At 39.3% G+C, this 72,089-nt stretch overlaps 3 protein-coding genes across 6 annotated transcripts; 1 reads left to right on the forward strand and 2 right to left on the reverse strand.

Annotated features, from left to right (window-relative positions):
* The first annotated feature begins 10,666 nt into the window (after positions 1-10,666).
* Positions 10,667-45,604, forward strand: rock2a (rho-associated, coiled-coil containing protein kinase 2a). 4 transcript variants are annotated; one of them, XM_010903534.3, is made up of 32 exons: positions 10,667-11,508; positions 27,113-27,194; positions 27,281-27,381; positions 28,836-28,973; positions 29,130-29,390; positions 29,586-29,730; positions 29,874-30,012; positions 30,126-30,217; positions 30,312-30,471; positions 34,012-34,075; positions 34,378-34,389; positions 34,477-34,565; positions 34,728-34,776; positions 34,871-35,006; positions 35,085-35,176; positions 35,562-35,808; positions 35,900-36,006; positions 36,141-36,321; positions 36,422-36,767; positions 36,858-36,927; positions 37,078-37,181; positions 37,390-37,576; positions 37,853-37,946; positions 38,031-38,125; positions 38,227-38,418; positions 38,589-38,757; positions 41,222-41,292; positions 41,389-41,477; positions 41,585-41,663; positions 41,782-42,046; positions 43,032-43,245; positions 44,140-45,604. In XM_010903534.3, exons 1-32 carry the CDS (start codon positions 11,410-11,412, stop codon positions 44,141-44,143), a joined length of 4,173 nt encoding a protein of 1,390 aa, XP_010901836.1. In that variant the 5' UTR covers positions 10,667-11,409; the 3' UTR covers positions 44,144-45,604. The 4 variants fall into 4 exon arrangements, with proteins under 4 accessions (XP_010901836.1, XP_010901834.1, XP_010901835.1 ...); XM_010903532.3 differs by lacking the exon at positions 44,140-45,604 and adding an exon at positions 43,794-44,133; XM_010903533.3 differs by lacking the exon at positions 44,140-45,604 and adding an exon at positions 43,794-44,133 and having other exon boundaries at positions 36,141-36,297.
* A 188-nt stretch (positions 45,605-45,792) lies between these two features.
* Positions 45,793-50,933, reverse strand: slc66a3 (solute carrier family 66 member 3). The gene is given in 7 exon segments (NM_001303789.1): positions 45,793-46,249; positions 46,846-46,887; positions 47,219-47,339; positions 47,614-47,671; positions 47,772-47,841; positions 48,521-48,603; positions 50,647-50,933. Coding segments are annotated over 7 exon segments (624 nt in total). The 5' UTR covers positions 50,793-50,933; the 3' UTR covers positions 45,793-46,145.
* A 5,902-nt stretch (positions 50,934-56,835) lies between these two features.
* c15h2orf50 (chromosome 15 C2orf50 homolog) lies at positions 56,836-59,104 on the reverse strand. Its single transcript, XM_010903530.3, has 3 exons — positions 58,748-59,104; positions 58,095-58,134; positions 56,836-57,247 (listed from the first exon to the last, which is right to left on the reverse strand). Exons 1-3 carry the CDS (start codon positions 58,978-58,980, stop codon positions 57,056-57,058), a joined length of 465 nt encoding a protein of 154 aa, XP_010901832.1. The 5' UTR covers positions 58,981-59,104; the 3' UTR covers positions 56,836-57,055.
* Between the last annotated feature and the right edge of the window lie 12,985 nt (positions 59,105-72,089).

The raw sequence follows: 72,089 nt of genomic DNA on the forward strand, positions 1-72,089 counted from the left end.
CGGCAGAACTAGGCTTGCCTGGTTCCTTTTCTTGTTTTTTTAAAACATGTTTAAAAAATCAATTATTGTAAGGTGACATTGGTTTTATGTTGGCAAATATTTGTTAGAAAAATGAATACATTTAAACAATGTTGCTTGCATAAGTATTTAACCGCTGCGTTGTGGAGTCTCCCAGTTTACACAGAAAGAAATTACACTCACAAGGACACAATTAACTTACTATTGGCCTCCTGTGACCCATTAAAGGGCTTTAACCATCTTCAACCGACTGAGGAGTGGAGTAAGAGTGCATCAATATTTATGTTGAGTTTATTCTCCACTGCACATTACAGAAGACCTGAGGTGCCAAAACACTACACCAGCCTGTAAAGCATATAAAGCTACAGTGTGAAATAATGGCAGCTACAGTGTGGCAGCTACTAATTGTAGCTACAGTGTGAAATAATGATACTCAAATGTAGATACAGGAAACACGGTCAAACATTAAATGAGGAATACAATGGACAATGACAAAGATATGGAATTAACATCACATCTTCACTAGGATCATATCTACAAAATGCAGTTGCCCATTATTTTGGCGACCATGGAGGTAAGTAAAAATCTCAGTGACTTTAAGAAAAAATAAATTGCTGGGACATGTTTGGATGGACCTTCAGTGACCAAGACTGCTCATCTTGTTGATGTTTAAAAAATGCTGTGGTTGTATCTCTCACCACATCCCAACCATATTGAAGATTTATGGAAAATTACAAACTGGGGCCTCAGACAGCTTTTTCAAACAACAAATCTCAAAAGTATGAACTTCCTATGGAAGGATTGCTCAAGAAACTTGTATAATCTATGCCAAGATGCATCAACGCAATTTTGACACCTTCTCTATGCTGTTCATTTATGCAGGTTGCCTGTATACAGCCTTCACCAATATAATGGTCTTTAGCGCCACACTATGGCTCTTTCCCGACTGTGCACTAACCACCCAAAAGTAGGACCGGCCCTTCCCAGCATGGAAATGTACAACTTTGAATTGGCCTCCACAACTACATGCACAGCATTGGAAAAAAAGCATTGAGCATGAACCAACACCACAAAACAACAGTAGCAGCAAAGATTTAATAATAATAGCAGCAGCAGAAAATATATAGTAATGCAACAGATGGCTAGATGATATTAAGGTCAGGAGACTGTGATGGCAACTCCAGAACCTTCACCTTTTTCTGCTGTAACCACTGGAGGTTCAACTTGGCCTTGTGCTTAGGGTCACTGTCGTGCTGAAAAGTCCAAGAGCGTCACATGTGCAGCTTTCATGCAGAAGAATGCAAATTTTCTGCCAGTATTTTCTGATAACATGGTGCATTCATCTTGCCATCAATTTTCACAAGATTCTCCGTGCCTTTAGAGCTCACACACCCCCAAAACATCAGTGAGCCACCACCGTGCTTTACAGTGGGGATGATATTCTGTTCACTATAGGCATTGTTGACCCCTCTCCAAACATAGAACTTGTGGTTGTGACCATAAAACTCTATTTTGGTCTTGTTGCTCCAAATTACAGTGTACCAGAAGCTGTTAGGCGTGTCAAGGTGTTGTCAGGCATATTGTAACCAGGCTTTTTTGTGGCATTGGCGCAGTAAAGGCTTCTTTCTGGAAAGTCAACCATGCAGCTCATGGTTATTTTGTGCTCCTTGAAGCAACCACGCCATATTTTTCCAGCGCAGCCTGCATTTCTCCTGAGGTTACCTGTGAGTTTTTCTTTGTATCCCAAACAATTTTTCTGGCAGTTTTGCCTGAAATCTTTCATGGTCTACCTGACCTTGGCTTGGTATCAAAAGATCCCTGAATTTTCACTTAATAAGTGATTGAACAGTACTGACAATTATTGATGCCTATGAGTCCAGGGAGGGTTACAAAGCCATTTCCAAACCATTTGAATTATATCATTTCACTCTCCAACAGATTATTTACACAGAAAAAATAATATTATTGGTTCAACGTAAACATTTTAGAGCAATGATTTGCACAAATAATGATATAATTTAATCAAAGCAAAAAACACTTTGAAAAAATTAACAATGTTTACCTTGACACACAGACATACATTGTATTATCAATGAAATGGTAATATTCTAATTGGAACAATTTGTAAATGTGTATTGAAACAGTGTATATTTTAAATTGGTATATACTCATAATTGGAACAACTTAATATCTGTTTGACATAATTCATACTTATAAGATTTTATGTAATTTATAAGAACCAAAAAAGATTAAGGAAATGATTCACACTTATAATTTATCTGTTGACCCAATCAATCAATTTGGTTCAATCTGAATTTAAGTTCATTCTGTAAAGTGTCATTTGCTTAGAGGAGTTCTACCCCAACCGTTGGCTTCTAGCTCAGTAGCCTACAATAGCTGTTAGTTTGACGTTCACAAAGAAAAGTTGATCATGAAAGTAGGCTACTGAGCTTGAAGCCAACGGTTGGGGTAGAACTCCTCTGGCAGCCGTTCAAACGAAACAAAACAATCATTCAGTTGAATGATAAGACTGAAGGAGTCAATCGTTCACAAGTCTTTACTTAGGCAAAGGCTTGGTGTATGATTTCATGTCTTTATCATAACAGTCAAAAATCAACTACTACTAATTATTTTAGACATACCACGTGTCCAATTATCTGTTACAAAAATGTCTTTATAATGCTACTGTCTTGATCTATTTTTCTTTGTGACTGTAAAACTAACAGCAAATTCCGTGGTTGGGTAGAACTCTGCTGCCAATCGTTGAACGATAAAACTGAACGAGTCAGTCATTCACAAGTCTTTTTGCCAGACCGCGTAAGTGGAGCCAGCCAAGAAGAGCGAATGTCACTTACTGAGTGGGTGAGTGACTGACTGAAGTCCCCCTTGTTAAATAGCATAGTGGTTAGAGAGGAAGACCTATAAACTATAGGTCCCTTGTTCGTTTCTCCTCACAGGCAAACTTAAGTCAAACGTTAGTCAGTTTAACACAGTGCTCATTGGTGTCTAGCGACTGCTGAAACATGTAATTCCGTGGCGTAGTGGTTAAAGACAGTGCCTCTCACGTGGAAGACCTAAGTTTGAATCAATTGAGCGCAACAATGTTTATACATTTTATTTGTGGGCCGCAATAAAACAGTTTCGTGGTTATACAGTATTGTGACTATTTCTGTTAGATTCCACAATTCTCTTGTCTTTTCACTTGATGAAAGTTGAATAAGTTAGTAATCGTCTCCTTTATTGATAGTTATTGTCTCTCATCTCATCTTCATCCGCTTATCCGGTATCGGGTCGTGGGGGCAGCAGCTCCAGCAGGGGACCCTAAACTTCCCTTTCCCGAGCCACATTTGCCAGCTCTGACTGGGGGATCCCGAGGCGTTTCCAGGCTAGTGTCGAAATATAATCTCTCCACCTAGACCTGGGCCTACCCCGGGGTCTCCTCCCAGCTGGACGTGCCTGGAACACCTCCCTATGGAGACGTCCTGGGGGCATCCTTACCAGATGCCCGAACGACCTCAGCTGGCTCCTTTCGATGCAAAGGAGCAGCGGCTCTACTCCGAGTTCTTCACGGATGGCTGAGCTTCTCACCCTATCCCTAAGGGAGAAGCCAGTCACCCTTCTGAGAAAACCCATTTCAGCCGCTTGTACTCGCAATCTTGTTCTTTCGGTCATGACCCAGCCTTGATAGTTATTGTATCAATGTAATTCACGAATGAAAGAAAAAAGTACGTTGTTATGCCATGAAATGAAATAGCTTTGGCAGACTCGCTAGCAATTGTTTAATTCTGTATTACTATTCCAGTAAGTAGATACTGGTAACGCCTATTACTGGCTAATACACTGTTAAAATGGCCAGTGGCAAACGTCATACAGTTCAAAGACTCTATTTGTGGTGGAAGTAAACTTAGTAAGAAATGTTAGTCAGTTTAACTGTATCAATATCATTCAGGAATGGCGAATTAGCTGTTAAAACGGCCAGTGGCAAAATATAATTCTTTCAGGGTAGACACCAGAGGCTGTACTGACACCCATCTAAAGTACAGCTCTCTGATATAGTGGTTAACGACCCGGGTTTGAATCTGGCGAGGGCAACACTCTCTTGCGGACTGCCTGAACTAGGTTGCCTGGTTTCTTGTTAGGCTAAGGCAGCGTCTCTGTGCTTGTTTTCAACTCATCTTTTTAATGACATCAGTAGGGGAGTCCAGGGACAATTTTCCCAATAAATCAAAAAACATTTACACTGGAATGCTATATTTTTTTAAATACAGTCACTCGACTGTTACAACAGTGCCAGTGTACAGGGACGGCTGTATCACATGCCAGGGACCGTTGTAACATGTCTAAAATATACATAATGAATCAATCAAACACTCAAAATGAAAAACATAATTTATCATTCAACTTAGAGACTATTCATGTCTTTTTTCACACTACATGCCATATTATAATGCATGAAAATGATTTAGTGGGTAGGAAACACATCAAAAGTTTTAACATGAAATCAAAGTTTAAGGAAAACATTCCCAATGAGAGAGAGGGGCGGGGACTCACTCTGATGGAATCATTCCCACTCACAGTTGTGGCAAATGGAAAGGTCACTTCCATCTGTGCAGTCCTTTTGTGCCCAGGCATTGCAGGACAAGCACTGGAGCCAGACATCGCTTGACCTGGAGTAGCTGTGCAGGCACGCAATGCCTGCAAAACTGAAACTCCAAACAAACTCCATGAGTGTGGCTTGGGGGCCCAACTTCCTCTAGTGGGACCTGAGCTCACAGCCCAGCACTGTGCAGCTGGCATTCGCTAGTGAAGACAAAGATTTGGTAGGTCTGCCATTGGTGCCCTGTTGTCTTCAAAGACAAGAGCAGGTTCACACTGAGCACATGTGACAGATGTGAAAGAGTCTGGAGACGGCGTGGTGAATGTTATGCTGCCTACAACATCATCCAGTATAACCAATTGACTTGGAAGAAGCTTGGAAGAAGCTTCTGTAATTGACTTGGAAGAAGCCACATCTGGCTGTAGTTGTTCTGCATGATATTTTAAGGATTTGTGGTTGATTGATTTGCTAATTTAGTTGTTTTATGTTCTTGTGTATTCTGTGATGTATGTATGGTTGTACTGCTGCCTGTCTTGGCCAGGACACTCTTGAAAAAGAGATTTTTAATCTCAAATCTTTTCCTGGTTAAAAAAAGGTTAAAAAAATATATTTAAAAAAACCCAGTTTGGTGGTGGGTCAGTGATGGTCTGGGGAGGCATATCCTTGGAGGGTTGCACAGACCTCCACGTGCTAGCCAACGGACCCATCATCAGAACTTACGCTGGTCCAGTGGGCCATGGGTTCCGCATGGTGCAGGACAATGCCTAGCCTCATGTGTCCAGAGTGTGTAGGCACTTCCTGGATAACAAAGGAATTGATGCCATTGACTGGCCCTCATGTTCCCCAGACCTGAATCCAATTGAAATTCCTCTGGGACGTTATTTATTGGTGTATCCAACGCGGCCAAATAACGCCAAAGACTGTCCAGGAGCTCACTGATGCCCTGATCCAGGTCTGGGAGAGCGTCCCCTAGGACACCATCCGCCGTCTCAGAAGCAGGCCCAGACATTGTCGGGAGTGCATTGTGGGGGCCTTTGGGGTTTTAAAATATAAATGAAAGTTCAGGGACAGTTGTAATAAGGCGTTACAACTGTCCCAGTATCACCAGACTTGTTTTAACCTCATGTGTACCAGTTGGACTGCTAGCTTTACACGTTTATCCTCTATTTTTAGTTTACAAAACAGTGATTCTAATCATATTTGTTTGGATTCCTAGATATTTGATCTCAGGACAGTATCCAAAAAATACATCTGATAGAAAAGATACATTTTGACCTCAAAAAACACTTTTGCTGGTAACTTTCTCTGGGAGTTTCAAATGTCACTCCTTTTTTGTAAGAAGACAATATAAATGAACATATTCAGAGTGTAATCACTCTAGCTTGTTTCTGATTGTAGGAATTCAAGATATTACAACCGTCCCATGGTCTCCCCTAATCAACAAACTATATTAATTATTATAGTCTGTGTTCATTTATCAGCTATAAACATGTCTTTATGATGTTCCTGCCCTGATCTTTTTTTCTCTGCGAATGTACACAGATGTTGATCAGAGAACTGAGATGGAGGACCGGGTATGAAGCCGGTGATCATGTTGTAAAAATCCACTGTCAAACGTTCAAATGAGCGATATAATTGAACGAGTCACTAGAAAAAAGTCATTAAAAAGATTTGTACAAATGAACAAATCGTTTGCAAACTGCACATCACTACCATTTACAGTCCTGAAGCATCCACCTAGTAGGGGTGTATGATACCACAATTGTTGGGTTTGATCCAATACCAAGTCATATAGGGCCAGAGCCACCAGTATCGATACCAATACTGATACTTTTTTTTATTATTATAAGTGGCTTATGTACTTTCATGTAGGGGAGAGCTTCATCCAGAGCCGATCCAGAGCATCCCAAACATGCTCAATGGTTGACATGTCCGGTGAGTATGCTGGCCATGCAAGAACTGGGATGTTTTCAGCTTCCAGGAATTGTGTACAGATCCTTGGGGCCATGCATTATCATGCTGCAACATGAGGTGATGGTCGTGGATGAATGGCACAACAATGGGCCTCAGGATCTTGTCACGGTATCTCTGTGCATTCAAAATGCCATCAATAAAATGCACCTGTGTCTGTTGTCAATACACCGCACCTGCCCATACCATAACCCCACCGCCACCATGGGCCACTCAATCCACAACGCTGACATCAGCAAACCGCTCACCCACACAACGCCATTTGACCCTGTCTGCCATCTGCCCTGTACAGTGAAAACCGGGATTCATCCGTGAAGAGAACACTTCTCCAAAGTGCCTGACGCCATCGAATGTGAATATTTGACCACTCAAGTCGCTTACGACGAAGAACTGCAGTCAGGTCGAGACCCTGATGAGGACGACGAGCATGCAGATCAGCTTCTCTGAGATGGTTTCTGACAGTTTGTGCAGAAATTATTTGGTTCTGCAAACCAATTGTTGCAGCAGCTGTCTGGGTGGCTGGTCTCAGACGATCTTGGAAGTGAAGATGCTGGATGTGGAGGTCCTGGGCAGGTGTGGTTACACGTGTTCTGCGGTTGTGAGGCCGGTTGGATGTACTGCCAAATTCTCTGAAACGCCTTTGGAAACGGCTTATGGTAGAGAAATTAACATTCAATTCACAGAAAACAGCTCTGGTGGACATTCCTGCAGTCAACATGCCAATTGCACGCTCCCTCCAAACATGCGACATCTGTGGCATTGTGCTGTGTGATGGAACTGCACATTTTAGAGTGGCCTTTTATTGTGGCCAGCCTAAGGCACACCTGTGCAATAATCATGCTGTCTAATCAGCATCTTGATATGCCACACCTGTGCGGTTATCTTGGCAAAGGAGAAGTGCTCACTAACACAGATTTAGACAGATTTGTGAACAATATTGGAGAGAAATAGGCCTTTTGTGCACATGGAGAAATTCTTAGATCTTTGAGTTCAGCTCATGATAAATGGGGGCAAAAACAAAAGTGTTGCGTTTATAATTTTGCTCAGTGTAAGTAATTTTGATACGTTTCAATGGGCTGAATATTCTATTTGAATGTTTGAATATAGTCTTTATGTCACAAGATGCTCCTCTTTCGTTCAGCCATGACATTCATGCATGCAATAAATGTAGGCCTATAGGTTGGATTGGCGGTTGGCACCGGTAATCAGGGTGCACGCTGTGGTGCCCATTGCATGCCCGACGCGTATGTTTGTTGTTTGAGTACACTGACACGAGCAACAGCAGTGGAGCTGGAGAAGCACTTAAGATGTGTTCACGACAGCGGAACTTTGTTTGCACAGAGTAACAGTACTACTCTTTGATGAAATGGGTAAAACTTAGAAGAGAAAAACTGAAACTGGTATTGATCCTATTGACGCTAGAATTGATCTTCAAAAACAAGACGTAGGCCTAGTATCTGTAGTATCGATATTTTGGGATCGGTCTGCCCACCACTACCACCTAGTGTGCACCTAAATAATTCATAATATTTACCTAATGTAAATGCATGGGATTTTCAGCAAGTACATTTTTTGGGTTCTAACAGAACCCGTTCTAGGTGTAAATGGCCAACCACTTTCGATACCCCTCAACGAATACGCTGCATGAGAGGGGGCCCAAAAGGCAACAGGATTCTAAATATTACCAGTTGGACTCCAGCTGAGAGACTAGCCAACTAATATAACATAGTGTCACCCACAACACACACTCAAAACAACTGAATGAGCAGGGAATTGCTTAACGGACAAGACCAGGTAAACTACATAATCTAAAACAAGCATCTCTGTAATGGATGGATGAACCGCTTGACGGTTGAATTAGGTTACACAAACTTGGCCAACATAGGAGGTCAGGAAATAAGAAGCGCTGCTCTCAAAAGATAATATCAGGAAATTACTGACATTTGCCAGACAACACCTGGGTAATGACCAAAACTACTGGAACAATGTGCTCTGGACAGATGAGTCAAAAGTGGAACAGCTTGGCCGTAATGCCAGACACCACATTTGGCGAAAACAAAACACTGCCTTAGAACAGAGGAACATCATACCAACCATAAAGCATGGAGGCAGTGGCATTATGGTTTGGGGCTGCTTTGCTGCCTCAGGGCCTGGCCAACTTGTCATCATTGAGTCAACCATGGATTCCATATTGTACCATAGAATTCTTGAGGAAAAAAGCTGAAGCTGGACTGAACAGAGACCTAGCAACAGGACGCACAAGCATAACTACAACAGAATGTCTCAATAAGAAGTAACAAGTAATAAAAATTAACTTTTGAAGGATGCCTTGTTCAGGAGCAAGAAATAAATTCTGGATTTAACTTTAGGTTAAATGTGGTTGATATGGGTTTCGATTGAGCCACATGACAAAGTGTATAGGTATTGACATACTCATAACTCTGAACCATTCAGGGTGAGGATGTTTGGGATGCAAGCAGGTTGAGGTAGGCTTTGATTGAAGAGAAAACATAATTTTGGGTGTATTAAGAAATGGGTGGAGTTAAAATAAGACATGTTATTGGATGTTATTAGTATAGCTATTTTGTAGGATGAATAGCATAGTACTCAGTTAGGGGATAGTGTTTTTTTAGCGTAAAGATGGATGAGGGAGTTAACAAAAGCAAGCACATTATTGAAGTTGAAATGGGTAAACTCATCCCTCTAGCGTCTACAAGAAGAATAGCAGAAACAATATATTTTCAGATAGAGCTGCTAAGGCTATCTAATAACAATAATGCTAGAACAATTTGGTTAGGAACTTTTTATTGCCTGTCCTGCCAGTGGTATAATGTTAACCAAACAAATAAAAACGTTTTGTATAGCCACGTATCCTAGGGTATAGTAAACAAAGTGATCCATCTTTGTCCAAATTGAGCGCCAATGGCTTCATGAAACATGACGAAAAAAGGTGGATGACTGTTATGGAGTTAAATTGAGCTCAAATGTATTGACCGTAAGAATTTTTTTTACAGAAATATTTTTTGTAATAAAAATAACAGCGAGTTAAAAAACTGAATTCAATCGTATGAAAAAATAGATTCCAGCATTATAAAAGTGTATGCTCAACTCATTAAATAGATTTTAGCGTCTGATCTTAAAATTTCAACACGATCTTAAAAGTTCGCTTCAGCTTAAGATTTCTTCCCACCTTCGTTCGAGTCATCTTTTCTCAAAACCAAGTGTTTGAGCCTCTATTGGCGGGGCTTTATCTGGGTATGGAATTATCAATATTAGCCTTTCCATGCATTGCTTTCCCAATATGTTTTTAACAGCTATTCAAATCCATAAATGACTGAATACATAGCTATTATTCACATGGTTGTTTGGATGAGAAACGTGATTTTGCGGAGCCCTAACGAGTTTTGATGTAGCCTAATTGACTTTTTCTAAACATGCAACATTCCACAAATGCATATAAACACTTACAGTTATTACAATCTACTCAAATCCTGATAATTGTTCCAATAAACCCTCTTAATATGTGCGATTTAGTTGTGGAAATAATGTTTCAATCATTTTAATCATTAGGCTAGTGAGTATGAAGAACAATTGGAAACATTTAGCAGAGGGATCTGAACATACTGATGGTTGTCCATGGTGCAGCGTCAAGAGATGGGAAGTATTCAGTTCTGCTACAAATCTGCAGCAAAACGTTTCGTTTTTTGTAAAACGTTTTGTAACGTAAGAACCAGTTTACTTTAAACTGCGCTAAACACCGTTGATTTTCCATTTTGTTAATTAACTGCAGTTATAATTCAGTCGAGTATCTCTCAAAACGTGGCTGATATTAGGTAGAAAGAACTCCACTTGAAGTAATGGAATCAAAGCATTACATGTGATTTAATACTTATTCCAAAGGCGTTGCAGACTGTATGGAAAACATCTTGAAAAATATAGTACAAGATCCGATGCGGAACTACACATCACTCACGAGCGTTCGGAGTAAACGGTTTATGTTTCAAAGGAAACGTTTTGAAACCGGAAGCGCGACATGAATACATCCTACGCTAGACCGAGCTAGACTTGAGAAGACAGAGAAGGCTTATGGGTAAATGAGGCGGCGGTGTCTGCATGTTGATGAGGGAGGAGAGATAGCTCTGGAAGTGGAGTACGTACGTATGAGGGAGGAATCCACCATTCCGATAAACCTTAGTTTTTTGGTCTTGCAAGGATAAACACCGAAATAGTTTTACAGTACATGGAAGGTGAAGAGCAGTTCTGGTAGTATAGCCTATCGTTTTTCACACCGTTCATCGTGCAAGGACGAAAGACATTCTAGTTTGGCACTCACACACTCAATGTAATTTGAGAGTTTCTAAACGTTGGATTTTGAACACTGGTCTGTTTTGGAAACACATTTTTGAAATTGAAGCAAAGCACTTCAGAGCGCCCAAAAAGAGAAGAGAAGGGGAGGGGGGCAAAGAAAACGCCCTGTTGCTGATACTTCTCACAATTCAAACTTAATCGCCGTGTGGATCACAGAAAACATTACTATGGAGTACGAGTACTATACATTTGTATCTTGATTTGCTTGAAACAAAATATTGGCCATACTAACTGGGAAGTTTGCATAGCCGCGCTTCTCTTTACGGTGGATTATAATTTTTTCCTTCATTGTGGACAGTGCAATTCCGAGCCGATTTCAGAGGGCGGCGAGTCGGAGGCTGCTAGGCCCACGGCCATTGCCCAAGAAAAAAAAAAGACTTTTACCCATGTAAACCCGGAGTTCTCATACGGCTCGTTTTATATGTAAAAGGAACGGGCATTAATCAATCGCAAACATGTCGCTCGGTGCAGAGAGAAGGATGGAAAACCGGTTGAAAAAGCTGGAGTCCATGATCAAAGATCCAAGATCTGCGATAAACTTGGAAAGTTTACTCGTAAGTCTGCTAATATTTTATTAATTATTAATAGGGCCCACGCTCTTTCCCTAGCGCACTTTGAAACAACCAACACCATACCTTACATTGTAGCTCTAACTTTATTACATCAACAGGCTGTGTCATTCTTCATTCTGCACGTTTCGACATTGTAGACGAATCATATCCCAACTGGCCAAGGTTTAGCTGACTTCCTACCACCAATTTATGCTGATTCTTGTCATTAACATGTACTTGAGAAATTCGACTCTAGGCCCGTTTGACTATCTTTTATGTTAAAATTAGAAGCCCGTGTCGTTACGTTTTTCAGCACCATGTGTAGGCCCAGTTCCGTGACAATGTCTGGGCTATGGTATAGTAGTGTGCACCGCTTTTCAGATGACAGGTAGTTGAGGTTTCACATGAATTGTTTAACAAAAAGTTGTAATCCAGATAGAGCAAATAGCCTATACATGCCCAACCCTAGGCACGATGTAGACCATACATGATACCTTTTGTAGTTTTAAGCTACATTTCCAATGGGGATCGTTTGCTGATTAGGAAGACGGCTTGTTGATTGTTGATCACTTAACATTCTATGCTGATGTCTGGGCGACGTCTTGACGATGTGCTAACGCTATCAAGACTACTCCCCTTTCAATTTTGACAAGTAATCTAAAGTTGTGCGTGCTTATTGGGAATATACAGCCAGGAGTTAGTTGATCTTTGCGTTTTATATTGACGTAAGGGCATATGATGCAGCAGACAAAACAGCATTAAGCTAAGGCTATCTGCATTAAGTCTGTCTGAAGATTAGGCAGATTAGTGGGAAATGTGCATTGAATTCCTGTAGGATACTTTCATGAAACGTTTCTTCCGCTTTAAGCGATCTTACGCCTGGACACTGTCCAGCTTGGCACCATGCCTGACGGTTACCAACGCCATGTCAGGCACGCGCTTGTGTAGGCTATAGACATTAACTACCAAAGAGAGGGCTGGGTTATCGTTCAAAGCTAAGTGTTTAAAAGGAAAATAAGAACGTATGAGTTACCCTGAGAGGCCTAGGTTAGTGCTTTGCAATTTCGGATGACCCTCGTCTGTTCAATTAAGATCTCAAACCATTCTTCATATATAAATGAAACGGGTGTAGGCTGACAATGAAATGCACATTTTTAGGCCTTTTACCACTGATTGACAGCATATAGAAAATGGAAACGCACTGAATATTCAATAATGAATAACCTTAAACCTATTAGGAACTTTAGGCCTTATAAAGAATGTTCCTGCAGTCACCATTGTGACTGTCAAGCTGTTTTCTATAGCTGAATTCAACTTTTTAAGTGCCAGCTGATTTAACAATCTGTCTGTTGAAAGAATATATCATTTATATGCAGGTAATGAATTTAAGCTATAAAACTGTTCATTTGCTGGGAATGAGTAGGATATAGATAACAAAAGCTGATGCCTGTTCTAGACTGAAGTTGAGTGGGAAGCATGTGTGGGATTGAACAAGCTGTATCCTCTAGCCCTCTCTCCTCCCAAGCCATTTTTAGCCTCTTACTGTTATCGCCTGCAAAGGAGTTGCTACAGAGGACAAGCATCATGCATTGCATTGGTGCATTCTGACCGGTTTCTGTATGCTGTGACCATCAGCACCAATCTCCCGGTATACCCACAATTTAGTTTATTTTTTAATTTTTTTAAATTTAATTTGCTAATGGACATTATGCACCTAGTCATTGACAACCATTAACACCTATAAAAGCTGCTTAAATACAGTTATCCCAGACAAGACTTACTGCTTCAGCAGAACAATGCATGGGTGATTTTATGTCCTTTCTGTAAACATTTTCTTCCTCCTACTATTCTTTTTTGCACTCAATGCTTTGTATGAGAATAGGCCTAAACATGTCCCTTGGTTGTTTTTGGGCAGTCCTGCCGAAGAATATTAAGGAATAGTAAGCTCCTCTTATCACACCGCCATCCTTGATGTGGTCTCATTCAGTGTGCAGGGCTACCACTTTAAATAGGCGAATTATACAATGGAATGCAACCTGGAAACTGTCAGTTAACTGCCATGATTTTACTATAGAACTGAACAGTGTGAATGTGAATGACCTGATGGACTGTTTGGTTTGTAAGCAATGAAATAGAGTACATATTAATTAGCATCCAGCTAAATTAGGTGTGCCCTTTATCCAGTTAGAAAAGTGGAAACTAGAGAAACACAGAGAGGAGTGTGTAAGCTTTGTTTTAACGGATGCTGACCTGTCGAATACTGCAGAATCCTCCCTGAGTTCTTCACTGCAGGAGTGAGATGGCATTCATTTTGCTGTGTCAGAATGTGAACTGGATCAGATGGCTGCCTTTAAATGTGCAGCTGAGCGTGTGGGGGTGTGTTCCCTAAAGGCCTAGGGGCAGGTAACCAGTCGGTCATCAGGATCCAATCTGCAGTGTTGGCTGGTTTTTCTTCTCTCACTTTTGCACTTCAAATGCAAATTCAAAAATGATGCACTTTGAAAGCCAATTTTTTTAACAATTTCAGTCAATGTTATACACTGTTTATTATCACTGATGTACAGCTACAAGATGACATCATACCCTGTGAATGAGCCACATTTGTCTGTTGTCAACATGGTTCTTTGCAGAAAACACACCTGAATGCATTCTTGACACATCTCTGTATGTTGCAATTGAAAGCCTAAAATGGTCTATAGACCTCAGAAGTGAAGATTTACATGCACAGATTTGCAAGGGTGTTGATAGATTTTTAGAGCAATGGACTTCTTGGTACCCTCAATGGTCCCATTATCATTTTAAGGGATGATAGCAGAGCATTAGAGAGTTGACCTTTGGCTGAAACAGAAAACTAGATAGCACTTCAGCTTCCCATCTCCATTTGAAATAATCTGATTTAATATAAATATGCCCTGTCTAAAATTATTATACAGCTCCAGGAAAAATTAAGAAACCACTGCACCTTTTTCTTTCCTTTCCAAAAAAGTCAAAAAGGAAGCTTTTGAGGGAGGAACAGAAGCGTTCAATTAGCAGTGGTCTTTTAATTTTAACCCTTCTGTTCAAGAGACCACTGCTAATTGAACGCTTCTGTTCCTCCCTCAAAACCTTCCTTTTTGACTCTTTTGGAAAGGAAAGAAAAAGGTGCAGTGGTCTCTTAATTTTTTCCGGAGCTGTATTTAATGGTGTAACCAATGTTGTCCCACTTTCCAGGTAAGTTTGATGCATCAATGCATACCCATACCTTCAAAAACATTACATTTTACTTTGGTAACAGTCATAAAAAGCACATGGCTAGTATGCTAAAGACAGAGCATACATCAAGTTTTCTGGATGTAATAGTGGACATTATAAAAAAAAATACTTCGCAAACCAAGGTGTTTTGTCCCCATAAATATTTATACATATTCCTCAGGAATGTGAGATGGTATAGGCATGGATCATAAGGTAGGAGGACAGCTTGGAGAGCAAAAGAAAGCTCTGCATTATTGACTCTTCTGGAAGTCATAAGTGCATTAAAATGACAGTTCTCAAAGTGGAGAGGAATGTTGGGACTTGGAAAACTCTAGGTAGTCGGCTCACTCAAACAGTTGTCATTGTTTTTGTCTTAAAATTATCCAGAGATGGGGAAAATTTCTTTATTTTGAAAATGCATATTAAATTTGTCTTGTGGTTATGTGTAAAAGAACTATTGCAAAACCCTAAGACAAATCTAAAATGTGCCTTAACTGGTGTGGCAGTTGTAGCTAGAAGTTGCTCAGGACACTAAATTACTAAAATGCTAATGTAATAAAGAACAAACGTGTAAAAGCTAATACAAAATACTATTTGTTCTTTTTTTAAATAACACTGAGATCCCCTGGTATTCAGCCAAAAAACTGTTTAATATAGGTATGTTATCACACAGGCTGTGACATTACATAGTCATTTCTTGTTTTGATCCAGGCATCATATTAATTTTAAAGCATAATACTTTTTGCAGTGTGAAAATATTTGCGCTGTGTGCATTTATTTAAAAATAATGATGTTACTGTCCCTCCCCCATCACCAACCATACAAAATAGTGGCCTGTGACTTCAGAATCTTGCCTACAACTGCTCTGAAGTATCTTGTTACAAAATACATTAGACTGAACTTTAGTATTGTTGGGTGAATATTTTTTCTCTATAATTTCCCATAATTGCCAAACTGTTTAATTTCAATTGCTAACATGGTAATGCATATGGGTTTTCTTATTTCCACTGTAACAAACATTTCAATTAAGCCCTGTCCATGTTGGCCTGTCCAAGTGTAAAGGATTAAAATAATGAATGAGCTGAGCATGTTGCTGGTAAGTGTGAAAATCCTGCTACACACTTTCACTTAAGAAAAGCTATGTAGTAAGGTGACATTCCTGTACTATGTTTCTGCTCCTGTACTGTTTTCTAATACCATCCCAGGGCTCACCCTTTCAAAGTGCTTAGCGTAGGCACATTAGGCATGCTGTATCATGGAGGCTTGTAGCGAAACATCAATGATTGCTGTGTTTCCCCCCAGACCCCAGTCCCGCTGATGATCAGTTTTAGTTGGCAGAGCAGTACTGCTGACTGGGTAACTGTTTTCAGTCTCCAATGTCAGGAAGAACATTGACTCCAGCCTCTCAGGGCTAGCAGCATTAAAGAAGTGACATTTCTTAAGATAGGCCTAACTATACACAGTTGATTGCAGTTGGCTGAGCAGCCCTTTCACTGTCCTCAAGGAAGTTATCTCATTGGGTAAATAGTCAGAGCTATATATGGCACTCAGTGAATATGAATTGCTACATTTTCCCCTTTTACTTTTCTCTCAATCCATTTTTCTCTCCATTCTTTTAAATTGAATATTTGAATGTGTGCATTTCCAAAGCCAGTTCAACACCAGTAACTTAGATCAATAGTTCTATTAGTGTGTTGCTGTAGATGCGTTTGTGTCATGATCCACATACAGCTTATGACATTTAACAATGTTTAAAAGGGGGAAAGTCTATGGTCCATTATTGTTGTTTCACAATGATTTAACTTCTGTGTGGTCTGTCTGTGAAATCTGAAAATCATGGGATAGCATGTCAATGTGCTTCTTGGGAATCGAGATGTGGGATAACACTCACATTTCATGATGCTTTTAAAACAATTACCTTCAGTTCAGTTCGCCAAATCAGTCAGTAGATGTTAGAGGCATACTTGTCTAGAACACATCTGTCTATATCGTTATGACGAAGTATATATTTTGTAAAAATGTATCACATAGCACATTATTAGATTAATGTACTTCCTTCCTCCAACTACCATGGAACAAAGCAGTTGGTATGTTTTCTTCTGCTTTTTGCCGTACCGTGTAAGAGGAGCTGTCCAAAAAGAGCAAATGTCTCGTGAGTGATTGAGTGACTACCCATTGTTGTGGTTAGAGACGCAGACCTGCAAACAATAGGTCCCGCATTCGAATCTCGGCACATTCAAAACACTATGCATTAGGATTTGTTTCCGAATAGACAAACACTTCGCTGGCTACAACCTTCAGTAGCTATTTAATAGTAAGCCTAAAATAAAACTGTTTACGATTATGTTGCAACTATTTCTGGTGAATTTTCAAAGTACGCATCCGTGCATGCCTTTTGTGGTAATATAAGCTAGATCAGACCTAGGCAAGTGATACATCCAAAACATTGTCTAGAAAGAGCAGATTGCAGTTTGGTTTTTATTCAACATTATTCTCAACAAATTTATTCAACCTATTTCACTTGGTTGCTAACTTGTCGTGGTACCAGAATTTTGATCTTCAATAATGTATCAAAGAAATTTCACTATTCTCAATACATGGCAAAAAAAAATTCTATTACATCAATATTGTATTTCTTTAAAATGAACAATTACTTTTAAACATAGTTTATTTCGTTCTGAGGAACATTTAAAAAATAAATAAAAAAGTAACTCTATAATATATGAAACTTTGGTCTTCAATGAGACATGGAAATTGGACTAGTGGAAGTTTGTCGTATGTGGTCTGATGAGTGCAAGTTTGAAATGTTTGGTTCCAACTGGAATCTTTGTTTGATGCTGAGTGAGTGAACGTATGATGTCCACATGTGTTGTTCCAACCGTGAAGCATGGTGGAGATGGCTTGGGATGAGTTGGATTATAGAGTGAAAAAGCAGCCAACGAGTGCTGAGCATATGTGGGAACGCCTTTAAAGACTATTGGAAAAGCATTCCAGGTGACGACCTTATCAAGCTAGTTAAGAGAATGTCAAGAGTGTTATCTAATCAAAAAGTGACTACTAATATGAAATGTATTTTTTAAATGTGCACTAAGTTACTGCATGATTCCATGTGTTATTTCATAGCTGTGATGTCCTCACTATTATTCTGCACTGTAGAAAATAGTTAAAATAAATAAATACACTTGTATGCATGAATGATTTGAATCGCATGACTTCTCTTAATCACAATTACTATGAAAATGCAGAAAAATGTTGCATCATATACTGTTTTCTTATAATATTTCACTACGTGTATCATAGGGATTTATGGTTTTTGTGTGGATTACCCTTTAATGCTCACAAGTCTCAAATGTGACAGCCAGGTATTATTTTCTGGCATGTTTTGTTTATTCATCTCTTAGGTTAATTTGAATAAATCCACATGCCCTCAGAAATAGGCCGGTTAAATTCTGGGTGTGTGATTTGTATCACCTGAGCATGACATACGCAGGCATGAGCCGGCATAGATGGTGCCATCTGGTTGATATTCATATATTTTTTGTATTGAGAATAGATTGAGTAAATGTTTAGTAACAGGCTCCAGTTCTCTTTTCTTTCTGCTTTAGCCAAATATAGTTGGTGCTAACAAGAGGACTTTGAGGTTTCTATGGATAAAAGACCCATTGTTTGAATTTATTTTATTTTGTGTAAGGTTAACCCCTTTGTTCAAGATTATATTAGCATTCATTAATGGTAGAACTCAAATGAGGCTGATGCAAAAAACATACGCTGGAGTCATTTACCCTGCTAAAATTGTTACATTTATGTGCTTGCATATAAGTGGGGTAAATTATGAATTTACTCCTCAATCTGAGGACCAAGTTTAACCTCTGCATTTCCATTTATTTACCATATCTATTTTTGGCTGTTCTCCTGTCTCGATGGAAATCATGTGTTCCATGGATTTACTGTTTGCTCTGCTCCAGCTGTGCTCTGACTCGTTGGAGGTTGAATTTCTTTCCGATTTGTCTTTAAATGTGACTGTTCTACTCGCTCGCAGCACTGGGTGCGATGTGCCAGTGGGGAGAAACACTGCCATATATGGCGGTGGGACTGAGGCCAGGGCCAAGTTTTGCAAAACAACTGTGGTGTGCACACCTCCTCTCTTGAGACAGCCTCTCCCTCTCCTCCCCTATTTCTCCTCAATTCTCTCCGTTATCCACGGAAGTCCCAGCTCCCATGCCAAATGCAGTCCTAATGTTGTGAAAATGTTATGTACTTTTGTATTGCTGGATATGTAAATGCAGTATAAGTGTTTGCTGCAATTGTAGGCCAAGGGACCAACCCTTACTACTAGAATTATTGGATTTCTTTTTAGGCCGTGTTTGGTGGAGGCCTTATTTTCTTTAATTTGTTACAAATTACAATTTGTTGTTGCTAATGTTTGCTAGGTGACAAGCTAATGGTAGGAAGGCTGCTAAGTATAGGTAGGCCGGGGGTTAAGGTCAGGTGTTATGGTTAGAGTTAGGAGAAAAGTTAGTTATGCTAACTAAAATGTAGGGCTGTCAAAATGTCCCTAAATCGGTTTGAATATCTTTCCATAAGAAATATTTATGTTCAATAATATCTGAATATGTTACATTTTATAATAAAGTTTTCAACCGTACATTATTGTAACACAAAGTTTGATTATTTTATCTGACTTGGATCCTCTAGTCATTCTGTTTGTCTAAATTGTTCACTCAACCATTCGCACATTTCTTTCACAATTCTGTTATATAAATTTTTATGTTGATTCTGGTTTAAATATCACACCTTCATATAAACACCCTAGGCTGTAATGGTGCGTGGGTCAGTTGTGTTTTTTCATCCACATAATTCCAAATAATCCACCGACCAACGTCAGACTATATGAATGAAGGAAAATTATAAAGCCGGGACCTGACCCTTAATCCGCTAATATAGAAAATGCTGTAACTGTAACATACAGTTATGGTCTGCAGCTGTTGATTTATTATGATAAGCAGTAAGTCTCTGCATAAACGGCTCAATAATATGAATAGTCGAAAGAAAGGACATTTCTCACAGTCTATGTGGAGTTGTTTTTGCACCAAAATATAAACAAAATATCAAGTCTTGGTCCAGTGTTTCATGAGCTGAAATATCCCAGTCATTTTAATATGGATGCTTCTGTATTACCAGTCATGTGAAATCCAAAATGTAGGGCCTAATGTATGTCAGTTGACTGTCAGTACGACCTTTAACCTAATAAGATTTACGAAGCGCATATTGCATACCCGCCTGTAGTCATGGCAATGACTATCTTTCTATTTGAATAGTGGTTGCATCCCTAAAACAGTATGTGTAGCGTTGTTTAGATCTACCGCTGTTTGCACAACCGTGAGGGACTGCCTGGCAGCTGATATGTAGTTCACGCTGAGAGTCATACTATGGCCTATTTCTTTAGTTTATTGCAGAAAAATGCAATGTCATTCAACCTGTCTGGAACCCACGCGCCCTTAATCTAAACCGTATTTTATGACCCTAAATCCACCTTCACCGAGGACATAACCGTTGGGACTGCGGGTTACGATGTGACAACCGCACAAAAACCTGTTGGAATAAGCCAGGACTATTCAATTCCGGTCCTCGAGTGCCAAAACATTTCTGGCCTCTACTAACAATATGGGACTGATTCAGACCTGAGATGCCAGGTGTAGGCAATAAACTAGCAGGTAGAACCAAAAACCAGAAGTGTTTCGGCCCTCCAGGACCGGATTTGAAAACCCTAGAATAAGCTCTCAGTTACTATCAGCATGCTCCCATGCCTTCAGTTTGTGAGCATATTTTCTGTGGAATATGAGCCTCTGCCAAAAAAATTACTTAAACTCAGCTGTTAATTTTGATTCAATGGAGGAGCGCTTTAATATTTTTCACGACTGTAACGCTATGCAGTGAGTGAGAACAAGTTTCAAGTAATACTGTTACCCCGCTGCTGTGTGACAAGGAACAACGCATGCTGCCTGCAGAGCTCAATGTTCTTCCAGATTCACAAGACCATATTAGAAATATATTTTTCATATAAAAAATTGACACTTTTTATGCACTATTTCTTTTATTATGAAATCTGTGTTTATGCTAGAATTCCATGATTCCGTCCATGTTCTCTGCAACTTTGAAGTTACAGGGCCATAGAATGTTTGAGAGACGTGCATCACAATGGCCAAGAACGGCATGAATTATGAGCCCTCTCTGTATGAAACCAGTGATGACGATGTAGAGATCTGCTGCCATCCTTTTGAATGAACACATTTGCTCACAATAAAAATTCTTATTTTTGAGTCAGTGAAAATAGTAATTCAAAAATAACGACTTATTCATGAAGTGCGCATCACTTATTTTACTATCATGTACTTCAAACATGATACAGCTTTTAGCCAATTGGAGGGCAAGTATTCCGCAACAAAATGAAAAGTCTGGAAAACTCTTCATGTTAATTTTAACATTAGGGCAGCTATTTTACATGATATTTAGGCCTATTGTGCTTCAAATCTACTATATATGGTGACATTCTGCTGTGCCGTGGACAATAAGCTATACAAATGAATTACAGTTGGCTATACATAATGTTCCAGGGACGTCACCAGAATTTCAGATGTAGGTGGTGCTTCGCTCCTGTTTCATACTGTCCTGCACAATTCAAACAAGGTGTCCATGGGCTTTTGTTGCCCACATTTTGGGACACCGTCCCAGCTGCATTATTGACAGCTCGTTAACACTAAAAACAAGACCAAAAAACAGTATTTGCACTCTTAGCCATATTATTTGATTAATTGATACCAGCCACAGTAGAAATAATGATGATGGTAAGACTTGACAAATTGTTCTGCACAAGGTCTTTAAGGCTTAGGTTAAGGGTAAGAATTAGGCATAGTGTTAGGAATGGAGTTACGTTATTACTGGTTAGGTGTTAGAGCTATGTTATGTTTAAGCACAAAGGTTTGGTTATTGAGGTTAAGGTTAGGGTGTGGGTGATTGTAATCAGATTTTTCTTTTAGATGTGAGGGCAGGTCAGGGAGGGTGAAGTATTCCATTTACATGTGGAGCATTCAGTCCATCACTGAGTTCAGCATCACTGCTTTATGACCACCGCCTTGTCAAGACTGCCTTTCACATTGACTGAAATAATATGAGTCATAATCCCTATAAATTCTAACGAATAAATTAATGGTGAAATACAGCAGAGTCACACATGTTATGCTGCAAGGCTTTATGGGATTATGACTCAACTACTATTTCAGTCGATAGACACGCATATTACATACCCGCCTATCTGAAGCAGTGAGCCGTCATCACACCCAATCTATGTACTGTACATTACCATTGTAACCCCCTTTAATGTTGTACTTGTTGAATACGTTCAACACACTATCATTTCTTAGGTTGAATTTCTCTGAATACGTCTGCTCAAAGACAAGTCAGAATATACAAACATTAAGCAAAAATCCAACAGGTTAGATGAAATTCAGTTCTCATCTGTTTGCCTCCATGGGTCGCAGTACAACATGGAGCGTATTTGGCTGTTTCAGAATTCTAGTTATTGGCGCTAACTGGCATAGCTTTCACTTTGCCTGGGCTCCAACTCTGCTTCTCCCAAAAACTATTTTTAAACGTCTGGAATTTGATCAAAACATTAGCTTTCTACTCAGGCCTTTTAAAGACCAGAGGCTGTTGTTTTTTGTTCCACATGACTGAAGATGGGATTGAAGAGAGTTTGGGTAATGTAGAGGTGAGAGTGTCCGTTGAGGTCAGATCCATTACTTTTGGTTAAACTAATGAGAATTTGTTCCCAGGTAGCATACCTGGTTTCATATGAAATGGATAATAATTGTAATAGGCTATGTGCTAGTTATTCATGTGATAATATACAAAAAGTCACCCAGATGTATTGCGTTTGTCCAAATTGCAACAGGGTGGAAGTCATTGATCTTTTACTTATTTTTTCATTTGATATAGTTAAATGTGTGTAAAATAATTAATAATTTCCTTCCTAAATAGTATTGACTAATTCAAAGTTTTTATTTAGGATAATGTTTTACTGCTTTAAAATGTATAAACATTTTAAATGTCATTATTTAATTATTTCACCTACTTGCCAAGTACAGACAGCTATTTTGGTAGTTTTTCTCTTCTGAAAAACTACCAAAATAGCCAAAGACCAAGATAATTATTGGCATATGATCATTTGTTGCCACTCTGTCTTGTGGTAAATTATATAGTCGTTAAGATAACATTTGGGTTATTTACGGGTAAACTTTGCAGCCATTGAATGTTACCAACGTTGGTGTCACTGTCTCCCACAGAATCCTGTTTCTAAGGAGTTGCCATGCAACCCAGTGGGTTGGCAGGTTTGCACTGTGCTTACAAGCAGGGTTTTTTCACTGTAGTTCAGATATGGTTCAGATAGATAAGGGAGGACTGATTAGATACCAGCAGTGGGTTGGAAAACCTGCTATTTATGGCTTTGTATTTTTCAAGACACTATCTCTACTACTTGACTAGATGAAGAAAAACAGTCTTACTTGTATGTACAATTGTTCTGCCGTGTTCACGCTAGGGTCCTATTTTGTTTTCTGGCCCCTTTTTGTATGTGTGGTTTTTGATGCTTGGCTTTCTTCTCATGCCCCAAAGCTCTGTGTGTGTAAGGTTTCTGTCTTGCCCATCCCCACTGGTAAAAATCACACTCAGACATGGGCTGGCACACACACCCTGCCTACTGGATGGACACACACACTGTAGTCTGAAAGAAGAGTTCTGAATCTCCCAGGGTTTTGCCCGCAAATGCTACACTGAAATGACATTCCTACTGGAAGTATTTCCTGTTGTTTTTGCCCTGGGGAGTGGCTTGGATGGCTCTTGTCCAATGGTTGTCCAGTTACACATGAATGACATACCGTATGAGCTATCAGATATCTATATTGTCACTAAGAAGATGCTCTAGGAAGTAAGAAAAAATGTCTCCAGGAAGGGTGAGACTTGTTTTACAGTCCTGTTGTAACAGGTATTCCGTTTAACTGGTATTTCATCGAAAAAGATGTTGTGATATTGAAATATTGTGGTGATGTCAATGAAGATTGTAGGTTGCATCCCCCATGTGTTCAACCTTAACCAACTCCACCACACACGTCACTGGCTTCCTGTTAAAGCTTGCATCTACTACAATATATGATGCTTTTCTAGAGCTGCCAAGGGAACTGCCCTTACTTACCTTCAGGCAATGCTCAAACCCTACATTCTACACAAACTCTGTCCCACCATCTCTGGTTTGTTGTCCTTGAATCAGTCCCAGTTCATTTTCAGAGAAACCTCTGAAACTCTACATTTTGAAAGAGTTTTTAATATACTATACACTCAATGAATTACTGTTACTGGGTTGGGTGATTGTTCTGCCTAGCTATCTTAAGATGAATTAATTATGTTAAGTTCTAAAATTACACCAGTGTTAATTCATAGGCATTCACATACTCTTGTAGGAATTCCAAAGTAACTCAGATAATGTCATTAAGTGGCTGTGACCAATAAGCAATTTTGTGGTAAGTTCCTGGGTAAATGGTTTACAACTAGTACTGTAAACGTACATTTCTTTTCTCACAGCTTTGTGAGTAGGGATAGCTGTGTTGCGTGAAATTGTCACACAGAGGAAATGACTTGAACACTGAGGGACCGTCTTGATGACATAGCAAGTGGTGGATCATTTCCTGTATTGTCAAGTTATTAAGGAGATGAGCTGTGTGTGTGTGTGTCTTCTGAAACAGTAGGTCGGTATGGGTTGCTTTCTTTATTGGGAGGTAATGAAATGGCTGGTAGCAAGCTTTAATGTTGACAGACTTCTGCAGAATAGAGAGTGCGTGGAGGGTGGAGAAAAGAACATTTGCAGCTCCTTTCATTCTGAACCCAAAGCAGATTCAGACGCCAAATGTCGACTCAAAGGGAACAGTGGCTGTACAGTGATCTGCTATGCATGACGTCACAGATCAGGCTCTACGCTTTGTAGCGGTGTAGACCTAAGGGTTTTGACTGACGTTCAATTTGAGAATTGCGCACAAGAAGGTGGTTCTATCCCTCACACTAATTGGGCAATCTTTGCACAACAAAATAATGAGGGAAATGTTAAGGAAGAGGACTTCATGTACTTTGAAAGATGAGACATTGAGGATAATAATAATACAATAATAAATCCTTTGTAAATGTAATTGAAGCAAGTTGGACACCTAGAAATGGTTACTGTTTGTCTTGTGAAGAGTAGTGGCTGTGAAATACACACCTGAATACCTCCATAACTCAATTACAGAAGGCATCTCAATTACGATTGGATTCTCTGACTTGAGTTGTTAAAACCTAACAATTTAAGATTTTTATTTAGCACTAAAGGTGTCATGTTGTCTGTAGTACTCATTTTCAAATGATGCCCACCTGACCCAGATTCATACTGGGCAGTTTTTGGATTGCATAAACAACAACAGTAATTATGTGATGGCTGGAATGCAGGGCTGTGTTCCAAAAACATAACGAGAACATGCATGCTCTAATTCCTCAACGGCACAGTTAGGAAATATCGCGTTATAGAGGAAAAGCCTTTTTTAAATCGAGAAAGTGCAAAAAAATTCACCAATGAGATGTGAGGTGTGTGTGACCATATGGAGACACCAGTTACTCTTCTCACTCAAACCCTGGCCTTTTTTCAACCTGTGTTTCACCTACCCAAAATTATTTAGAACATTTCTTGTCTTGGTAGTGGTAAGGCATCCGGTAATTTCATTTCTTAATCTCCCAATTTTTCCCTTTCAATTATTACTGTTGTATGCATATAATTTAATTTCCTATTCCATCGGTAAGGAACATTTCTTTATGCCCCTGTCCTTACAGTCCAATTCCCAAGAGAGTAAGGGGTCAAAGTCTATATTTTGGAGTGCAGACTTTTACCACCAACTCTGGCCATTATACAGTAGGTGGCCAATTCTTGATTAAGTAATTTCACTCCATATTTCATGGCTTGTTAAAAGGGCTCACAGAGCATGTTTTTCCACTCACAGCTGTTCCCCAGTGTTAGTTATGAAGAGATTTTAAGGACGTTTTTTGAGGTTTGGTTGTAATGAATTGGGATTGATTAGGACTAGGAAATATGAAATGTTTTTTTAGGAAATCGTCCAACTTGCATTAGATTATCTCTTTAAAAACCCCTTTCATCACAGTTTTACATGATGCATCAGCTTCTCTCTCTTCCATTGGCAATAGTAATAGTCTTCATATCACCACAAAATGTGGATTTGCAGTTTCATTCTCTCATTTGCAATTTGCATTTGAAATTGTATTTAAGATATTTTGAAATTATTAAGTCTTACTTGTCTAACCGAGCAGGCTACCTGTAAATATGTCCTAAGACATGGAGCCTTCTGCTGACCTTGTACATGCCGTCTAAATTACAACACAGCCATAAGTCCATAATGCTGGACTCACCCTACAGAGATGTGCTGTCGTATACTTGACACAAACTATAAATCGTAACAGACTTGATCTGTTGGATTCAGAGTGAGAAATCCACCCCCCTATCTTAACTGCCTTATTTACCTGTAATTGAAGTTAAGATTTTTTTTTTTATCAGTTCCTAAATTAAAGGGGAATAATCAAAACATTTAGTAAATTATTTAGTAAAGTACCTGAATCTCAGCATTGGGCTGTTTCTCACTGTACACAGCTAATCGGGCACTTTCTCATCTCCCTCACTGCAGGGTTACTATGTGGTAAATATAATGCAGAGGTACAAAAAGATCACTGTGAATGAACTTTGTGGAGAAAACCCAATGAATTGTGAGACATTGCAGACTTTGTTTTAAAATAGAATTCTGTCTCAAACACTAGGCTGCATACTGTTTACATAATCAGCCTTAATCAAATCAACACTTTTAGTATACTGTCAGAAACATCATCAGATCTTTTTTCTTCTTGTGTTACCTCCTGGACTTTATCACAATTTATATGCCATATATCACATTTGGAGGGGCTTCCCAAATGAAGTATGTTTGCTGTGACAGAACAGAACATAATTTTTTGTCAGAGTGCTGCCTTTTTCAGTAACGTTATAGGACCACTGTAGAGGGAGAGGGGCATATGTGACATTGTGACAAGACTTGCTTTACTCTGCCCTCTGTGGGTGAGAGAACTGAGCACACTGTCCAACACGGAGTCAGAGGTACTTCGGGGGCATTTCAAAAATGTGCTTTTGCTTCGCATTCAACTCGATTGATTAAAACTGTTTAGTAAGAGGTACTTATCCACACCCAATAAAAAATTAGCTTCGCTTGATTTTTATGTTTTTCTCTTTGTTTTCTTTTTTCAGGATTCTATCAATGCCTTCGTTCTAGATCTGAACTATCCTGCTTTACGGAAAAACAAAAACGTAGAAACCTTTTTAAACAGATGTAAGTATACGTTTGATGAAAGGTATATATGTTAAATGTGTATTTGAGAATGTGTGTGGGTGATAAATGACTTCTCTTCCATGCAGATGAGAAGGTAATGGAGCACGTACGGGAGTTTCAGATGAAGTCTGAGGACTTTGACAGAGTGAAGGTGATTGGCAGAGGGGCGTTTGGTGAAGTTCAGCTGGTGAGATTTTTTATCTTTGTATTTTGTAGAAATGTTAAAGTGAAATCCAAGATTAAATACTGTTCGGGATTTTTTTCAGACTGCCTCATAATGAATGACCAATGATGAAAAGCATAACCATGACCAAAAGCATGATGTCATTGTTTGTTTGAGCCTGCTGCCTGATCTAAAAACCGGAAAAGGAACCAGGCAAACCTAGTTCAGCCGGCCCGCAATTGAAAGTGATTCGAACACGGGTCTCCCCGTGAGTGGCTCTGTCTTTAACCACTACACCACTACACTACATGTTTGCCCTCTGCCTGTATAGCCACAAATAGCATCTGTGAAATGTATGGCTTTTGCCACTGGCCGTTTTAACAACATAATTGCCAGTAATAGGCTTACTAGTATCTAACTTACTACTTGGAATAGTCATAAGAATTTAGCAATTTCTAGTGAGACTGAATATGAACCTTACACAGCCAAAGCTATTTCATGGCACAAAAACGTTAGTTTTTCTTTAATTCGTGAATGACATTGATACATTAACTATCAATATAGGATTATGATAACTGACTTTTGTCAAGTGAAAAGACGAGAGAATCATGGAAACCCCTACTCTTTTACTGCCCAAGGGGTTTTGATCTAGCCTATATTACCCCAGAAATCCTGCACAGATGTGTACTGTGCGTGATGTGTAATCCACCAGATATAGTCGCAGTACAAATGTTTAATTTTAGGCTTACTATAACATAGCTACTGAAAGTTGTAAGCCAGCAAAGTTTTTGTCTATCCTGAGCAAATCCTAATGCATAAATTGCTTTGACTGTGACAAGATTCAAATGCAAGACCTATTGTTTGCAGGTCCGCGTCTCTAACCACTACGCTATTTAACAAGGGGTAGTCACTCACAGTCAATCAGTCAGTCAGTCGGTCACTCACACTCAGTCAGTCTGGGAGTCAGTCTGGGAGTCAGTCAGTAAGAAACATCCGCATACACGGACCGGCAATAAATGGAGTCATGTTTTGTCTGATGCTCACTATGCTTCTGCACATTTTCATTTCTTAAGCGCTCGTTGTAGGCCTACATAAACCCAAACAAAGCTTGTCATTGGCCCTCGTCTCACACACCTTCAAGGAAGTACACACCTATGTACGTCCTGGCCTTCAATGTTTTGCTTGCGGCCATGGCAGTGGGAGTAGTGTCAGTCCTGACACTCTGCCAGAAACTGTTTTTTAACGTTAACTGATTATATGTAAGGGTTATGATTGGATATTTTAAATGAAAAAATGCTGCATAAGGCCCTTTTAAAGGACATATAGGTAAATATAGCAGCCGTGAAATGTCCCTTAAACCCCCTGAGTATTCAGTACACTTAGGTTTTACTCTACTTTTGTTGCTTAGTTCTAACTATCGCTCCTGTCTATATAATTGCCTCTCTTTCGGTCTCTTCCTTTACATTATTTTCCTCAAGGTTCGACACAAAGCTTCTCAGAAGGTGTACGCCATGAAGCTGCTGAGCAAGTTTGAGATGATCAAACGATCAGACTCAGCCTTCTTCTGGGAGGAGAGGGATATCATGGCTTTTGCCAACAGTCCCTGGGTAGTACAAGTAAGACACAAACATGATACACACTCAACAATACATACCAAAATAAAAACATGTGGTATCTTCAAAAGGATGTGCACGATTCATTTTAAACCAGAAAGCTGTGTAATGTAAGATACACCTGTATTCGGTACTGTCTTCGCTCTTCACTCTGTCTAGTTGTGCTGTGCCTTCCAAGACGATCGATACCTGTACATGGTAATGGAGTACATGCCTGGAGGGGACCTGGTAAACCTCACCAGTACCTACGATGTGCCTGAGAAGTGGGCCCGCTTCTACACTGCTGAGGTGGTCATGGCGCTTGATGCCATCCACTCCTTGGGCTTCATCCACCGCGATGTCAAGCCTGACAACATGCTCCTGGATCGTCATGGACACCTCAAACTGGCCGACTTTGGAACCTGCATGAAGATGGACTCTGTGAGGAATTTTTTCCCCCGTTTATCCGGCTATGTTCTCAAAGGCATTATTCATGCTACCAGCAGAGTTTCATTCCGTATCTTGCTGTGCTTTGTTAACACTTATCTAACTGTAGCCTGGATGACTCATACTTGTGTGTTTGCTTGGAAAAGTGTAACTAGATGAAGGGTTGACGGGTTGGTTGACTGGTTGCAGACTGGCATGGTGCACTGTGACACAGCGGTTGGCACTCCTGACTACATCTCGCCTGAGGTTCTCAAGTCACAGGGTGGAGATGGTTACTATGGACGGGAGTGTGACTGGTGGTCTGTAGGTGTCTTTATCTTCGAGATGCTAGTCGGTGAGTTGTCCTATTCCTTGGTATTTACATTTCTGCCTTTCATAGTAAAACCAGTACATCGTCATTATAAAAACTGAAACTGATATGTAAAGTCTGCATGTGAAATAAAAATAAAAACGCTATTTCTGTTGTGTCCCCATTAGGTGACACACCTTTCTATGCTGACTCCCTTGTTGGAACATACAGCAAGATCATGGACCACAAAAATTCACTCAACTTTCCAGATGACGTAGAAATTTCCAAAGATGCCAAAAACCTAATTTGTGCCTTCCTGACGGACCGGTAAAAAAAATGGGGGGGTTAAACTTACAAGTATTTTATTATTCTTAATAAACTAAGATATCGACAGAATAAACCACTAACATGAGCCCCACGGCCTGTTATTTGGTGTGTAGGGAGGTGCGACTGGGCCGCAACGGGGTGGAGGAGATAAAACGACACCCCTTTTTCAAGAATGATCAATGGAACTTCGACAGCATCAGAAACAGTATGTGTCTTGCCTTCAGTCAAATTAGACAAATAACAAATATGTATGTATGTATTTATTTACCTCCCATCTCATCTCTCTTGCTACATTTCAGCGGCCGCTCCTGTGGTTCCAGAGTTGAGCAGTGACATTGACACCAGTAACTTTGATGAGATAGAAGATGACAAGGGAGACGTTGAAACCTTTCCTACTCCGAAAGCCTTTGTAGGCAACCAGCTTCCCTTCGTCGGATTTACATACTTCAAGGAAGATCAGTAAGACATGAGCATCCTTTTCATGAGCAATTTTATTTTTTTTACTTTTCTGACTTAACCACATTTAATGGTTAAGATCCGCCAAGCTTTGATGGTGTTTGAAGGAGTGAAGAATTATTAGACCCCTTGGTAACGATGAGCAAAACAAATTTTATTTTTATCAGCTTGATCACACACTCAAAATATAATTAAAAACAAACTTTTAATCAAGATTGGATTGTTCAAAGAAAAAATATATTCACCAAATCTAATGGATGTATCTTGTTGAGATATATAGCCACAGCTCCGGAAAACATTAGGAGAAAAGGTGCAGTGTTCACCTTTTTTTCCAGAGCTGTATATATATATATATATATATATATATATATACACACAAGCATACATATGTAAATATATATACACACACACACACATACATACATACAGTTAGATCCGGACATATTTGGACACTGACACCATTTTCATAATTTTGGCTCTGTAAGCCATCACAATGGATTTGAAATTAAACAACTGAGATGCAATTGAAGTACAGACTTTCAGCTTTAATTCAGGTGGTTGAACAAAAATATTGTATGAAACGTTTAGGAATTGCAACCATTTTCATACACAGCCCCCTTTTTTCATGGGCTCAAATGTAATCAGACAAATTAACACAATCATAAATACAATTTTCATTTTTAATACCTTGTTAAGAATCCTTTGCAGGCAATGACTGCTTGCAGTCTGGCAGGGACAACGACAGGAATCCCAGGGCCCGGAACAGAATTAAATGTTTAGGACCCAAATCACAGGCCAAAAAATATATAAATAGTAATTATATTACTGTCCAAAAAACAGGTCATAAGCGTTTTATTGTTTAATGTTTTAATTCATTACTAGGCCACATTCAAATCCCTTTGTTTTCAACGCCGGTAATTATGTCACATCTTTTCACTTCATAACCTACTCAGTCCCAATCAGCCATTACTTAACTGCTACACATTTTGACATTCTCTTTTAGATGTGTCCTTCCATTTCTGTGCTACTAGTTTTGATTGCATGGTGGGAATGTTTTATCCAGATAGCTACACTAATGTAGTTACATAGACAAATGTATGTTGCTTAAATTGTTGTTGTTTTTTAAGCTGCACTAGGTAAGATATTTTCACTAAACAATTATAGCATTTTGCAGTTACTCACCAGTCAGAAAACGGTTCCGCAACAATGATCAATAGAGAATGAAGTTACAAATAAAAATATGAAAAATGAAATTACCCATTTGCTAATTCAGAGTTTGATGTTCTTCTTAGCCTTGCTAACTTAGCTTAGGGTTCCTGGTTGCCAGCAATAGAGAGTTGGTCTTTCTTCATTCACGTCTTTGCCTTTTTCATAGTGTATGCTATAGTAGACGAAGGGAGGAATTCACTGTTTGTCATCCTGGTCTCTAGCTGCCATTATACTTTCTTTCATTAAGTGAGCTTCCCTCCCTATGGAATACGTATGCTATATATATTATCCAGGTAAAACGCATGTTCACAAAATAAGCCAAGGAGGAAAGCCTGCTTCACAGAAGGTGATTGGCTGGAACAGAGTTGGATGGGAGGTAGCGGTATGCTCCAAAATTATTAATTGATATTCCACTGGTACTGAATTTTTTTTACTGAAGAAATCCTACCTAGTGCAGCTTTAACAAAGTTGTGGTGGCGCTAGTGTTAGGGTATAACTCTGATTGGCTGTTGATGTTAGGCTATCACTCTGATTGGCTGTAGGTGTTAAGGTATCATTGATTGGCTGTTGGTAGAACAAACATTTTTACAGAAAAAGGTTTAATCATAATGCTGTATAAAAACACTGCGAAAAATATGAATCCCTTCATCAGTTCAATTATTCTGTTTAATAACTGTAACGTTCTCGATAGTGCTGATTACTAACATTGACTGACTAATTGATAATTATATTTAAGCCAACCAAATGGCCCCCCCCAGTCCTGGGCCCAGGACAATGTTCACAGTTGTTTCCCCGTCGGCGTCACTGACTCTGGAACACATGGACATCACCAAATGCTGGGTTTCCTCCTTTGTGATGCTTTGCCAAGCATTTACTGTAGTGGTCTTCAGTTGTTGTTTGTTCGTGGGTCTTTCTGCCTTAAGTAAAATGCATGCCCAATCAGGTCGAGATCAGGTGATTGACTTGGCTATGTTTTGTGTCATTGTCCATTTGTAAAGTGAAGCGCCGTCCATTCAACTTTGCTGAATTTGGCTGAATCTGAGCAGACAATATCTCCCAATACCCTTCAGAATTCATCCAGCTGCTTCTGTCTTCTGTCACATCTTCAATAAACACTAGTGACCCAGTGCCATTGGAAGCCATGCATGCTCATGCCGTCACACTGCCTCCACCGTGTTTTACAGATGATGTGTTGTACTTCGGATCATGAGCCGGTCCAAGCCTTCTTCAAACTTTTTTCTTTCTGTCATTCTGGTACAAGTTGATCTTAGTTTCATCTGTCCAAAGTATGCAGTTCCAGAACTGGGCTGGCTTTTTTTGACGTCTTTAGGCAAAATCGGGCCTTTCTATTCTTGAGGCTTATGAATGGTTTGCATTCATTAACCCTCTGTATTTTCTCTTGTGAAGTCTTCTCTTTATAGTAGACTTGGATAATGATATGCCTACCTCCTGGATTGTGTTCTTCACTTCGCTGGATGTTGTGAAGGGGTTTTCTTTACCATGGAAAAGATACTACGATCATCCACAACTGTTGTATTCCATGGATGTCTAGGCTTTTTTGTATTACGGAGCTCACCAGTACATACTTTTTTTCTCAGAATGTACCAAACTGTTGATTTGGCCACTCCTAATGTTCCTGCTATCTCTCTGATGGATTTTTTTTTGCAGCCTAAGGGATGGCCTGTTTCAGTTGCATTGATAGCTCCTTTGACTGCATGTTGTGGGTTCACATCACCAGCTTCCAAATGCGAATGCCACACCTGCAATCAACTCCAGAACTTTTACCTGCTGAATTGATGAAGAAATAATGAAAGAATAGCCCACACCTGTCTATGAAACAGCTTTTGAGTCAATTGTCCAATTACTTTTGGTCCCTTTAAAAAGTGGAGGCTACGTATTAAAGAGCTGTAATTCCTAAACCCTTCCTCCAATTTGGATGTGAATACACTCAAATTAAAGCTGAGAGACTGCACTTTCAGCACATACTATTTAAGTGTAACTTGATATATATTTTGGTCAACAACCAAAAGAACAAAACTTGTGTCAGTGTCCAATTATTTCTGGACCTAACTGCATATGTTCATTTTCATCTGAGTCAATAGGCATGACAATAATTGTACTAAAAATTGTTTTGATCAAAAAAATCTTTAAAAAATATCAACCTCAATTGATTTAAATTCTCTTATATTTTGAGCAAAATATCATGCTGACGATCAACTACAAAACTTTCATTACATATTTTGCTCGTCTTCACCAAGTTATTTTGGAGTGCACTGTTCCTTTTTTTTGTATAAGCTTGTGTTCAAAATTAAACACCAATTTTGTTTTCTCCAGGTTACTAAGCAATGTAAATAACTCGACAGTGTCAACTGTAAACTCCGTAGCCTTAAAAGGAGAGGTGGGTACTAGATTTTGTTTTTACTTCTGTTCTGTGAATATTAATCAAATGTTAAACTAAAAATAAAGAAAAATATTAAACTTCAATATCTACCAAAACAGGTGAAAACAATGTAATGCCTTTAGTTTAGCTGAAGAGTAGTTTAAAATAATCTGTAATTTCTTAATGACGCTAAAACGCTTAAGAGGCTTTCCTCCAGAAGCTAAACAACAAGCTCATCCTGTGAAATCTGGCCAGCTCATTGACCTAATCCTGACTGAAAATGTTCACTGATCATAACTGAATTTTGTTCTCTGTTGCAGGATAGTGTGGTGGTGAGTGTTGTTTTTTTGTTTCTAAACATTATATACTGTTTGCTACAACATTGTGGATTTTTTTATTCCTTCCCTCTTCTTCCTTAGTCGACTAAGCTACAGAAGAAACTCCACCAGCTGGAAGAGCAGCTTAATAATGAGATACAGACCAAAGATGAGCTGGAGCACAAGTACAGGTAGACCTGGACATACTTTCACCTCATACTAATGCTCCTGTTATCGTTACACAAAGACCACATCCAGCATGTGCTATGTGAGTTAAATGCAATGCGACGGGAGTTATGTCTTTGTGTAGGATGGTGGAAGATGACACAGGCTCTTCTATTTTGCTTCTGTAGAAATGCCACCAGTCGTCTAGAGAAAGTCTCCAAAGAACTTGATGAAGAGGTGAGCACTTAACAACAGTGGGAACATTATGCGACAGTCCAAGTTTGGCAAAATAAGAGTTCTGAACACCGACATTGTGGTGATGCGTTGACAGATGAGTAGCCGGAAGGCTCTGGAGTCCAATCTGAGGCAGCTGGAAAGAGAGAAGGCTTTACTGCAGCACAAGACCGTGGAAAGCCACCGTAAGGCTGAAAGTGAGGCTGACAGGAAACGCTGCCTGGAGAATGAAGGTGAGACAACTGGCTGAACACACACACACTCTCATTGTATACATAATATACATATTTAACTTGTGATGTGATCTGCAGTCAACAGCCTACGAGACCAGCTTGACGATATGAAGAAAAGAAATCAGAACTCGCACATATCCAATGAAAAGAACATTCACTTACAAAGACAGGTGTGTGTGTGTGTGTGTATTTCTACTTTTGGGTGAAAGGATTTGTCTGCATGTATATGGCAACATTTCCTAAACTAAGGAATTGTCATGAAAAACTGGAAAATCTTAATGCGTAGAGCCTGGGTTATGCAAGGTTCCTCCAAAATGCAGTATTATAATGTTTTCATCTTATAAATGTGTCTCTAACTTTTTAAATGTATAAGCTTAGAAAATTAGACTTACAGAAGCACATGCATGTAGTTTGTTTTTGTTTGCCTTACTCGTCTCTATTTGCAATACTGCTTATGGCAATGTCATTTTGCAGAGTATACTGTGTGTTTATGTCTGGAATGCACATCACGAAGCAGCTGGAGCCGAGCTTCCCATGTTCTTTGTATTTCTCCAGCTGGACGAGGCCAATGCTCTGCTGCGTGCTGAGCAGGAGGCAGCCACAAGGCTGAGGAAGGCCCAGACGGAGGCAAGCAAGCAGCTGCAGGCTCTGGAGGCTGGTGCCAGAGAGATGCAAGACAAGTGCTGCCTGCTAGAGCGCTCCAAGCTCACCCTGGAAAAGGAGTGCATTGGGTTGCAGGCAGCACTGGAGTCGGAGAGGAGGGAGCACAGCCAGGGCTCTGAGACCATCGCAGACATGCAGGGTGAGTGGAGATTCTGATTGTGTGTGTTTGTGAGAGGAATCCGTCTCTTGCAGCATGATAGGGCGTTTTGTGACATTTTGTCTGTCTGTAGGGCGAATCTCTGGGCTGGAGGAGGAGGTTTGGCAGGTGAGACAGACTCTGTCCAAAGCCGAGATGGAGAAGAGACAACTACAGGAGAAACTCACTGATCTGGAGAAGGTATTCACATCCCCACACTGGCGGCTACAGGGATTCATATCCCTAATAATATTATTCTCTATTTCCTATCTCTTGCTATTTCTGCTTTACGACTTTCTAACTTTGTCTAACTTTCTTCGTTTTCAAACCTGTAGGAGAAGAATAACAAGGAGATAGACATGACATACAAGCTGAAGGTGTTGCAACAGGGGCTGGAGCAGGAGGAGGCATCACACAAAGCCACCAAGGCACGGCTCGCTGACAAAAGCAAGATAGAGTCCATCGAAGGCGCCAAGTCCGAGGCCATGAAGGGTAAGACCCTTCCTGAGTTCTCAGGTATGCCGGAGGACAGGAATCAGTCTTCAGTCAAGGTACTTTATTTTGGACCACAGTGTCAAACCCAGTGAAATAAATCATTCCACTTCCCCTCCCCCAGACCTGGAGCAGAAGCTGCAGGAGGAGCGGGCGGCCAAGCTGCGCGTAGAGAACCGGATGCTGGAACTGGAGAAACACAGTAGCATGCTGGACTGTGACTACAAGCAGTCCCTGCAGAAACTGGACGAGCTCCGCAGGCATAAGGAGAGGCTCACCGAGGAGGTTAACAACCTGACCCTGAAGAATGAACAGGAGACTCAGAAACGCATTCTGACCCAGAATGACCTGAAGGCCCAGAACCAGCAGCTCAACACCCTAAGGACCTCAGAGAAGCAGCTTAAACAGGAGGCCAATCACCTGCTGGAAATCAAACGCAGCCTGGAAAAGCAGAACCAAGAGCTACGCAAGTCAGTTAAAATTCTTCCTTTAATAAAAAAAGTTTATTGGGGTGGGTTAGGAAACAACTCATAGGATTTATTTTGCACTTGTTTCCACAGAGAAAGGCAGGACTCTGATGGCCAAATGAAGGAACTTCAGGACCAGTTAGAGGCAGAGCAATATTTTTCAGTAAGTCTGCTGCAGTTATAACGTTTCAAGTTCGATTGTTTTAGATTGGAAACCTAACGTGAACTTGCACCCTACATACAAATATACATTATTGCCCACTTGAAGTGTGAGTTGGTGATTTAAAGACGCTAATCGTTTTGTGTTCCCCAGACGCTGTACAAGACCCAAGTGCGGGAGCTAAAAGAGGAATGCGATGAGAAGAACAAGCTCTACAAAGACATGCAGCAGTCACTTCAGGAGTTTCAAGAAGAAAGGTGAGTGCAAAGAATGCTTCTGCACTGTTTTGCTGACAATCTTGTCTACAACTCCAGGCTTCTCTGGGGTCTGGTCCAAGCATTCTTTCTTTGTTTGCAGTTCTTTTTTTAAATTCATTTTAAAATGTATTAACACGAATGACAAAACATTTACAGCCCCCATGGTCAGTGCTACATTATATGATATGTTTGACCTGTGACCCTTCAGGGACTCCTTGGCGGCGCAGCTGGAGATCACGCTGACCAAGGCAGACTCTGAACAGTTGGCTCGCTCCATTGCTGAGGAGCAGTACTCAGACCTGGAGAAGGAGAAGATCATGAAGGAGCTGGAGCTCAAGGAGATGATGGCCCGTCACAAGCAGGAGTTGGGGGAGAAGGACATAACTATCAGCTTGGTTAGTCTAACCTCCCTGGTCCTTATGCTCTCCTGGCTATCGGCTTTGTGTTTCTGATAACACAGGATTGAACTGATACAGTTTAAATATCACAATCCTGATAAGCTTCATTGGATGTTGTAGTGTGCTTTGGCTGGAACTGAATCCAGAACAATGAGTAAAAACAATGAGAATTTAGTTTTGTTCTACAAGGCTTGCACTTGAGATGTGACACGTGCTGGCTTTGAAAATGATCAGATTGGGTTGGTCTCACTTTGTCTGCTCTTTTGTACTCAGCTAGAGGAAGCCAACCGAACCCTCACCAGCGACGTGGCCAACCTAGCAAATGAGAAGGAGGAGCTCAACAACAAACTCAAGGAGACACTTGAAGGTGAGTTTTTTCCAACAGCTTGTGTTCATGTGATAAAATAAATGTCTGGCTACTTTGCATTTTTCTATTTTGTGACACGTTCAGAGCTGCAGATGTCCAAAGATGACGAGCAACAGATGAGCCAGATGAAGCTCACGTTTGAGAAGCAGCTCCAGTCTGAAAGAACACTGAAGACGCAGGTAGGCTGACAATGTATTTTGAAGCTCACAATGTTGCATTATTAGGAAAATGTCTTTATTGCCTATTGTTTTGAAAGCTAACCACGGCTATCTTATTTCAGGCGGTGAACAAGCTGGCGGAAATCATGAACAGGAAGGAGGTGCGCGCAGCAGGCAGTCGGCGTGGCAACGACACTGACGTGCGCAGGAAGGAGAAGGAGAACAGGAAGCTGCAGCTGGAACTGAGGTCGGAGAAGGAGAAACTCAACTCTACCATCATCAAGTACCAGAGAGAGATAATGGACATGCAGGCGGTTAGTTCTAACCGCAAACCTTGTGCTAACGCTCACACAACCATTAAACATTAATAACCAAAGAGGGAGAACAACATGCAGGTGGTCAGTCACACCAAGAAAGATCACGTTAACAGATTTCAACTGAACATACAGACAGTTTATATTGTGATTTCTTTTCCGCCGGGTAGCAAATAGCAGATGAGAGTCAGCTGCGCATCGAGCTGCAAATGGCCCTGGATAGTAAGGACAGTGACATAGAGCAGCTGCGTAACCTTCTCAGCTCTGTCAACGCCCACTCTTTGGACTCAGCCAGCATCAGTAGTGGACCAGACTTTGACATGGATGATGCCTACACAGGTAAGGACCCAGTTATCTCACAGAGCCTTGTGACTCGCTTGTACATTGAACTTTAAAAGTATTGGACAGTCCCCCTATATATTCTTGCACTCTGGATTATAAATGACCCATCTATTGGGAATAAAGTACAGACTGTCAGGTTTACATTTTGTGTATTTTAATCCATATTGGATTAACTATTTAATCTCCCACCCCCCTTTTTTGAGGTACCAAAAGTATTTGGGCAATTGGCTTATTGGCAGGTATTTGTTTGCATAGTTTATTGCATGCTCTCAATACCTGTCAGTGTTTCATCTGTATTCTAGGCTTTGCATTTACATTTGGAGTCTGACAACATGCACACCGAAATGTCATTGTAACAGTTTAGTACATTGCTTGCATGGACAAACACAACTGATGTACAAATGTAGCCTGTTTTTAGGTTGCCTTAAACAGCGATGATTTCTCATAACTAAAGATGGTTTAGACCTACATTGTTTGCTGAATCCAATGATTTTAAGCAGATAATATTATCTTGGATTATCAAAACTTCTCTGGAGCCCAGAAATAGTAAAATCACATTGCTGTAGGGATATGTTTTACCACTGGAGGTCAGCTCTCAGCCCCTAATTAGGCCACTTTTTCTTTCTTACGAAAATACTCAACAAACTACAACTATCAGCCAGAACATTATGACCACTGACAGGTGAAGTGAGTAACACTGATAATCTCGTTATCATGGCATCTGTCAGTGGGTGGGATATATAATGCAGCAAGTGAACATTCTGTCCTCAAAGTTGATGTGTTAGAAGCAGAAAAAATGGGCAAGCGTAAGGATCTGAGCGAATTTGACAAGAGCCAAATTGTGCTCTGACCTAGACGACTGGGTCAGAGCATCTCCAAAACTGCAACCCTTGGTGTTCCCGGTCTGCAGTGGTCAGTACCTATCAAAAGTGGTCCAAGGAAGGAAAAGCAGTGAACCGGCGTCAGGGTCATGGGCGGCCAAGGCTTATTGATGCATCTGGGGAGCGAAGGGTGGCTCATGTGTTCCAATCCAACAGACAAGCTACTGTAGCTCAAATTGTTGAAAAAGTTAATGCTGGTACTGATAGAAAGGTGTCAGAACACACAGTGCATCACAGTTTGTTGCATATGGGGCTGTGTAACTGCAGACCAGTCAGGATGCCCATGCTGACCCTGTCCACTGCCGAAAGCACCTACAATGGGCACGTGAGCATCAGAACTGGACCACGGAGCAATGGAAGATGGTGGCCTGGTTTGATGAATCATGTTTCCTTTTACATCAAGTGGATGGCTGTGTGCGTGTGCGTCACTTACCTGGAGAACATGGCACCAGGATGCACTATGGGATGGAGGCAAGCCTGCGGAGGCAGTGTGATGCTTTGGGCAATGTTCTGCTGGGAAACCTTTGGTCCTGCCATTCATGTGGATGTTACTTTGACATGTACCACATACATAAGCATTGTTGCAGACCATGTGCACCCTTTCATGGCAACGGTATTCCCTGATGGCATTGGCATCTGTGGGATGTGCTGGACAAACTGGTCTGATCAATGTTTCGAGGCCCAACCTTGCGACTTACAGGACTTAAAGGATCTGCTGCTAACATCTTGGTGCCAGAAACCACAGCACAACTTCCGAGGTCTAGTGGAGTCCATGCCTCGACGGGTCAGGGCTGTAACGGTGGCAAAAGGGAGATCTACACAATATTAGGCAGGTGGTCATAATGTTATGGCTGATCGGTGTATGTCGTATGTTTTTCTATCCCTTAATATTGAATGTGTTGTGATTTTTTTCCAGACTTAGCAACTATGAAAAAAGGATCCATAAAATCCTGTGACTTATTACTTTTGATCTGCAGTAGATTGCTAGAAAGTATTTTAGTATGTGTAATATTAACATAGTTCTATTGTATTTTGTCAGACCAAACAATCTTTCAGTAGCATATTAAAGCTACAGGTTGTCTTTACAATTATGAAATACATTAATTAATTGATTACTGCTCAAATGTTTTTTTCTCTGTCAGATTGTATTACTTTGTGACTGGTTTAGCCAACATATCTGCTGTTCCAGCCATTTTACATGGCTGGAAACATAAATAAACATGGTGTCCTGTCTTTTCCTGGCGTGCCACCTGTGTTTCCTTTTTGTTAGTGACATTGAATAATTTTTCACTGCAATTGTGAATATGTGCACAGGCTGACTAAGGACTGGTGATTTCCCCGATTTTATTTATTTATATTTTGTCCATCATGAAGAAAAACGATCTGCCGAAATAAACATTAAACCTGTGTTTATATGGCTGTGAATGTTTGCAGAGTGTTATAAACATTCTACACAGCTAGTGTTTACACTATTTTTGTTGACTGAAATAGAAAAGGCCAGGTTTGGGAGTATATTCAGATTGTGTAGGTGGTACATTTCCTGCTGCTGTAATATGCACCCTCATTTTCCTCTTGCTTAGAAATGCGTCTAGAGGGATGGCTCTCGCTGCCTGTGAGGAACAACACCAAGAAGTTTGGATGGGAGAGAAAGGTGAAGGAAAAATGTTCCACCTTGGTTGACTGTTCAAACATGATTAAATGTTGTTGGTTTCCTAACGTTAAAACACGATTTCTTGTCTGTTTTTAGTACGTGGTTGTGAGCAGTAAGAAGATTCTGTTCTATAACAGTGAACAGGACAAAGAGTTATCCAACCCATACATGGTGCTGGATATTGAGTGAGTAAATATGCTAATGCTAATACAGATAGGAAGAAAATTTAACCTTTGAAACAAACAACCATTTTGCTCTCTAACGGTGTCCTTTTCATTTTATTTTTCTTCAGTAAACTGTTCCATGTGCGGCCTGTCACTCAAACTGATGTGTACCGCGCCGACTCCAAAGAGATTCCCAGGATATTCCAGGTCCTTTATTTCTTATAGCTCTTTTCTTCCTGCATTAGTTTTCCAATATATGTGATAGGGTTAGTTTATGATGTTTGATGATAATGATTGATGGTGAACCTTGTCCTTTTGTCCTTAGATTCTGTATGCCAATGAGGGAGAGTGTAAAAAGGAGCCCGAGTTCCCAGTGGAGCTGGCCAGTGGAGAAAAGTCTGGCTACACCTCGCACAAGGGTCATGAATTCATCCCTACACTCTACCACTTCCCCACCAATTGTGAGGCCTGCACCAAGCCCCTGTGGAACATGTTCAAGCCTCCGCCGGCCCTGGAGTGCAGGCGCTGCCACATAAAGTGCCACAAGGACCACATGGACAAGAAGGAGGAGATCATTGCACCCTGCAGAGGTAGGGTTTTAATCAGTTACATAGGCTACACAAGGAAAAGGACATAGCCAACCTCTCACTGGTTCCTGCGCTACAGTAAAATAGTACAGATGGATAAAATTGCTAACAAAATGTATGACAGAACACACTATCATTATTAATAACGTAAAGTATTTACATCAGTAGTTTCACGATTCATGTTTGTACACAAGTGAGTGTTCGTGTTTGCATGCAAGTACTCATGTCTGTACGGGGGCCTGAGGGAATGTGTGCCCAGTTGAGCAGAGTCAGTGTAGATGGTCAGACAGGTTAAATGTTCAGTAGTCTTTTCACTTGCAGATAGAAACTGTATCCGGGCTTGTGGTTTAACACCCTATTTGTCAATAAAGTCCCTGCGTGACTGACGGTTGGAGAATGAACAGTGTGTGGCTGGTTTTAGATGGATCAAGGATTGGTGCATTGGGCCATCTATACCACCCGTCACTGTGGTTGTGTGGAGAGCAGTTCCCATAGCAGGACTCCATGCAGTCACTCAGGATGCTCTTCCTGATGCAGCGATGGTACTGAGAGGGGACCCGGGGCACCATGCCGAATTCCTTTAGTCACCATAGAGAGCAGGGTCGCTCGTGTCCCCTCTGACAACGTGTGGCGTTGATGCACCACAGTGCAAGTTGGCATACCTTCCCCTGTAGGCTCATTGACGCGTTGTTGGCTGTTAGATTGATAACCATGGTGCCTTCGGCAAACTTGATGAAGTGGATGCCGTGCAGTTGTGGGTGAACTGCAGAGGGCTGAGGACATACCGCATGGGGACCCCACTGTTAAAAGTAATTGAGGGATGGTTTGCCAATTATTTTAACTTATAGTAGAAGAGGCTTACATAACACATATTTATTGTGAGGTGCTTATCAGGGGATAGTTCGGAGGTTGTGTGCAGCACCTTTTTACATGTTTGGTTTTTCTCGCTCTGAAAACAGCACAAATCCTAAATGTTGTACCTTTGCAGTGAACTATGACGTGTCCACGGCCAAGAACCTGCTATTGCTGGCCGTATCGCAGGAGGAGCAACAGAAGTGGGTGGGACGGCTGGTTAAGAAGATCCCCAAAAAGCCGCCGGCTTCCGAGCACTTTGCTCGCTCCTCACCACGCGCCTCCATGAAGGTCCAGCCCAGCCAATCCCTGAGGAGGCCCAGCAGACAGTTGCCACCCAGCAAGAGCAGGTAAAGCTAGGGATCCGGTTTATTGGAAAAAGTCATTTGCAACTCTCAAATACTTTCATGTGAAATTCATTTGATTCTGTGGTTTGGAGCAATGCTCAGTACCAGTTTCCTCTTGCAGATTGCTTGACTTCAGCCTACAGGACTGGCATTGGGCCTTAGATGATATCGATGATGATATTGATGATGCTTTTGATTTCTGACATTCAGATAGGGTAAAAGACTAGGTAAATCCCTGGTAAGGCATGTTTGGTGGGATTTGAAAGCTTTTGCAGTGAGATTGGTTGGATTTGAAAGGACTGGTTTGTGTTATCTGCATTTGAGAATTTGTTTTGGTGCATGTTTTCTTGTTATATGTAAGAGGAAAAAATATATTAAAGGTTTTTCAGGAACCCCACTGCACTAGTAAATAGCCTTGTGTAAGCCTTGGTTGTTACGTGCTTGAAAAGCTCATAGATCTAGATTTGATTCCTATGATTTAAACATTTAAACGTAAACCCTTATATCAACCTCTTCCTGAACCCTGTATGACCTTTCCACTTTGACTTTAGTGCCCGTAGATCTGACGCCCCCAGGATGCTCAGAGAAGACTCCAAAAATGACCATCGGCACAAATCATGACTTATGTCTGTGTGTCTCTGCTTGATTTATACATATTTAAGAGAAAGTGAACATTTTGTAATGTTGGTTTGTACATTTATTTACGATGACTTTTGACGTTTTTTAATAAAACGTGATTCAAAGATGAATTGTGCTGTGTAACTGTGAGAGAACGTTGCATGCTATGTGGGATGACACCTGCTAGTGTTGGGCAAGCAAAGTTGGTGAGCTGTGGGTTGATTTGGACGAACTGTTGAAAAACTAATACTGTGTCTCCCTATTTCTTTCTTTCTCCAGTTAACCTTGTGATGAAATGTGGTGCTGATTCGAGGTGGCGGGTGTTTCCTCCTAACACGCAATCAAAAGACTGATAATAATGTTACACCCGGAATTTCCTCAATGCACAAATTTTATTCCACTTCACTCTTCCAGAAGACTTCGCTATCTATCCCACTTCTACTTTGAAGGTTCAATAGACTTTTGTCCTGTTTTGAATTATCTCCAGTCAGTTCAACTACTAGTCTCCTGAGAACAATGTGCCAACACTGACTTTTCATCTGTGTGCAGACTGTGCATTTGAAGAGCAACTTCTCTCTGGGTTTCTTGGGGAGGGGACGGTTAGGTGTCAAGCCCATGGAAAGGGGGTTAGCTTTGGGCTTTGTGTATATTCACTTAATACAGAGCAGCAGCCTCAGTTACACCAAACGGAGCAGATGAGCAGAGAGGGCTGAAGTACTTACCTGGCAACACCAGAAATCCACATTGGGAAAAACACTGGGTGCTCCTCTAACCTGAGTACTTGTGGCCAAAACATTTATTTTTTTATTATTATTACATTTCACGATTTCTAGCAATCAAGTGTTAAGTGCAGAACACTACGCCCACAAGAGAAGCATAATACTGTAAACTGGTAGGTGGATGGAGAAGGCGTTCAGATGCTAACTCTGACCTTTTAGCACTGGCATTGCCTAAATGTACTTACCACACTGCATGACAATTATTAGAGAGAAATGTTTACTTTACCAGCTGAACGCAAGAGGTTAACCCTCATGCAGCATTAACACCATAGCTTACCTTCTCCATTGTTTGAATGTACAGTATGTCTGCACAAATCAGAAATGAAACAAGAATTGAATTACACGGTTTATTTTCAATTCAAACTCTACTTGATGAAACTCTTCAATATTCTGCGTGATGTTGCGTTTTGCCTCCAAGGCCCCACAAAGTGTGCTTGCCTTTCTTTACTTCGGTAAATCCACCTCTAATAAGAATGTGTATTATATATATATTTTTTACTATTTCCGGGAACACAAGGGGAAGATCGAAAGTTTACTTATTTTTTTGTTTAAAAAAGAAAAAAGATGGGGAAAAAAGAATCCGCACATGTATTCACAAGCTGAAAGTATTGAACAGTAACATGCAATAGAAGCTTTTTGAATGCTTTTCTCTGATATTTTTGTAAAGAATTCCTCTTGGCACGTGGTGTGTATCTGGCTCATATTATAAGTGGACAGTAATGGTGTGATTTGAGTGCTCTCCTTTTCCCAAGAAGCTTCTGAAAAGCACATTTTATACATATATAAATATATATATAAAAATACATGGTATATATTTTACATGACTACATACCGTGCACAATGTATTATTTATACTGCCTTGTCCACTTTGTATTTAAAGGCGCTTCATCCAGAATGCATGTTTGATATTGCTACAGTAAAGCTCATGATAACCTGTTCAACAATAAAGAAATGTTTGTGCCTTCTGGTTTAGGTCATGGTGAGCTGTATGCGGTCTTCAATACCAAAATAATATTTAAAACATACGTTCAAATGAACTACGGTCTGTGTGATATCAGCATTTATAAGTCAACATTTTATTATAGTATGTTTTCATTAAATGTGAATATAGATCTCTTTACAGTGTTGGCTAATAACAGTGGAGGCCACCATATTTCAAAGTGTTTGGTTTTATTCACATTTTTAGAAAAGGAAAAGGTTTCATTTATTTTATCCTGAGAAATGTACAGATCACTTGAATATAAAACAATTGTTGGCACTAAGTTGACCAGCTGTTAAATACAAATTTAAATGGAACGTTTTTGAAGCGTGTGACTGTTTCAGGTAAAAAAGAATATGCTACAAAACATTTTTAAAACACCCTAATAATTTTTCATACAGAAAATTGTTAGATTTACCAAAAGACTCCACACAGTTGTTCCACACAGTCCACTGTCAGCCTAAATTGTGAGAATGTGGTTAACAGTCCTGAGGTAGCAATTGTCAGGTTTGGTTGGGGTCTAATATTTATTCCTGCTTCTTCTGGACATCTCCAGCGTGTTTCTTGTAGTACAACACTGTAGCCAAAACCCATGAATTCAGCACCGTCATGATAATAAATCGCACCAGAACTGAGGACAGGGGTAGACAGAACATTAGAACCACACATGCATGTAATCTAGCGCAGGGGTACTCAACTCTTACCCTACAAGATCTGGAGCCTGTTGGTTTTCTGTTCTACCTCACCATTAATTGCACCCACTTGGTGTCCCAGGTCTAAATAATTAGAGGGTTTAACTCTGGTCCCTGATTAGAGGGTTGAAAGGAAATCTGTGGATCTGGCTTCGAGGTCCAGAGTTGAGGGTTCTAGCGCTTACAACATTAGACAGGTAAACAGCAAGGTTGTTTGAATTCCCAAATCAGCACGTTTAAAAATATTTTTGAAATGCCCTTGACCAAGGTACTTAAGCTGAACTACTTCATGATTTACTTATGTAATGGCAGACCCTGGCTGTGGCCCTACTCTCCAGCGGTGACAGGGTTTAAGAACCACTGTTCTAATCCAATACATATCACTTCACTTTAAAGGCATACAGGTGTGAGATAAAACAATTGTAATCACCCACTTAATTATAATCAGTATTATTACATTTTCATTCCAAAATGTAGTTAAATGTAATGTAACTTCAACCAATGCTTGGTAAATGCAATGACAGATCAAACTTACCCTGCATGTCTCCGGTTGTCACAGTGGTTGTGTAAATCCTTGCTGAAACAGATATTTAACTTTAATCACATTATACAGTCCCTACAGAACGTCTACACGCCCTTGAGCATTTTCACGTTTCGTGTCAGTGCCTCAAGAATTTCATGCATTTCACATACCATACTCACATACCATACCATACTACACATTTAAATAACTTTTTTATGGTGAAATAAATAGTTTCATTAAAAATGCAAAACTGAGGCAGGTATATTTGCTCTCTGAAATGTTTGCTGTATTGCTCACACTTATATCCTTACAGAACTGTAGGGCTGGGGTTTATAAAGGGTTGGGAAATGGGAAGTGTGTGTGGATAAAAAAAAAAATTACTCACCAAAACATGTGTAGGTGGCCATAGCCCAGGAGAGGGCGCTAACCTGGCCTGAGTCCTTGGACTGCCACAGGCACTGGAGCTGGGCAAATTTACTGCCAGCACTGATGAATGTACACAGGCTCTGAGAGAAGGATAAGCATTTGATTAGAATATTTTGCATCATAATGTCTGAAGAGATTTCAATTGTATTTTGTCATTGCTTTTTAATTATTCTGAATGTTTGCTCTCACTAATAGACTACATATGACTGATAATTTTAGCAATGTTATTCTATCAATTGTTTTTTGGCAAGCTGTTCTACCTCTTATTCATGATCCAATGAGCTTACAGGCATTGTGGACATCTGACTGTCAGAATAATCTCAGTGTCACGTCTCCCTTCTGTCTTATACTTACCATGGCCAAGTCAATTATCCACTTCTCCACAGTAAGTAGTTGCCAGCCCCCCAAAAACCTAATCAAGACAAGTTAAGGGTACTTTGCTTATGTGTCCAAAATGTAAGTGTTATGATTTTAGGTTTGTGTGTGTTTGTTTCAATAGTAGGGAAGGATACACAATTGCATAGATCAGGCTCTGCTTCAGACTGCCATTGTAATGTAGAATCAAAAGCAGAAGAATGACATCTGGGAGCAGAAGATACAGTAAGTCACAACAGGGTTAATTGCAAACATGCTTTAGCTCAGATTAAAAACAGAGGGGTTTAAATCCTGAGTGCTGATCGATAGGCATAGTATATGTTAGCAATAAGGCACAGGCGGCTGTGGTATATGGCCAATATACCACAGCTCTTAACCATCTGTTCTTAGGCACAGCGCATTGCATGGACAATGCAAGTGCATGGACAGAGCTCTTAGCTGTGGTATGTTGGCAATATATCACAAACTCCAGTGATACTTTATTGCTCTTATAAACCAGTTAGTTACCAATGCAAATAAAGCCAAAAAAAGTGTTGGCTGTCAGCCAATCAGTATTAAGGATACAAACCACCCGGTTTATAATAGACTGTATACCACAGGTATGACATCACATAATTGTAATTGCTCTATTTGCGTTAGTAACCTGTTTATAAGAGCAATAAGGCATCTCAGAACGATTCGCACACATACAGTAGATCAGCATAAGTGTTGCCAAACAAATGTGAATAAACAATTATTTTCAATCATGTTGATGATTGAAAATATCAACATGTTTAGCCAGGGTGTTAGCCAGCTTCAGTTAGCTTCACATTCAAGCTCAGGCTTCATTGATACTACGAAGCTGCTGAGAAATGTTCTCTTATAACATATCAGAAAGATGGCCCACCTTGAGCAATGAGGATTGGGTACTCCAGGTATGTTGGGGGTGGGTAGTCATAGTACATCTGGTAGGTGACAAAGACAATGAACCTAAAATACAGAAAATGACAGTATACCCAATGAATGAAAGGGTGAAAGGCTATTTGCACCGTGATCAACAAGTCCCAGAAAACCAAAGATTCTGTGATTCAATCAACTCTTTCTGCATAAAGAATTTCTTAAGGAATTACATATTTTATGTATTTTTTAGTGGTTAATTTGTGTAGTTCAAGCATTGATTCGGACTTACAGTTTCACATTTATTTGTTTTCTTAATTAAAATATGATTTTGCTAATGAAAACCAAACAATTCTTAAACCTGGAAGAAGAAAAAAAAAACGTGCCCATATAAAATGTGATTATCAGACTGGTTAATAACAAAAACAAAGGGAGGCTACCTTAACAGCTAAAACAGATATAGCAGCAGAGGCACTGTGGTGCAACAAGCTTAAAGACAATGTAGTCCTTAGGTCAGACCAGAGGTATGTCATTCTGGGGTCAGACCAGAGGTATGTCATTCTGGGGTCAGACCAGAGGTACCGCTATTAAAGGGTTCCCCATTAGCACCTCCAAAGAGTTACTTCACTGATTTTGACACCCTTATATACAGAATCATGTCTCTATGCAATAGACTGCTTGCAGGCTGATGAAAGAATGACACCGGACAACTGGAGTGTAGTTAATGTGAGGATCCCATCATAAAACCCATAAAATGTTGTTATTTTTGGCCATTCGATAGAATTATCTACCTAAACTACATTTGTACACAGATTAGTCATACTGGAAAATGTTTTGCTAAAGACACCCAAATCTATAGCTATTGTTCTATAGCTATTGTTCCTCTGTAACTGTTGTATAGCAGTAATCAGCAAAATCTAAAAATTATGCTCTCCATCATTGTAAGTTATTTATCTCCAACATACCTTCTGGCAAACTCTAGCTGAGATTTGATTTGTTTTTTTCTTTTTGCCACTCTCCTACAAAGGCTACATTTGCAAAGTGTCTAGGCAATTATTGCTACAGTGGGCACACAGTCTTCCAAGGATGATCTAGGAGACATTATCTCCTTTAGTGTTGCACAGGCCTTTTGGTGGCCTCCTTGCCTGGATATTCAGTTTTTGAAGACAGTCTGTTAATTCTAGACAGTTGTGCCATATTCTCTCCATTCCTTAATAATGGAATTTACTGTGCTATTGGGGTTATTCAATGCCTTGGAAATGTTCTTATATCCTGTTTTATATTTTGAAAACAAAATGTGAAAGGTCCAAGGGGGTGAATACCTTTGAGAGCCACTGTAAATGCATATTACTAACATGTTTCATCAACTTGGGTTGTTATTGTAATACACGTTTCAAAGATTTACAACAATGATTCATTCATTTAGTTTGTCCATGCCCAATCAAAGTCCCATCCCACTGAAATGTATGGTGGCCATCTGGAAAATAGGCTGATTGAATTACTATATATAGCTTTAAAAATATCCCTTTCTTGGGGACATATGGTGGTTATCATATTGGTTACCACGTGACATCAGAACACATGCCAATACTATGTGGCTCTGTATACCACAAAATGCATACACTCCTCTCAAACCTGAGGGCCAGTGTCCGCCAATACTGGCCAGTATCAGCATCCAGTAAGCTGAGGATGATATTCTTTTAAATTATGTTTTCATTTTCTCCACGATACAGCCTCTCCGTGTCCATTAGAACAAGCAAACACAATCGTCTTTTTTTGTCACAAAACAATAGTCAGATAGTAATCTGGGTTGATGAGGTCAAATTTCCCAGGCCTTCCCTAATTTGATCCTGAACAAAACCTAATAAGGATATTAATCAGACTGCAACCCATGACTGAATTGCGGGTTTCATTCTTACGTGAATTTCAGAGAACTGCATATATACTTTCATTTTACTCTGTCAACAACTGACTGCATTAAGTTTCGAAAGTAATGGGTTTACTAGATTAGTTTAGAATGAACACACCATGAACGTATACCTAAAACACAATTACACATTCTTAAAACTTGACACTGTAATATGCAAATATTAGGAGTTTAACATTTATATTTTCTGCGTCCAAACCAAAGCGTACCCCGTGAGCTCCAGCAGAAGACTGTTGATGCTGATTCCTGTGGTGGATTTCGCGCGAATCAAAACAAATATTTGCGGAAACTTCAGCACCATGCACACAAACAGTGTGCTAAAGTTAGCGACATGTAATAGTTTTTCTGAATTCATAACTAGACGGAGATCTGGCAATCGACCTTTAGTTTCTGGATCCCTAGGCAGATAACTGGTTCAGCGTTACGACTATGAGTCCTCAGCATCCAGATTGTTCACTGGCAGACTGGTCTTCTTCAGAGTTTTGATTTTACTTCCGCACACATCACCCTAGCGGCTAGGGCCTAGACTTATGGTTTTTGGACCCAAGTACCATCCGTAGTAAAAAAAATTTAAAAAGGAAATAAAATATAATTTATGTGGCTATTATGCCTTTTATTGACGGTAAAACATTATATATTCTGTCTGATATTTCACTTTTCAAACCAGCACTAGTTTCATTTTTCAATTAATTAAAGCTGCATTCATTTTGTATATAAATTACAATAAACAAACACAGTACACTATATTACATTATATACATTATATTTTTGTTCAATGTGATAGAAGAGTAGGGTTTTGTCACACTTTGTTAATAATTCAACATTTATATGGATGTGTCAAAACACGCTGACATTTCACATCAGATGCCCTCTTTGAATGAAAACGACGACTGATGTGGCAGTCCTCCTTGAAAACATTCTAACGCTGAGCGAACAGAAGGAAGTAATTTGCAAAATTTAAAGTTAGCTAGAATGTATATTTGAATGTGATATTTGTTCATAAACGTTAATGTGTTCACTGCGATCGCTTATCTACTAAATTATTTGAAGCTGAGATTCGAATAGCTTGCCAGTGACAGAACACAGAAAACACAACAACCCTTTTAACTACGTTTAAAGATAGCTAGCTAGGCGACGAGATAGGCTACATGTTAGCCAGCTCTAGTCAATTAGGGTACGTTATAACTAGTTAAAGATGCTTGATGCACCTGTCACTATATGCAAAGCAGGCAAGATCCATTTATTTTTTTGCTTCATATACACTATGTTGTCATTATTTACAAATGTAAACAAAATAATAATTTGTCGTGGCCATCATCTATGCAGTGGTGTAAAAAGTAAAAAGTATAAGTATTTGGCTGTGTTCACCAGTCTTGGGAAGTTAAGGATGAGCTAAATTACCTTAACAGATAACTAACCAATTACCTTAATTGATCATTTACACTGTTCCTTTTTATTTTTATTGATCACTGGTTAGTTCTGAACTCCCTTTACCTGGTTACTTAGATCTTAAACAGATACTTCCCTAAAGTGGCGAACACAGCCGAACCCAGTTGAGAACTTTTTCTTAGTACTTTGTACACCTCTACTTCTATGTGATTGTTGTGATATTTCATTTCAGTTGCCAATATGCGTTGTTGACCTGGGGGATGCTGTTGTCTGGGTAAATGCCAACACAAGCCTCTTCTGAGACTGGGTACAAGTCCTCACCCCTGAATGATGAGGAAATACAGGGTGCTTTGCAAATGCTCAGAGAGGCCTTATTTTTGTTGATGATGATACCTAGCTGTATTTAAACCATCAGCTAATGCTGGTTTCCACACAACAAAAATTACAACATCTAGAAAACACAATATAGTTTGATGAGACAAAGAAACAAGACTAGTTGTTTAGCAAGAGTAAACTGGACAGTGTGTTTGGAAGTGTTCACCTGGCCATACAACATGATAGGATGAAACCAAAGCCTACAGAATCTGGGCAAAGCTGAATACACAGTACTTAAATGAACAGTTTAGTTTTGTCAGTGTTGTAATGTAATGTTTTGAATATTTTATTCGGTGATTAAATGTTTAATTGTCTAACTGGCATATCATTTATTTTTAAGTTATGCCACTAACTTTTTTGGGCTACATTATTTGACTTTCAATAATGTATGTTGTGCTCTTTTGGACCTGTTCTACTTATAATTTATGTTGTTGAATCAACTTTTAAGATAAGGGTTAAATTAGACCTCAGATAATCAATTCAATGTAACACATATATTCCTCCCAACAATGTTTTAAGTCCATAACCATGTTATTACTCAATAATTAAATATGTGCTTGTTCCAGACACCCCTGGAAAAATTCATATGTCTGTCAACAGATGTTGACCTGACCTCTACATGATGCAAATTGAAACTTGCCAACAGGCTATAAAAAATGCTATGCTTCCAGTTACCAATTTAAAGTTTCTAGAACAATGCTGTTAAATTGAACAGTAAGAGTCAAAGGAAGGAGAAACCATTACAATGATTTGTATGAAAACTGGTTAGATCTAAACAGCAGAACCCACAGTTCTCGGGAAAGGACCTTCAGAACAGTTTAGCTGACACTGAAGTTGTTGCTCACAGGTCCACCGCACACTGTACTTTATACAGCATGTTCACATTTGTGTAATATGTTGAATCTATGGAAAATGCATAAATGGTAATCCTGTATAAACCTGTGAAAAGGGAGGCCTGTTTCACTGTGTAACATGTAGAGCTCATATCAACTATATTGTAACTGCAATAAGCTGCATTCTCAACCATCAACCTCTTAATGATGGCCCTCTACTCTATCACATATAACCAAGCAATGGCTACTCAAAGTAAAACTGACCATGGCAGGCATAGTGAGTATGACTGTGCATGTGTTTATGTGTCTGTATTATAACTGCACTCAGCAGCTTTCTAAACCACCAGTGTCTCATTCTTGACTTTAACCAAAACATTTAAAACTATTTTAAGAGGCACTTCAGTCTTTAAATGAATATATTTCAGTTGTATGTTATCAAACAATTGTAATCCTGAAACAAAATACTATTAAAGGGTATTTTAAGTTTACATAATTGGTACATAATCAGACTAGAGCGCTTTTTCAACATGTAGTCAAAGCATTTACACTTTTGTTTTCTATATCAATGCTTGAACCGCTTGAACCTGGTGTTATATCTTGACAAAAGATATTTAATAAAATCACATGGACTCTGAGATAAAGTTGTAATGTTAGTTAAATCTTCTTCCTCTATTAGCACACTCAACATAATGATGTCATACCATACATGACACCTAGCATCAAACCAGGATGTCCCTAAACTGACCAATGGTGAACATCAGTGGGCGTAACTTAATATTCAGTAACCCCCATTTAAACTGACCAATGGTGAACATCAGTGGGCGTGACTTAATATTCAGGAACCCACATATTAAGTATCGCCCCCGACTTGTCAACTCATTTACTAAACATTTTAACTGTGGAAGATAGCTAGCTTAAGTAACAAAACATCAAGATGGAACGTGGAAATAAAATCAATACATTATAAAAAAAATTATGTGCCCTTGAGAAACGTATTTAGTAAAGTTGTTCAGAAGCAGAAGCATTGGAAGATGGTTAGAACTGATGAAACAATGACGCGAGCCGCATCGCAGCTTCAAGCGAAGGGGAAATAATTATGATCCAGGTCCAACAGCAGCTAGTAGCAAAGTTTTGTAACTGCAGGTACGTTTTTTGTTGTATTCCAGAGTTTCCCAAACTAGGGGTCACAACCCCATGTGAGGTCACCTTATATTGGGTTGGGGAAGAATGTTTAACAATTTACTCTCATAGCCTCAAATAAAATAAAAATAATTATAGCATTTTTCTTCACGTCGTTTGGGTCGTGAGAATTTCTAGATATCGAAATGGGGTCGTCAGCCAAAAAAGTTTGGGAACCCCTGTTGTAGCCTAATAACAAGTGTCTGTTCATTATGGTACATGAAACATACTTATTTTTTGGGAAGTATTAAATATTATCTTCCTCTACCTTTTAGTTAGGAAATTTGGTAGCAGTAGTAGGATTTTAGATGCGGGGGTCTGGTCGGGGGCTCCGCGGCTTGGTTTGCACCCATGGCGACGTTGTCTGAAGGGCCGAGATAAAGTTGGTTTTATATTCAGATATTCCACAGAGATTCAACAGACATTCGAAGCAAACATTTAAATGTTAAAAACTACTTGCATTCTTCACTGATAACTATGACTGACATACAGGTGCTGGTCATAAAATTAGAATATCATCAAAAAGTTGATTTATTTCAGTAATTCCATTCAAAAAGTGAAACGTTTGTATACTATAATGTATACATTCATTCCACACAGACTGATATACACTCACCTAAAGGATTATTAGGAACACCTGTTCAATTTCTCATTAATGCAATTATCTAATCAACCAATCACATGGCAGTTGCTTCAATGCATTTAGGGGTGTGGTCCTGGTCAAGACAATCTCCTGAACTCCAAACTGAATGTCAGAATGGGAAAGAAAGGTGATTTAAGCAATTTTGAGCGTGGCATGGTTGTTGGTGCCAGACGGGCCAATCTGAGTATTTCACAATCTGCACAGTTACTGGGATTTTCACGCACAACCATTTCAAGGGTTTACAAAGAATGGTGTGAAAAGGGAAAAACATCCAGTATGCGGCAGTCCTGTGGGCGAAAATGCCTTGTTGATGCTAGAGGTCAGAGGAGAATGGGCCGACTGATTCAAGTTAATAGAAGAACAACTTTGACTAAAATAACCACTCGTTACAACCAAGGTATGCAGCAAAGCATTTGTGAAGCCACAACACGCACAACCTTGGGGCGGATGGGCTACAACAGCAGAAGAGCCCCACCGGGTACCACTCATCTCCACTACAAATAGGAAAAAGAAGCAAAAATTTGCACAAGCTCACCAAAATTGGACAGTTGAAGACTGGAAGAATGTTGCCTGGTCTGATGAGTCTCAATTTCTGTTGAGACATTCAGATGGTAGAGTCAGAATTTGGCAGAAACAGAATGAGAACATGGATCCATCATGCCTTGTTACCACTGTGCAGGCTGGTGGTGGTGGTGTAATGGTGTGGGGGATGTTTTCTTGGCACACTTTAGGCCCCTTAGTGTCAATTGGGCATCGTTTAAATTCCACGGCCTACCTGAGCATTGTTTCTGACCATGTCCATCCCTTTATGACCACCATGTACCCATTCTCTGATGGCTACTTCCAGCAGGATAATGCACCATGTCACAAAGCTCGAATCATTTCAAATTGGTTTCTTGAACATGACAATGAGTTCACTGTACTGAAATGGCCCCCACAGTCACCAGATCGCAACCCAATAGAGCATCTTTGGGATGTGGTGGAACAGGAGCTTCGTGCCCTGGATGTGCATCCCACAAATCTCCATCAACTGCAAGATGCTATCCTATCAATATTTGCCAACATTTCTAAAGAATGCTTTCAGCACCTTGTTGAATCAATGCCACGTAGAATTAAGGCAGTTCTGAAGGCGAAAGGGGGTCAAACACAGTATTAGTATGGTGTTCCTAATAATCCTTTAGGTGAGTGTACATTGGAATGCATAGGATAATGAAACCTTTTATAGGCTGCATGCTAAATACACTGAAGCAACCATTTAAGTTAAGCATTCATATTGGCTTGTGTTCTTATTTGCATATTATTTTTTGCAGAGGGTTCGAATACTTATTTCACTCATTAAAATGCAAATCAATTCATCACATTTTTGACGTGTTTTTCTGGATTTTTTTATTGTTATTCTGTCTCTCACTGTTCAAATAAACCTACCATTAAAATTATAGACTGATAATTTCTTTGTCAGTGGGCAAACGTACAAAATCAGCAGGGGATAAAAAAATAAACCCTCACTGTAACAAGTGTAGACCGACTTAGACGGTTATTTGAGGGATTGCTAGACTGGGGGGTGGGGGGGATGCGGCGCTGGGAGAGGATTGGAAGGACTCACTCAAATTAGCGAAATGAGTCAAAAGATTCTTTATTTTTCAGTAAAGTGAGTCGAATTTCCCATCACTACAGTGAATGCGTTCTCCTCGGAAGTAAACAAGTGCAGATTGTACTTCACAAAATTGAGGGGAGAAAAACAACAAATAAAATATTAAAAACACAAACTTTGGTGGCCTACGTATATTAAAAGTATTGTGTAAAAGAAACTTTTTGATGAAGTATGTTATCACACACTGCTTTTTATTCACAACAACTCTAGTGAAAACACACCACTGGTGGGAAAATTTATTTTCTTGATGCAAATTTTAGATCTTTAAATCCGTTGGAAACAAATCAACTAGGCTACAGGTAGTTCAGGTAGACAGTAATTTCTATAATAAAATATGTGATTCTTTATTGAAAAATGTAACAATAGTTTATGCTGTAGACTACAGCTCTTCACCGTTGGTGCTCCTACTGTAAAGCAAATACACAAAGAATATGAATAGCTCCATCATTAGCTGCATGAATGAGCTATACCTTTAAAATGGAACTGGTCCTTTTGAAAGGCAAGATTGATAGTGGGAATTCTCAGGAGAGTCTTATGCTCTGCTGATGCTAGCATGGCTGCATATCTGGACCCTGCTTGCACTTCTTATATCTTCCAGTTAGCAGCTTATCCATTCTCATCAGCTCTCTTCCAAGAGGCATGCATACACGACTCCCAAAAATCTGGTTGGTGGTGTTGGGTAGATGGTCAGAGAACACTGCCTCATAGGTTGGTAAAGGGCTCTCTGCCTTGTAGTTACCCTATGTGGATGCAAAGTGTAAGGTTACATTCAACTCAAGATAAAACAAAAAAATGTTTTAGCAGATCTAACCTCACAGCCCAATTTCAGCTTTTGCCACACCCCTTTATATTCTCAAATAATTGGGATGAGGAAAATTAGTTATAAATATTCATTTTGAGGACTTGCAAAATATTTTGAGTGTTTTCAAAGCTCTAACCATTTTGTTTGAAAAAAATTGGCTTGTTGTGCATTAAAATTTTGCAGCAGTACAGTATCTTAACTAACTACAGTAGCATGACAGGCACTCTAACATTATACAAAGTATTTAGCCTTGATATTAAAAGTAGATGAGTCGCTACGATGTATAACTAAGAGCAGTGATGTGCAACAGTTGCCTGATGACTTAAACAAGACATTCACTGCACATTTTGGTCTGAGACTCCTTCAATAAAACATTTTAGGACACAATTTTAAGATGTTGTTTTAGCCAGGTGTTCTAGTTGTGGCCCAACCCATTGGTTTTCTGTGACAAATTTGGATTATTCAATTACTTTTGGGACTGGGGAATCTGTTTAAGTCCAGACTCCTTACTAACATCTGTAGGAGTGGCATAGTGTTTGGCCAGAGAATTTGGGATTCCAGACAAACATATCCCTAAACCTTTCTTCTGTTTTGGTCCCCTGTTACAGCAGTGAGCCAGAGCACATGTGCAAATGTATGTGACTCAAGTCAGTTGTCCCACTCATTGCAAAATCTCTGGTGACGCTCGTGGCAACATAATTTCATTGAGCCATCCTTAAATAACAGATCGTATTACATGAAAACAGTGGACTATTTAAAAGGGGGGAAAAACGCAATTTATTTACCAGCTGGTTATAGGTCTTGAGAAAACTCCAATTCTTCTGCCTGTGGATCAAAATAAAATAATGTTTGTAGACCTAGGCCTTAGACAGTGGTTGTCAAGGTAGCAAATAACCATGTCAGCATTCATAACTGTACATTTTATTCTTCAAGAATAATCTAAATGATAGACTCTTAGATGGCTTCACACTCATCCCTCAACAGAACAGTCCAGGTTGAATTGTTGTGCTATCTGATGTAAGACAATGATTTTAATAACTAAATAATAACCACATTGTGAATAAGTAATATCTAATACATTTTTACTTGTAAAACTGATAAGGTTGCTAGTAACAATCTGTTACAAAAGAATACATACTATTTTAAAATATGACTGATATGTTTCAGGAAATAAATGTTAAAATGGCTTGTTATAGTCATTTGTTTTGAAAATATTAATTTCAATGGGAGTCGAGCTTAATGCTCCTTAATTTCATTTTTTAAAACATGTCCCTATAGTAAAAATTACAGTGGTTTGGAAATATCATTATCTTGTCAATTAAATTATTTAGAACTTCCTTTCTTGTCGGGATGTGGCCAATTAAAATTCATTGTTTGAACTGAATTGCATTCAGAAAGTCAGAATTCGCACAACTGTCACAAGTATAGCATACATTACCATTCTTTTACCCCATCCCTCTCTGCTCGCACGGCCTCGCGCCAAACCTGGTCTTGTTTGACTGGGTCGCGCGAGTCAAGATTCTGGGTCTTTCCGCCCCCAGTGTTTAGAGTCCTGTCCAGCGGTTGTTTGCACACTGAGGCAGATGACTGTGAAATCAAAGTAATGTTACTTCGTTCTGGTAGTCGGTAGCCTGCTGAAGTTGCGCGTTTATTTTTGGCTCTTTTATCCATAACGTTGCAACACTATCGATTTTGGAACCGAGAATGCGGTTGTGCACGAATCACTAAGCAGCTTCTGTGCTTCGACTAATTTAGCCAGTCGGCTTGGACTCAGTTGTCTATTGTTTACTTGTACGTCTCCCCTGGAGACAGTAACGTAGGGCTATAGAGGCATAATTCTGCTTTATTCATTAACTTCCATTCATTGTTTTCCTCGACTGTAGCCTACCAGTAGAGACGTAAAGACACCAAGCGGCTGGATCGGGGCTAAATGGAAAAGGATACGTTACCAATCTTTTCCCACCAGGGCCCCCTTTTTACATTTAAAATTGAACAAAACATAATCAGTTCTGTTGTATTTTTAATGGATTTCATTTTGAACCGAAAAATGTGGTTTAACAGCAACCATTAACAGACAATAATGTTCAGTTGAATTGGTAAGATACATATGCAGGGTCCTAGAGATAACAATTACTGCGTTTGCATTAAAGGGGCACTTTGCATTGTAATATAAGACAATGAACAATAACATCTGCGGTAAAATTGCAATGATAGTGTTTCACAAAATGTATTCACCAGAAATTATTTTGGGTGGATAACAAAGACACAACCTAAAATGCAGAATTAATTTTGTTAAACTAGAAATACTGCAACCTCCTTTTCCTGCATTCATGTCACTCAAGACATAGACATGGGCCAGCCAAATCCCTCTGTCATTTATTTGTTGCTGATATTCAGTACAATTTCTGTTCAAGAAAGCAAGCACGAAATAGTATAGGGAATCACTGTGCAATTGAAATAGATTTGATATATTTTCAATATTACAAAATATATATTTTCTATATATATATATATATATATATATATATATTACGTTATTGTAAATTGGTTAAACAAAGTGAAAGTGCACTGCAAGTGGAGAGTTGTTTTAAATGCAAACTTGTGCTTATGTTATTTATATTATTACAGGGCCTATTATACTGACCAGATACATTTTTGAAGCAATTAATTAATATGCATTGAAGGTATCCACCATTTTAATGTAGTCAATGGGTGGGAACTGCATTACATTTTTGTCATATGAACCTATCTGTCTGAGCATTCTCCTAATAAAAAGTTTCTGGCCACATACAAATAAACCAGTGTGACAGTCAGTCAAACAATCATTCACTATTTAACACATACTGTAAGTTAAGAATTTGTAAAAATTCATATTCAATGTTGATAAATGGGTAAGACAATTTGTAACCTCAATAAATGTGTTGTACTTTACCACAATGCCATGCATTTTGTCATGAGTGCATCCTACAAAACTCATCATTGTAATCTTTTTAGTAAACATGCCCTTGCTGCACACACAATGCCAGACTCACTGGTACCATCTTATCTATTAATCCATCTTGGGCAAACCCCCTTTTTACCTCAGCTTGTTCCTACAGTGGGGAGAACAAGTTTTTGATACACTGACGATTTTGCAGGTTTTCCCACTTACAAAGCATGTAAAAGTCTGTAATTTTTATCATAGGTACTCTTCAACTGTGAGTGACGGAATCTACACGGCAAGTGGAGTTTAGACCAAAAAGCAATTTTTTTGTCTCATCAGACCACATGACCTTCTCCCATTCCTCCTCTGGTCATTGGCAAACTTTAGACGGGCCTGGACATGCGCTGGCTTGAGCAGGGGGACCTTGCGTGCGCTGCAGGATTTTAATCCATGACGGCGTAGTGTTACTAATGGTTTTCTTTGAGACTGTGGTCCCAGCTCTCTTCAGGTCATTGACCAGGTCCTGCCGTGTAGTTCTGGGCTGATCCCTCACCTTCCTCATGATCATTGATGCCCCACGAGGTGAGATCTTGCATGGAGCCCCAGACCGAGACCAAACTTCTTCCATTTTCTAATAATTGCGCCAACAGTTGTTGCCTTATCACCAAGCTGCTTGCCTATTGTCCTGTAGCCCATCCCAGCCTTGTGCAGGTCTACAATTTTATCCCTGATGTCCTTACACAGCTCTCTGGTCTTGGCCATTGTGGAGAGGTTTGATTGAGTGTGTGGTCAGGTGTCTTTTATACAGGTAATGAGTTCAAACAGGTGCAGTTAATACAGGTAATGAGTGGAGAACAGGAGGGCGTCTTAAAGAAAAACTAACAGTTCTGTGAGAGCTGGAATTATTACTGGTTGGTAGGTGATCAAATACTTATGTCATGCAATTAAATGCAAATTAATTATTTTAAAATCATACAATGTGATTTTCTGGATTTTTGTTTTAGTTTCCGTCTCTCACAGTTGAAGTGTACCTATGATAAAAATTACAGACCTCTACATGCTTTGTAAGTAGGAACACCTGCAAAATTGGCAGTGTATCAAATACTTGTTCTCCCCACTGTAACTATCAGCCTATCAAACAGAACACTGGTACAAAAGTATTACACTTGTTATTCTTAAAGTTAACATACATCTTTCTGTCATCAATCTTTTCTGTTGTCTTTCATTTGTATTCATAACTAATAATAATAATAACTTGTTAGGCAGCTTATTGATTTGTAAATAAAGTGCACTCAATAAGTATTTCCAGAGAACAATATACAGTAAAGTAAAAATTGCTGTTTTTGTTGTATACTCAAGATTATGATTAAGAGATGAAAGTGAGGCAAAAGGACTGTGACCTTTTATTTCTGGCTGTGTCTACACGTACAGTTAGGTCCAGAAATATTTGGATGCTGACACAATTTTCATTATTTTGGCTCTGTACGCCACTACAACAGATTTTAAATGAAACAACCTTTCAGCTTTCATTCGAAAGATTGAACAGAAATATCATATGAAACTTTTAGGAATTGCAACCATTTTCATACAGTGCTCTTATATCAGGGGCTCAAATGTAATTGGACAAATGAACACAATCATATGTAAAATGTTCATTTTTAAAACTTTATCGAGAATCCTTTCCAGGCAATGACTGCTTGAAGTCTGGAACGCATGGACAACACAAAAACATTGTGGTTTCCTGTTTTGTGATGCTTTGCCAGGACTATACTGCAGCTGTCTTCAGTTGTTGGTTTGTGGGTCTTTCTGCCTTATGTTTTGTCTTCAGCAAGTGCTTGCTTGATTGTGTTGAGTTTAGGTGATTGACTCAGCCATTGCAGAATATTCCACTTCTTTGTCTTAAAAACCCCTGGGTTGCATTCGGCACATGATTTGGGTCATTGTAAAGTGAAGTGCCATCCATATAAACTTTGCTGAATTTGGCTGAATCTGTGCAGACAGTATATCCCTATACACTTCTGAATTCATCCATCTGCTTCTGTCTTCTGTCACATCTTCAATAAACACTAGTGACCTAGTGCCATTGGAAGCCATGCATGCCCATGCCATCACACTGCCTCCCCCATGTTTTACAGATGATGTGGTATGCTTCGGATCATGAGCCGGTCCAATCCTTCTCCATACTTTTTTCTTCTCATCATTCTATTACAAGTTCTTTATACTGAAGTAATCAACACCTGCTTTTAATGCAAAATGTATGCTGTTTTATGTGCCGGGAGGATATATCTCCCAACAGAAAATATTTCCCACAACAGCTTTTATTTGTCATGGTACACGTGCAATGGAGCATTGGAACAGACATCCACTAGGTGGCACCATAATGTAATCTTTGTTTTCTTGCTCTGTTATCTGAATTTCAATGGCTGTGTCCCCCTGTCGGCCAGTACTCACTGATATTTCCAAGGAAGCCTTTTTATTTAATGCTGCCATGCTCATCAGAGAACTGCTGTCACAAAGTTAAACTGACTTATCTTACATGACATTAGATGGATTTATATATTATATTTAAGATAAACACATTATACAGCATTTCAAAGTCTAAGTATTTTATTTATCAAATGAACCACATAACACAGAGTCATTCTTAACATTGAAATTCTTGTGACATCTATACAGTAAACATTTAGAAATATATGAAGCAAAAATATAGCGAAGAAATATATAGAGAATAGCATAAATATACATAATGTAAATTAGCAGCAGTTTTAAAGAGTGTACAATAGGGACTATGAAGAATGCCATCCATATAAACTTTCCACTTTATAGGCGTTCTGAATATTTTAAATATAAGTGTAATATGCCTATATCAGTGTAGTACATACAAATATTCTGATGTACATTTAATGTACATAGAAAGACATCAGAGCATTTGGAATGTTCATGGGATGAATATGATCCATGTGCTGGTTGAGGAGCCTTATGGTCTGAGGAAAGAAACGTCTAAGTCTGGAAGTGCGTGCTCTGATGCTCCGGTAACATCAACAGACCATAGCCTGGGTGGATGCTTTCCTAAGGCATTGTGTGTGGTAGATGCCTTGTACAGAGGGGAGATTGGCAGTCGATAATGCTCAAAATTCACCACCCTCTGAAGGGCCTTGCAATCAGCAGCTGCTGTACCAGGCTGTAATGCAGTAATTTGATCGTATGTTCTCTATTTTAGGAAACTTTGTGTATCAGAAACAAACATTTAAAAAAGATGTATGAATCAAAACTTTTATTGCTTCTCAACGAAATTCAAGTAGAGCACAAGACCTACAGTTGTGCTCATAAGTTTGCATACCCTGACAGAAATTGTGACATTGTGGCGTTGATTTCGAATATATGACTGATCATTCAAAAAAACTGTCTTTTATTTAAGGATAGTGATCATATGAAGCCACTTATTATCACATAGTTTTCTGACTCCTTTTTAAATCATAATTATAACAGAAATCACCCAAATGGACCTGATCAAAAGTTTACATACCCCTCAAATGTTTGGCCTTGTTATAGACGCACAAGGCGACACACATGTGAAAATGGCAATTAAAGGTGAATTTCCCACACCTGTGACTTTTTAAATTGCAATTAGTGTCTGTGTATAAATAGTCAATGAGTTTGTTAGCTCTCACGTGGATGCACTGAGCAGGCTAGATACTGAGGGGAGCATAAAATAAGTGTCAAAAGACCTGCGTAACAAGGTAATGGAACTTTTTGAATATGGAAAAGGATATGAAAAGATACCCAAAGTCTTGCAAATACCAGTCAGTATTGTTCAATCACTTATCATCTCTTGATACCAAGCCAAGGTCAGGTAGACAAAGAAAGATTTCAGCCAAAACTGCAAGAAGAATTGTTCGGGATACAAAGAAAAACCTACAGGTAACCTCAGGAGAAATACAGTCTGCTCTGGAAAAAGATGGTGTGGTTGTTTCAAGGAGCACAATACGACGATACTTGAACAAGACAAATGGGCAGCTATACCACCTGCAAGAATTCAGGGCCTCATAGACAACTATTACAAAAGATTGCACACTGTCATTGATGCTAAAGGGGGCAACACACAGTATTAAGAATTAATACTTAATACTAATGCAGACGTTTGGTTCAGTTCATTTTTTTCTTTGTTGCCATGTTCTTTTAATGATTATGCCATTCTGGTATGACCTACAGTTGAATGTGAATCCCATAAGAAATAAAAGACATGTGTTTTTCCTGTTCACTCATGTTTTCTTTACAAGTACGTATATTACACAATTACACAATTTCCAAGGGTATGCAAACCTTTGAGCACAACTGAATGTCAAATTACAATGTGATGGAAGCAGCAAGATTTGGAGTGATGTTACATTAGAATTAGAAATGTACATTAGAAATGTATTGGATAGTAAAGGATCAGGCAAGATCAGATTATCTTATTTGATCACAATGGCTGGAGCCCCATTTCAAATAAACACGCTGCAAAAGTGCCCTCTTGGATGCCCTTATAGTAGATAAAACATGATCAAGTGCTCTCTACAGTGTCCCAGTGTGCAAGTTAACGTGATGAAATGCCACTAATTGGTCCCCTTCCAGTGCCCCTATGTGTGAGGAAATGTGATAAAGTGTCATAGTGGGTGCCTTTCCAATGGAGATCACATGATGCAGTGCCATGAAGGATGCCCTACATGCTAGAAAATGTGTTGGCCTCTACGTGCTCCTACATGCAAGACGTGTGCCCTCATGGGATGCCTCTACGGTGGAAAATGCCCTCCTGGTGCCCCCGTTTTTAATATATCCTTTTAAAAAACAGTTTGGTGGCAGCATGATTGTACCTCAATTTCATTTCTGTTTGGAGCCAATAAACTCCTCCAGACAGTTTTTAGAATCGTTAGCATGTAGAAGTTAACAAGTTAGCATGGAGAAGTTAAAGGTGTATTTGGAAAGAAGAAAACAAGTATACACTGTATGGATGAGTTTATTAGTTCCAAAAGAGAGTTGAAATTAGGTTGAATTATCTCTTGGGTGGAGTACCTCTTTATTTTTGGTATAATCCTCACACACATTTAGCCACACCCCCTTCAGTATATTCAGGTGTCAGTGGGTAGCAGTAAGCTCCACATCCCACTACAGTGTGTGAGGTTGGTTACATAGCAATATGTGTTACATTTAAACCAATGGAAAGATTGCAGCTCACTTAAGATGCATTATTAATGTGTGTAGACTGCATTTTCTGGTTCTTAAGCTGTATACCATGTTATACAATATGCTAGAGGATGCCTTGCTAGATGCCTTGCTAGGGGGACCTTGCGTGCACTGCAGGATTTTAATCCTTGACAGCGTAGTGTGTTACTAATGGTTTTCTTTGAGGCTGTGGTCCCAGCTCTCTTCAGGTAATTGACCAGGTCCTGCTGTGCAGTTCTGGGCTGATCCCTCACCTTCCTCATGATCATTAATGCCCCACAAGGTGAGATCTTGCATGGAGCCCCAGACAGAGGGAGATTGACCATCAACTTGAACTTCTTCCATTTTCTATTAATTGTGCCAACAGTTGTTGCCTTCTCACCAAGCTGCTTGCCTAGTGTCCTGTAGCCCATCTCAGCCTTGTGCAGGTCTACAATTTTATCCCTGATGTCCTTACACAGCTCTCTGGTCTTGGCCATTGTGGAGAGGTTGGAGTCTGTTTGATTGAGTGTGTGGACAAGTGTCTTTTATACAGGTAATAAGTTTAAACAGGTGCAGTTAATACAGGTAATGAGAGGAGAACAGGAGGGCTTCTTTAAGAAAAACTAACAGTTCTGTGAGAGACGGAATTCTTACTGGTTGGTAGGCGATCAAAGACTTATGTAATGCAATAAAATGCAAATTCATTATTTTCAAATCATACAATGTGATTTTCTGGATTTTATATCCGTCTCTCACAGTTGAAGTGTACCTATGATAAAAATTACAGACCTCTACATGCTTTGTAAGTACGAAAACCTGCAAAATCGTCAGTGTATCAAAAACTTGTTCTCCCCACTGTACTTGCGTACTATTGTTTGTACAGATGAACGTGGTACCTTCAGGTGTTTGGACATTGCTCCCAAGGATGAGCCAGACTTGTGGAGGTCTACAATTTATTTTCTAAGGTCTTCTTACCCACTGGAATTGTGGTATAGTGAATTATAGGTGAAATAATCTGTAAACAACTGTTAATTACTTGTCATGCACAAAGTAGATGTCCAGACAGAACATTAATACACCCAGACTACTGTGATGGTAATTCCATCGATAGGAACTCTTAATGGAAGTAAGTACAGAGACAAAACTCTCTTGGCATAATTAGCAGATTATTTGCAAATAGAGAGATGTGTCAAAAGCTTACAGAATAACCCTCTCTGAGGAAACGCAGAACAGTCAAAGTACTTATTACAATTGAAAAGGGGTGTGGTAAGATACTGCCCAGCTGTGTTATGTCAACAATACATGTTCCCTTTGATCTGTCAATACAGAGATTTTGACCAAGGGGAAGGCTGTCCTCCCCCTCATTAAACCAAGGTCCTTGTGGGACACACAGGGTCTGGACAAAGAACAGATACACAAATTAATGGATAACCCAATGATCTTCTGACACCATTCAGTGATGACCATAAACAAATAACAGATCCCCCTCTCCCATATTCCTTTTCTTATCTAAACATGGGCACTCAGTACCTTTAACCAGTAATTCATTTATACATGTATAGGACTAAGTATACATCAGTTCAAGAACTTTCCCTGTCACAACACAGCAGTAAACTGGCACAGTTACAAATAGAAGGGGCCAGTTTCAATCATCAAATAAGTGATAATAAGTATTGTTTAAACGTATGAAAGTGAATATGCAGGTGAAAGGAACAAGTTACATTTAATAAGTGCCACAACTATATTCAAATTGATGGTAAGTATGGTGATTAATGGCCCAATATTATCGTAATACCACTCATTTAATGCCTATTTCTAATGAGCGATCAATGGTCAGGGGTGCCAAGCATAGGACACACAGAACCCTGAAACCCATCATATCAGTCAGTAATTAAATCAAGATGGAACATAATAGGCAGAAAACAACACAACTATTAAGTTGTAGTCTTTCCCCACAATAGAGATGTTTCTGCTGAAAATATACATTAATAAAATAAGTAATATTAACACATTTAAATAAATGTAAAATATGAAACGTAAAGCAAAACTACCAAAACACCAACTGCTGAAGATGGCTAATGTGCACTCCTCGCTGAGCATCACCACAAAAGATGTCTCGAATCTTCTGGGTCAATGGGTCATAGTATTTTAATGTATGAAAAGGCTTGTTCATTCACATCAAAACGTTGAAAAATTCCAATAATATCATCATATTTGTTTGGTTTCTAATACCTTTATTGTGTTCTAGATTGTATGGGTTGGAAGGTTTCTCAGACATAAATAAAGTCAAAAGTCAGTTTTTGAAGCAGGTGCCACACCACTAAATTACTCAAAATATATAAATTTTGCTAAATTGATGAATAGCGTCATAACAAAACAGCACTAAATATCTAGAAAATGTCCTGTCAGCTTTAATGTTAATATCTGATTAATAATGTATGTACACATTATTTAATAACCAGTAAGTTAACCATAACCCATTCACAGATACACTATTACTTTACTATAAAGTGTTACCTGAAAATAAATATTTGTGGCTCCGGGATTACCAGAGGATAAGGGTTTCATTTGTTTAGGTTTTATTGTTTCAGAAACATAGGTCACTTGCATGGGACTTACGATGAAGATAAGCAGTCTCATTTGTACTGAGCCAGACATAATGTACCTCAAGGAAACCTGGTGCTCTTAGGAAAGTGTTGCCTAGGTTACCCCTCAGGACATGGGTGGAGGAAAATGCAAAACTGTGGGATCCAGGGGATGTTGATTGGCTAAAAGAAAACTGGACACTCTCAGGACTGAAAGCTCAGTTGGAGATATGAAGACCCATAACATGCAAATGGATGTAACCTTGGAGATACCCTGTGCACATACAAGATAAATTGTTTTAGGAAACCTGAGTTCTTGAGTGCAGCAAGAGTTCACATGATTGAAGCATTTAGAATGTCTAAGTACAAATCTGTCCTGTTTATTTTTTTTTCCTTTGGGAAGTATATTCATGTTATGATACACATTGCTGTAATGTGTGTACACTTTTGAATGTGGTTCAGCAAGATATGCTGATAAATTGCTGTTTGATGTTGGGGCATGCTGCCAACCTTACTGGTGCCTCTTAGGTGGAGTTCAAGTGAACTTTTTTCTTCAACATAAACAACTAGATTTTTTAATGGAAAATCCTCCTCCTGGGCTGTTTATGTTAGTACATAATCTGTATGAGTTTTGTTGGCTATGCATTCCAATATTGTCCACGGAACTCGTGTCCACGGAGAAAAATCAAAAGCATTAGACTGAACATCAGAACTACACAGTCAAATAATTACACTGTATTGTCTCTACAACCACCAAGAAATAGCTTGGTTATTATGTCGCCATTTAATACAATTGACCAAAAAACTCTAGAAGAAACAGTTCAGTATTTTCAATCATCCACATGTTGTCTCGACACACTGCCATCTGACTTTTTTGGGAAAAAAAATTACTTTAATAATATTGATAATTAAGAAGGATGTCTTTAAACAACTCAGCAATTTTGTGAACTCAGATGTTCTTTTAGACAAATTTTATTTAGACACCCGACCTCACCACAGTACTGAAACGACTCTTATAAATGTGTTAAATGATTTACAACTGAATATTGATTCAGGTAAAATATCAGTTTTTGTTTTATTAGATCTCAGAGCTGCATTTGAGACTGTAGATCATAGAATACTACTGGGCAGATTAGTCCTTATTTTGTTCAGGTCTTATTTAGAAGGCCGAAGTTATTTTGTCACCATTGGCAATTATGAAACTGATAGGGTGATTATGACATGTTGAATTCCCCAGGGATCAGTTCTCGGACCCCTTTTGTTCCAATCTCTACATGCTGCCTCTGGGCAGAATTCTACAGAATAATAAATACCATAGTTATGCAGATGAAACTCAGATGGATATGGCTCTTGCATCAAATGACTACAGCTCAGTAGACTGTGTCACTGTATAGAGCACATAAGTAACTGGATGAACCAATAAAGTTAATGAAACCATTACACTAGTTATCTTCCCTCTAGTGTGAAAAACTGAAATAATTTCCAGGGTGTTATTATAATGGCACTAGGTAGGATTTTTTTCAGTAAACATGTTTTGTTAGCTAATGAGGCCCTCAAATAGTTGTTAAGCAACAGACTATTCGGTAACACTTTACAATAAGGATACAGTAATAATCAATATTAAATGCATTAATTGACGTGGATTCATGACTTATTAATGCATCTATAAAGCCTTGATTATGGGTGCATGTGTTAATAGATATATTAACTATGTATTAGTTAACTGTTGGAACACATATCAACAAACATTACCTAATACATTAAAACATAGTGTAAACTAATAGTTAATTAATGCATCTACAAATAATGAACTGTGTGTGGTTGTGTCAATAAACATGTTACTAAATGAATAGGTAACTAATAAAAGACATGTTAAAAAACATCAATCAATACATCAATATATTGCAATCCAAATCTTATTTGATGCAATTTATCATTGGTGTGCATGTGTTAATAAACATGAATATATCTAGCTAACTATTGAATGGCCCAATAACAAACATGAACTCATACATTAATTTTAATGATTCCATGATGACATAATGCAACTACAGATTCATGATTTGGTGTCATTCATCATAGCAAAAACAATTAAACGTTTATTATTGAACATAATCAGTTCAAATGAAGTCATTTCTTAGAAGGCAACATATAGAATAACCCTAATTCCTTTAACAAACAACACCTTTCCCCCTACTACTGTCATTTGTTGCTGAATACTGTCCAGTCACAGAAGCCAGGTTTTTGTCCTTCGTGAACATTACCTTACTTGTTACTCAGTGACCTATTCCTTACCTACTTGCTTTTTGTTGTGTCCATCATGAACAATAATAGCTGTTGTCAATCCTGTGTATTATTTCTTGTTGATATGTCATGATGTTCAAGAACTCATGTGTTACACTCCAAATGTATTGCTTAATTTTCACATGTATAATTCTGAACTGATTATGTTCAATAATAAACTTTTAATTGTTTTTGCTATGATGAAAGACACCAAATCATGAATCTGTAGTTGCATTATGTCATCATGAAATCATTTAAATTAATGTATGGATTCATGTTTGTTATTGGGCCATTCAACAGTTAATAAGACATATGCATGTTTAGTAACACATGCACACCAGTGATAATTTGCATCAATTAAGATTTGGATTGCAATATATTAATGTATTGATAGATGTTTTTTAAAATGTCCTTTATTAGTTACCTATTCATTTAGTAACATGTTTATTGACAAAACCACATACAGTTCATTATTTGTAGATGCATTAATTACCTATTAGTTCACACTATGTTTTAATGTATTAGGTAATGTTTGTTGATATGTGTTCCAACAGTTAACTAATACGTAGTTAATGTATCTATTAACACATGCACCCATAATCAAGGCTTTATAGACGCATTAATAAGTCATGAATCACTGTCGATTAATGCATTTAATAATGATTATTACTATATCCTTATTGTAAAGTGTTACCAACTATTCAATGCCAGTAATTTTGGGAGTGTGCCACTACTTTCCAGCCAATTCTGTAACAGAAATCCTGTTCCAGTCAATCGCCTTCTGCAAGACGGGCCTTCCAGCCAATCTCCTTCGGCAACGCGGGCCTTCCTCCTTGGCTTATTTTTTGAATGCACATTTTACATAGAAGATGACCATCTGGATGATCCATAGGAGGAATGGGAGAAGGTCATGTGGTCTGATGAGACAAAAATTTAGCTTTTTGGTCTAAACTCCACTCGCCGTGTTTGGCGGAAGAAGAAGGATGAGTACAACCCAAAGGACACCATCCCAACCGTGAAGCATGGAGGTGGAAACATCATTCTTTGGGGATGCTTTTCTGCAAAAGGGAACAGGATAACTGCACTGTATTGAGGGGAGGATGGATGGGGCCATGTATCCTGAGATACAGTAAAAGCATTGAAGATGGGTCTTGGCTGGGTCTTCCAGCATGACAAAGACCCGAAACACACAGCCAGGGCAACTAAGCAGTGGCTCCATAAGAAGCATCTCAAGGTCCTGGAGTGGCCTAGCCAGTCTCCAGACCTGAACCCAATAGAAAATCTTTGGAGGGAGCTGAAAGTCTGTATTACCCAGCGACACCCCCGAAACCTGTAGGATCTGGAGAAGGAGTGGTCCAAAATCCCTGCTGCAGTGTGTGCAAACCTGGTCAAGAACTACAGGAAACGTATGCTCTCTGTAATTGCAAACAAAGGTTTCTGTACCAAATATTAAGTTCTGCTTTTTTGATGTATCAAATACATATGTCATGAAATAAAATGCTAATTAATTACTTAAAAATCATACAGTGTGAAAAATTACAGACTTCTACATGCTTTGTAAGTGGGAAAACCTGCAAAATCGGCAGTGTATCAAATACTTGTTCTCCCCACTGTATTTTGCAGAAGTATGCCATAAGGAGCAAAGATTGCTTACTGTAAGAAACTATAATGACAGCTAGAGACCAGGATGACAAACTAACAATTCCTCCCTTGTCTGCTATAGCATACACTACGAAAACAGCAAAGCGAAAGAAGACTTAGACTAGCTCTCTATAGCTAGCAACCAGGAACACTAAGTTAACGTT

This window comes from Esox lucius, chromosome 15 (genome assembly GCF_011004845.1).
Source record: "Esox lucius isolate fEsoLuc1 chromosome 15, fEsoLuc1.pri, whole genome shotgun sequence".
Lineage (NCBI taxonomy): Eukaryota > Metazoa > Chordata > Actinopteri > Esociformes > Esocidae > Esox > Esox lucius.

Bases quoted from the DNA above. Each gene is read 5' to 3' on its own strand.
- c15h2orf50 (XM_010903530.3), bottom strand. From the start codon at position 58,980: ATGGATAAAAGAGCCAAAAATAAACGCGCAACTTCAGCAGGCTACCGA. The intron at 58,135-58,747 runs GTAATGTATGCT...TTTGATCCACAG, and splicing joins AGGGATGGGGTAAAAGAATG to GCAGAAGAATTGGAGTTTTC. The intron at 57,248-58,094 runs GTAAATAAATTG...GCATCCACATAG, and splicing joins TCAAGACCTATAACCAGCTG to GGTAACTACAAGGCAGAGAG.
- rock2a (XM_010903532.3), top strand. From the start codon at position 11,410: ATGTCGCTCGGTGCAGAGAGAAGGATGGAAAACCGGTTGAAAAAGCTG. The intron at 35,177-35,561 runs GTGTGTGTGTGT...GTATTTCTCCAG, and splicing joins ACATTCACTTACAAAGACAG to CTGGACGAGGCCAATGCTCT. The intron at 38,126-38,226 runs GTAGGCTGACAA...ATCTTATTTCAG, and splicing joins AAAGAACACTGAAGACGCAG to GCGGTGAACAAGCTGGCGGA.